Below are 72089 nucleotides of genomic sequence, written 5' to 3'. Positions count from 1 at the left end.
TGGAGAATTTCTGCAATGGGTTGTGGTGGAGGTGAGCATTTGACAGATTGATTAACGCAAAGGCTGAACTGTTGCTGTCTTACTCCAAAATGTTAAAATTGCACATTTCAATGGTTGCTATGCAGTGCTGTCCATCGCTCCTCCGCCCCCCACTTCAATGTCTTGTGGAATCCACCAACCACCAGTTCAATAAAACCAAGTTCTTCAATTAGCATCCCCTGTGTCATCAGATTCCTCATGTAAACGTCCTGAGCTATTGGATTGCCGTCTTCCCAAAGGCCAGCCCTGCTTTCACGGTGCTGCACAGACAGTTTAAAGTTTCAAAGTGCATTTATTAGTGTCACAAGCAGTCTCACATTAACACAGCAATGAAGTTGCTGTGAAAATCCCCCAGACGCCGCACTCAGGCGCCTGTTCGGGTACGCTGAGAGAGAATTTAGCACGGCCAATGCACCCTAACCAGCACGTCTTTCAGACTGTGGGAGGAAACCGGAGCACCCGGCGGAAACCCACGCAGACACGAGGAGAAGGTGCAGACTCTGCACAGACAGGAATCGAACGCTGGCGCAGTGAGGCAGCAGTGCTAACCACTGTGCTGCCCAGGGGGGGGCCTCACAGAACTGAATATATTGTTATCTTGAGGCATTGAAACTGAACAGGGTCAGAGACGGTAACAGCAGAGGATTATGCTTCTTGTTTCATTAAGTAAGTGGCCCTTCAGTTTCCAGGTCACTGGCAACCCAACAACTGAACTGTATTCTGATAAACGTGGCATCACTGATATGTGACTCCTGTCTAACAGCGATGTGGTTAATTCTTCCTTGTGTAAGCAGGAATGGACAAGTAATCGCTGTCTGGCAATTGGCACCATACACATTCCAATGTGGCAACTCAGTATTGTGTGGCTCAAAATATGAAGGACATCAATTTGCCACACAATTGAAGTTTCATCACGAGTTGTGAGTGTATAGGATAATACCGTCCTATAACATCGTTCAGTACCTGACGTACCTTCCTGTACTCATGTGGCTGGTCCGATTAAATGTCTGGTCAAGGGTAAACCCCAGGGGATTCATCGATGGCAATGTCATTGAATGTCAGGTGGAGATGCAGTCCCTGAGATGTAGGTACACCCACAGTGCTGCTAGGGAGGGAGTTCCAGGATTACTGGCAGTGGAGGAACGCTGATCTATTTCCAAGTCAGGATGGTGACTTGGAGGGGAAATTGCAGGTGGTAGTGTTCTCAGGTTCAGTTTCAATGCCTCGTGATAACAATATATTCAGTTCTGTGAGACCCCCCCAGCGGCACGGTGGCAAGCACTGCTGCCTCACAGTGCCAGGGACCCGGGTTCGATTCCTGGCTTGCATCATTGTCTGTGCAGAGTCTGCACATTCTCCCTGTGTCTGCGTGGGTTTCCTCCGGGTGTTCTGGTTTCCTCCTACAGTCTGAAAGACGTGCTGGTTAGGTGCATTGGCCATGCTAAATTCTCCCTGTGTACCCGAACAGGTGCCGGAGTGTGGCGACTAGGGGATTTTCACAGTAACTTCATTGCTTTCTTCCAAACAACGCTTTCTCTTGAAGCCTTCACCAAGGATCCACTTCCAGGATTTCAATCTCTCCTTTAATATTGTTCTGACTTGGATTGTCACTTTCATTCAAGCTTCCACACAATCTCCCAGGTACCCAGCCTTGCCAACAGAACGCAATTGGTTGTATTAGGTGTCACCAAGCTTTTGATTTACCTCCGACATCTGGCTTCTCACTTCAGATATGACCCTTAACCCAGAGCACTTTCTTTGCTTACTTTAACTTCATCCAACAAGACCTTGTTCAGCTTCTTGTTCTTTGTAACCTTAACTTAACTGTCTTCCTGAGACATACTTTGTGGTCCCAACTCCCTGGTTTCTGGACTTTCCTTTGTTCTTTTGGGAAGTTTGCTTTTCCCAGCTCCCTTGTCCTGTCCAGCTTCTTCTGGGCCCAGCTTAAAATTAAACTCAAAAGTCCTTTCTAACCCAAGGTGGCCCCTGGTTGCTAAGCAACAATCTAGTTTCCCTTTGCACCCTTTTTGCTTTCACATCGTAAACTCTCATTACCATATAGGCACCTGAAATCAAATCCTTAATCCTTTCAATACAGAAACACAAAATTAAACTTACTTAAAGCTGCACCCAATTTCTAATACCCACAAATACAAATATAGATTACTTAAAACGACCCGTTTCTTGACATTCTGGAATATCTGTTCCCTTGTGAATGAGGCATTTCCATGATCTTATTGTGGCTTTGACTACAACTTTGCTCATGAGTGGAGCCACCTTTCCTTATTCAGACACACTTTATTTATTTTTTCATGGGATGTGGGTGTCACTGGCAGGTGAAGCATTTGTTGGCCATTCCCAATTGCCAGGCCATTTCCGAGGGCATTTAGGAGTTAATTACATCGCTGTGGATCTGGAGTCACATGTAGGCCAGACCGGGTAATACCCTAAAGGGCATTAGTGAACCAGGTGGATTTTTACAACAACTGACAATGGTTTCACGGTTATCTAGCTTTTCAATTCTAGATTGTTTATTGAATTTAAGTTCCACCAGTTTCTTTCCCTTGGAGAAGGTGCCGGAGAAACCCATATAGATCACAAGGAAATTTGCCATCCTTACCTGGTCTGTCCTACATGTGACTCCAGACCCACAGCAATCTAGTTGATGCTTAACTACCCTCTGTTCTCAGTTCAAGGGCAACTAGGGATGCGCAATAATGCTGGTCTTGCCAGCGACACTCACATCCTGTGCACGATTAAAAGAATAAAAATGCCCACTTTACCCAGTCTGCTGCCGAAATCCAGAGTTTGTTAGCCCCACACTTCATTGTTCCAATGAGGCTGACCTCCCATCTTCCACCTGCCTGAAACTTAAAAAACTCCTCCAAAGCTTTGCCACCCGAACCCAGACTTGTGATGTCCTCCCAAATTACTGCCCCTAACTCAAACCTCTTTTTCTTCTCCAAACTCTTGGGCCCAGCCTTATCGCACTTTGACCGCTTTGCAGCTTCTGTCATGATTGATCACAGCATCCTTCATAGAATCCCTACAGTGCAGAAGAGGCCATTCGGCTCACTGAGTCTGCACCAACTCTCTACCTGACCCAGGCCCTCTCCCCCAATGTTGTACCCGTAACCCCATGTATTTCTCATGGCCAATCCACCTAACCTGCACATCCTTTTCCAATGCCCCACCTCCATTGATGAGCTCTGGGAGGGAGGCGGGGGGGGGGGGGGGGGGCGGGGAGGAGTTGCCCTTGCCCTGATCTACTCTAAATCTGTTGAATCTGGGCAAGAGCAACCCTGGCAATTATTTATCTTCCTGCCCCTGGAGATCCACCCCTTGCAGTGGGGCAGGAATGGCCCTGTTGATCCCATCGTGACCCCAGTTGAGAGGCTTTGATGCATGGACTGTTCTATGCTTTCAGAGGCTCTTTCTGAGTCTTTGGAATTCTCAGAGGGCTGTGGGGGCTCAGTCATCGAGTCTGTTCAAGGCTCAGATCGATAGATTTCTACATATTAAAAGCATTAAGGCTCACAGGGATAGTGCAGGAAAATGGTGTTGATGTAGATCAGCCATGATCTCAGTGAATGACGGAGCGAGCTGGATGGGCTGCACCAATTTCTTATGCTCCATCCACCTTCCCAGGCACTCGTTTAAAAAAAAAACCCGCATTATTTTAAAGAAAAGCAGGAAAGTTCTCCCTGATCAATATTGAACCCACAATGCACATCGCTAAAAAGATTGTCTCATGGCTGTTTGTGAGTCTGTTGTGCGCAAATTGGCTGCCGTGTTTTCTTCACTGTGATAGTGATTACACTGCAAAGTACTTTGGGACGCCCCGAGATTGTGAGAGGGTGCTATATGAATGCAATTATTCCTTTCTGCTCCTGCAATGACTCGGTTAAAACCTGCTAACTTAATCCTTCAGTGCTCTTGTCCATCATCTAATGGCTCCATCTCTGTCCATTACCAGTGTGAGTGTCTGTGCTGCACAAATATTAATCATGATGTGGAGATGCCGGCGTTGGACTGGGGCGGGCACAGTAAGATGTCTCACAACACCAGGTTAAAGTCCCAACAGGTTTATTTGGAATCGCGAGCTTTCGGAACGCTGCTCCTTCATCAGGTGAGTGTTAAATGTTAAGCTGCAGTGAAGCGTTGGTGATTCTGTACCTGGAGAAGCATGAAAGGTGCTATCAGGCGGAATGACCTCATTTCACATGTGGTTCGTACAGTCACAAATCCCAATGTTGTGTAACACCATCAAGATCCACTGGGCGGCAGGATTGCACAGCACATGAAAAGCAGTATTCAATGGAGGCGAAAGGGAGTCTCGCCCACTGGCTGGAGAGTGGGTGAAAGCCCCATTTCACTTCTTTAGGGCAAGTCTGCCGCACTGTGCACCACTCAGGCACTTAATGGGCCAGTGCCAGCCCTTCTTCGGGGATCAAGGAAATATATCACTGTTTATTCACTGTCGCTGGATTCGAATCCTGGAATACTCTCCCGAACAGCACTGTGGGTGTACCTACACCTTAGGGACTGCAGCGGGTCAGGAAGGCAGCTCACCACCACCTTCTCAAGGGGAAATTAGGGATGGGTCATAGCCAGTGACGCCCACAGCCCATGAAACAATAAAAAAAGGCCTTCCTGCAGCACCATTGGGATTGGGATGGGAGTGCAGTGGCTGTTGTAGGTGCAACACCCACCCAAGACTACAGGTGAGTGATGGGTGGAGTTGCAAAGTGGGAGGAAGGCAGCAGCAAGAGAAGGGAGATGCTGGGTCCCTCAATCAGGTATTGAGTGCCTTTGAACAAGAGAGCCTCGCCCCTACTTCCCACCCAAGGGCTTCAACTGATGGGAATGGTGTCTACTGACACAAGATTCTAGCCCCAGTAAGTACAGACCTGTCAGAGTCACATCATAAATAGGAAACATACTGGAATATATAACCAGGCTGTGGTGGTGGTGAACTGCCTTCTTGAGCCGCTGCAGTCCCTGAGGTGCAGGTACACCCACACCGTGCCATTAGGGAGGGAGTTCCAGGATTTTGACTCAGCGACAGTGCAGGAACTGTGATATATTTCCAAGTCAGGATGGTGAGTGGCTTAGAGGTTGTGATAAAGTGGCCCCCTCAAGGAGGGGGCGATCCCATGTGGGGCATGTGATCGGGCTAGACCCAATGGAGTGGCTGTGTGGGAAGCTGAGCCAATTGGGAGCGAGGATGCAAGTCCTGGGACCAGGAGGAGAAGGGAGTGGACGTGTATTACAGTTCAGTCAGACCCTCATCTTGCACATGTACAATTGTTGATCAATCAATTATTACTTGAAGTCATGAGTCCCCTTTAACTTTGCTACAGTGGCGATGAGGAAGAGCCTCATTAGTTGTCAGGAGATTGCAGTGCACTGTTAAAGGGGCGTGGGAATGAACATCAAAGCTAATAAAAGACAGGTACAAACATCATATCAAAATGCCTTTAATTGGAAAGATTGAACCATTTGACCCAACAATGGAAAAGTTGTATTATTTCTTTGTAGCAAATGAACTAAAGGGTGGCACAGCGGTTAGCGCTGCTGCCTCAGCACCAGGGACCCAAGTTCGATTCCCAGCTTGGATTACTGTCTGTGCGGAGTCTGCACATTCTCCCCGTGTCTGCGTGGGTTTCCTCCCACAGTCCAACAATGTGTAGGTTGGAGATGGAGGTGCTGAGTTGCCCCTCAGCATCCAGAGATGTGTAGATTGGGTGGATTGGCCATGGTAAATGTGCAGGGTTACGGAGATAGGGTGTGGGGGGGGGTAGGCCTGTGTATGATGCTCTTTTGGGGAGATGGTGCTGACTTGATGGGCCAAACGGCCTCCTTCTTCACTGTAGGGATTCTATGGAGATCACTGTGTAAGGAAAACAAAAGGTGATACCACTTGATCTGTGGCCCACAAACTAAGAGCCTAGTGAGGAGTTTAACATCGCCTGACGCTCCAAACACAAAGCGTGGAATTTTCCCGTCCCACCCACCGTGGGAATTGTAGCGAGTGGCGGGGCAGACCATGCAAAGATCTGTTGGCCTCGGGTGGGATTTTCCGGCCTTGGGGTGAGCGTGGCTGGAAAATCCCACCCACAGTCTTTTGACCAGATAGTCAAAATGGTCAAAGATCATTTTAACCACCGACCCTCAATCATCATGTTGAGGTATACGTTTCAATCTGCAGTTCGGGAGCCAGGAGAGACTGTCTCCCATTTTGTACCCAGATTGAGAGTTAGCAGAGCAGTGCGAGTTCGGCCCAGCTTTCGGGAGATGTTATGAGACCGTTTGGTCTGCGGGATTAACAGCCTCACAATACAGAGAAGGCTGCAGAGGCTATAATCTCTTCAGAAAAAGCGATGGAGATGGCCCAGGTGACAGAATGTGCCGAGCAGGATGTAAGTGAACTACAAGGCGTGCCCAACGAGATGAACTGTTTGTGACGGTAAACGGCTGCTACGAGGAACGGCCCGAGTAGAGCCTGAGAAAGTGAGTACAGCACCGGGGGTGGAAGCTTAACCTTAAACTTGTTTTCAATGTGAGGGAAGGAACTCCCAGGAAACTTGCTGCTGCAGAAATTGCATATGATTGCCTTGCAAAAGGAAGGGCTATTTACAGGCATGGTGCAGAATAAAGCAGTCAGGACAGAACGCGCAAAACAAAAACGGTTAGTTTAACACTATTAAAGCAACTGAACGAGGCGTCCAACAAAGAATACTTGTTCTTTAAATAAGCACCAACTCAATAAGGTGTCTCCGAGAGAAATAGCCTTGAGGGTCAACGGCAGATCTCTTAAAATGGAGGTCAACACAGGAGCCGCGGTCATATTCACAGGTGAACAAGCAGTCCGATACCTCCAGAAAGTCTGAACCCTTGAGATTGAGTAATTCAGAAGCCATTCTGTCTACTTATACCGGAGAGACGCTGCATGTGGGCTTGTGTTCATATACACTGGGGCCAGGACTTGTATGTATACACACGAGGATCCTGGGAATGTCTCTCTGTACACTGGAATCCTGGGCTTGTGTTTATATGGACTGGATTCCTGAACTTGTATCCCTATACATTGGGGTCCTGGGTTTGTGTTTTAATATACTGGGGTCCTTGGCTTCTCTTTGTATAGACTGCAGCCCTGGTATTTTATTTATATACGCTGGTTTCCTGGGCTTGTGTTTATATACATTGGGGTCCTGGGTATATGTCACTGTACATTGGAGTCCTGGCCTTGTGTTTATGTACACAACTTATCTGAGGATTCTCTGGAGCTTGCTGTGCATAAATCAGCTCATGTGTGTCCTTCATGATGACACATTAAAAGTACTTCATAGACTGTGGAGCTATTATGTGCACTTTTGAACGAGAAAGTTGCAGAATAAATAGGTGTCGATTCTTTCAAAGTGATCATGTCTCAAACCGTTCTCCACGCTGCTTCCTGCAGGGCTCCAGGATTCTTTCCCCCAGCTTTATAACTCTTGGTCGTTGAGTCAGTCCATGTTACCCGAGATTCCTGATTGCACAGGCTAGATCAGGCCATTCGCTGGCTACAAACAGAGTAAACAGAATGCAGTTTTCCTACTTTTGGTGCCCAAAGGACAAGAGGTAAGCGGGGAACTTCATGTGTAGAATTAGGAAACAGAAAAAGGTTGAGGACTGCTGTGGGAGTTGTTTACAGGTCTCCAATAGCAGCTGTGAAGTGGTAGACTGTAGAAATGCAGAGCTTAGACCAGACTGTAAGAAAGGCAAAGTAGTTCTAATGGGGGATATTGACTTTCATCATAGACTGGGGTAAGCAGATCGGATTTCTTGACTGTGTCGGGGATAGTTTCCTGCAGCAATATCTCCTAGAGCCAACAAGGAGGCAATGTCATATTAGATTTAGGGATAGTAATGGGTCAGTTTACACTAGCAAGGGCAAGATCTCTATTTGAGTCAAAGAATAGACATGGGCAATTAAAGAGGGAAGAGACAATATCAAACTAAAAGAAAAGTTGTACAAAAATGCAAAGATTCGCACAGATCCAATGTCTAAGAGTGACAAGTAGGGAATTTTTAAATTCATAAATGGGATGAAAGCTGGCTAGGCCTGCATTTATTGCCCATCCCTAATTGCCCTTCAGAAGGTAGTGGTGAGTTGCCTTATTGAAACATTGCAGTCCATGTGGTGTAGGTACACCCACATGAAAGGAGGGTTTCCAGGATTTTGATCCAGCGACAGTAAAGGAACGGCGATATATTTCCAAGTCAGGATGATGAGTGTCTTGGAGGGGAACTTACAGGTGGTGGTGTTCCCAGGTATCTGCTGCCCTTGGTCTTTCTGCCTGGTAGAGGTCATGGGTTTGGAAGGTGCTGTTTCAGGAGCCTTGGTGAATTGCTGCAGTGCATCTTGTAGATGGTACACACTGCTGCCACTTGTGTCAGTGATGGAGGGAGTGAATGTTTGTAGAATGTGGTGCCAATCAAGCGGGCTGGTATCGAGCTTTTTGAGTGTGTTGGAGTTGCATTCATCCAGGCAAGTGGGAGTATTCCATCACACTCCTGACTTGTGCCTTGTAGATGGTGGACAGGATTTGGGGAGTCAGGAGGTGAGTTACTCACTGCAGGAGCCCCAACCTCTGACTTGCTCTCAAAAAGAAGAGCAGTTGCAAACAACATCAGATTCAACTCAAATGCTGAGAACAATTGTATCGGGAACAAGTGGGTGGTCAGGAAAACACGGGCCCTTTGGATCATCATTTGGAGAGACACAGATTAATCAAGGACAGTCCATATAAATTTGTTTGGGGAAGGTGTTGTTGCATTAACCTGCCTGAGTTCATTTTGAGGGAGTAACAAGGATGCTTGCTGAAGGCAGCACAAATGTTTTTGACAAAGTCCCAAACAAGGCTTTTGACAAAGTCCCAAACGGCAAACTGACCAGTAAATTAGAAGCTCATCAGGTCTAAGCACATGGGATCCAAACTTAGTTCAGTTACAGCAAAAGGTTGTGACTGGTAGGCTGCTGCCTGGGGGGGGGGGGGGGGGGGGGGGGGGTCCTCGGGGCACTCTGTATTCGATCCCTAGCTTTTTGTGGTATATTTCTATGATTTAGACTTAAATGTAGGGAGTATGACATAGGTCTTTTCAGATGATACAACCATTGGCCATGTGGTTGATAATGAGAAAGAATGCTGCAGAGTGCAGGAAGACATTGATGGATTGGTCCAGTGGCCAGAAGAGTGGCTCAATAGAATTTAATCCAGAAATGTGTGAGGTAATGCATTTGGAGAGAGACAACAAGGAGAAGGAGTACACAATGAATGGTCAGAGACACATAGAGGAATAGATTGAGGAGCAATGGAGTTGATCTCTGAAGATAGTAGGACAGGTATATAAGGTCTTCAAGAAGACATACAAAATACTTTAATCAAAGTAAAATAATGCGGATGCTAGAAATCGGAAATAGAAAGTGCTGGAAAATTTCAGCAGGTCAGGCAGCATCTGTGGAGAGAGAAACAGGGTTAATGTTTCAAACCCAATATGACTCTTCCTCGGAATCAGAAATCTATAAATCAGCGTTCCATTATGTATGTGGGAATGCAATTGAATTCTAATCGGGCCCTGCATAAGCAGGGAAGCCACTGCAGTTTTGCATTTGGGCTAAAACGGTCAATCAAATTTATTTACAAGCAAGTAATTATACAGAACATTGTCTATATTTTATGGCGAACACTTTCTTGTATTGACCAAGGTCTAGAGTATAAGGGCAGGGAGGTTATGGTGGAACTGTATAAAATGATAGATAGACCATACACAGTGTTGGTCATTACATTATAACAAGAATGAGATCACAGTAGCAAGAGTACAGAAAGAATTGAGGGCATAGTGAATTTTTAATGCAAGGAGAGATTGGATAGCTGGAGTTATTTTCTTTGGAAAAGAAGAGGCTGATTGGAGATTTAATTGAATATAAAATTATGAGGGACCTACATAGAATGGATGGGAAGGACCCAATTCCTTAGCAGAGAAATCAATAACCAGAGATAAAAGATTTAAAGTAATTGGTAGAAGGATTAGAAGGGAGCGGATGGCCCTGCACTCAACCCCGGAACAACTAGATAACACTGACATATGTCAGACTCCTTTTTTTTAAAAACTACAGCTCAGCCTTCAACACCATTAATCCAACTCCGTGGCCTGGGCCTCGGCTCCTCCCTCTGCAACTGGATCCTGAACTTCCTAACCCACAGACCACAATCAGTAAGGATAGGCAACACATCTCCTCCACGATCATCTTCAACACCGGTGTCCCACAAGGCTGTGTTCTCAGCCCCCTTCTATACTCCTTTTATACACCTATGACTGTGTGGCCAAATTCCCCTCCAATTCGATTTTCAAGTTTGCTGACCATAGTGGGTCGGATCTCAAACAATGATGAGACAGAGTACAGGAATGAGATAGAGAATCTGGCGAGCTGGTCCAATGACAATAATCTCTCCTCAATATCAACAAAACAAAGGAGATAGTCATTGACTTCAGGAAACGTAGTGGAGAACATGCCCCTGTCTATGTCAATGGGGACGAAGTAGAAATGGTCGAGAGCTTCAAGTTTTTAGGTGTCCAGATCACCAACAACCTGTCCTGGTCCCACCATGCTGACACTATAGTTAAGAAAGCCCACCAACGCTTCTACTTTCTCAGAAGATTAAGGAAACTTGGCATGTCAGGTACGACTCTCAAAAACTTTCACAGATGCACCGTAGAAAGCATTCTTTCTGGTTGTATCACAGCTTGGTATGTCTCCTGCTCTGACCAAGACCGCAAGAAACTACAAAAGGTCGTGAATGTAGTTCAGTCCATCACGCAAACCAGCCTCCCATCCATTGACTCTGTCTACACTTCTTGTTGCCTCGGAAAAGCAGCCAGCATAATTAAAGGACCCCATGCACCCCGGATTCTTCCACCTTCTTCCGTCGGGAAAAAGACACAAAAGTCTGAGGTCACGTACCAACCAACTCAAGAACAGCTTCTTCCCTGCTGCCATCAGACTTTTGAATGGACCTACCTCACACTAAGTTTCTCTACACCTTAGCTATGACTGTAACACTACATTCTACACTCTCTCTCCTTTCCTTCTCTATGAACGGTATGCTTTGTGTAGCGGGCAAGAAACAATACTTTTCACTGTATATTAATACATGTGACAATAATAAATCGAATGAGAATTGTTTTCACTCACAGGGTTACTGGGGCCTGGAACTCACTGTTTGAAAGATGGTTGAGAAAGAAGTCTTGTCTTTTTATAAAAATACTTAGACATGCGTTTGAAGCGCTGTAATCTAAAGGACTATAGACCAAGAACCGGAAAGTGGGATTAGACCAGGTGGGTCTTTTCTGTTAGCAGATTCACTGTGGGCCGAATGGCCCTTTTCTATATATGGCATTCTCTGCTGTGGTGCTAGATCAATTGTGAATCTGTGCCAGAGATTTTTGAGGACCAACGTTATTCAGCAAGATGGGGTAGACAGAGGTCAGTTTACAGATCAGCTGCCTCATCGAATGGGAACAGGCTCGAGGGGCTAAACAGTCTCCTCCTCTTCGACCGCTCCACTGCGAGTTCCTGGCTGTGTGTGTGTTCTGGAAGGTCTGGCTATCAAAAACAGAGTTCATAGGTACAGCAAAAGGAAACAGTGAAAATTAATGGGGAGAAGATTAATAAAAAAGCATCCAATGTAATCAAAGTGCCTTATTGCATGAAGGGCACTATATAAATGCAGTTTGCCTACATTCATTCTGGTATGAAAACGCCCAATCTGGGACGCCAAACAGGCTTGGGACTGATTAATAACTTAAGATGGGAAACTCCCTGGGAATACCAGGTGCAGGTTTCTAGACATGGTGGCTGCGGTTGTTGTGTGACACTCTTGCCCAAGAGTCAGAAGTCCCACCACAGGATTTGAGCACAAAAATGAAAGCTAGGACTATTAGAATGCCCTCTCAATTATAGATAAAAGATCCCATAAATGGACACTATCGCTGTTGTAAGGCACAAAGAGAGTGGGTCCGCAGCTACATTCGCTGCTGGGTATCCCTGGTAAGAGAGCATAGGATCAAGGCAGGATCAGATATTGATTTATGATCAGCCATGATCAAATTGAATGGCAGAGCAGGCTCGAAGGGCCAAATCCTGTTTCTATTTTCTATGACTACCGGCACCACTTTATAAGGCTCTGGTGAATATTTTGAATATTGAGAGCAATTTTGGGCCTTGTGTCTAAGGAAGGATGTGCTGTCCCTGGAGGAGGGCTAGAGGAGGTTCACGAGAATGATCCCAGGAATGAAAAGCTTGATGTACGAGGAGTGTCTGAGGACTCTGGGTCTGTACTCGATGGAGTTTAGAAAAATGAGGTGGGGGGGAAGAGAGAATCTCATTGAAACTTACAGAATGCTGAGAGGCCTGGATAGAGTGGAGGTGGGGAAGATGTTTCCATTAGTAGGAAAGACTAAAATCCAAAAGCACAGCTTCAGAGTAAAGGGATGAACCTTTAGAACAGAGCTGAGGGCAGTGAATCTATGGAATTCATTGCCACAAAAGGCTGTATAGGCCAGGTCATTCAGTGTGTTTAAGACAGAGATCGATAGGTTCTTGAGTGGTAAGGGGATCAAAGGTTATGGGGGAAAAAGTGGGAGAATGGGGTTCAGAAACTTATCAGCCATGATTGAATGGTGGAGCAGACTCGATGGGCTGAATGGTCTAATTCTGCTCCTATATCTTACGGAGACCTTCTGTGCTCAGTGGGTACCACAGGTACCTTTAGTCACATTTAGTTTTTGATGTTTTTAAGTTCCCTTTGGAGAGATCCTGTTTACTCTGATGCAGCATTCCCTGTGAATGTTCAATTTGTCCCAAACTCTTGTTTTGGCAGGAGGTGTGGGGCGGGCAGTACAGTGCAGTGGTCAGCACTGCTGCCTCACAGCACCAGGGAATCAGATTCAATTCCCAGCTTGGGTCACGGTCTGTGCGGAGTCTGCACGTTCTCCGCCGTGTCTGCGTGGGTTTCCTCTGTGCTCTCCGGTTTCCCCTCTTAAAAAGTTCTGAAGTTTATTCCTTAGTGTCACAAGTAGGCTTACATTAACGCTGCAATGAAGTTACTGTGAAAATCTCTTAGCCGCCACACACTCCGGCGCCTGTTCGGGTACACCGAGGGAGAATTTAGCACGGCCAATGCACCTTAACCAGCACGCTTTTGGGACTGTGGGAGGAAACCTGTACCTTTGTCTGTACCTTTAAGACTTGATTAGCTGTAAAGACTCGCATTCCAATAATGATTCAGTAAATTGAGTTTGTGTTTTTATATGCCCCATTTGCTGTTTGTTAGCAGATCTCCCACTCACCTGACGAAGGAGTAGCGAACGCTCCGAAAGCTAGTGGCGTTTGCTACCAAATAAACCTGTTGGACTTTAACCCGGTGTTGTTAGACTCCTTACGGAGGAAACCCATGCAGACACGGGGAGAATGTGCAGACTCCACACAGACAAGTGACCCAAGCCAGGAATCAAATCTGGCTCCCTGACGCTGTGAGGCAGCAGTGCTAACCACTCTAATGTGTTTACTCTGATGCAACACTCCCCTTTGCAATGAATGTTGGATTTGTCCCCACGCTTTGTTGGCTTAATTTAGCCAAAGATGTCCACAGGGGATTGTTGAGGTGGGGGAGACTCCTGCCTGCAGCAAGTGCAAGTGAAGGTTTTAAACTGCTGCCTTACATGAACATTGTTTTAAAGAGAGCCCTGGAAGGGGAATGGGGGCACTTACAGTCCAGAGACATTCTCACACTGAGCCTCCCGCCGCCATTTTGATCTCCTCCTCCCCATGGCGCGAGGCGTTTAACGGTCACTCCGCCAGCCCAGCCCCGCCCTCCCGTCACCCCAGCGCAGCCCAGCCCCGCCCCCCGGTCACCCCAGCGCAGCCCCGCCCCCCGGTCACCCCAGCCCAGCCCCGCCCCCCTCCTCCCCCGTCACCCCAGCAACGTCCCGTCCAATGGGCGGCCGGCTCGGCAACTTCCGGCCGCCTCGCGCCAGCCCCTCCGGGCTCTCCAATTGGTCCGCCGCCGCCTCGCGCCAGTGCTGAGCTTCCAGAGCCTTCCAACCGCCGCCGCGCGAGCTGGAGCGGGAAGGTCAACGACCGGGAGTAACCCCGGCTGGAGTGGGGGGGGAGAGAGAGAGAGACAAGGTGATCATAGAGTAGTCAGTCTGATGTACAATTCTCACCATCGTAACATTTCTCACAGGATCTGAGAATCCCTATAGTGCAAGAAAGGAGGCCTTTCGGCCCATTGAGTCTGTGCTGACTCACTGTCAAAGCATCATCTCATTCAGACCTCATCCCCCATAACCCCCACACATTGACCATGGCCAATCCTCCACATCTAAATGCTGGAAAATCTCAGCAGCATCATTAATCCTTCTCTACACCCTAGCGAGTTTAAACTCTAATTTATTTATTCGTCACAAGTAGGCTTACGTTCACAAAGCGATGAAATTCCTGTGAACATCCATCCCCTAGTTGCCTCACCCGGATGGCACGGTGGTCAGCACTGCTGCCAGGGAGCTGGGTTCGATTCCCAGCCTCGGGTCGCTGTCTGTGTGGAGTTTGCACCTTCTCCCCGTGTCTGCGTGGGTTTCCTCCGGGTGCTCCGGTTTCCTCCACAGTCAGAAAGATGTGCGGGTGAGGTACATTGACCTGAACAGGCAACGGACTGTGGCGACTAGGGGATTTTCACAGTAACTTCATTGCTTTGTGAACTTACTTGTGACTAATGAATAACCCTTAACCTTTTAACTTTAACTCTGGCGCCTGTTCGGCTACACGAAGGGGCAATTTAGCATAGCCAATGCACCTAACCAGCAGCACGTTTTTCAGAATGTGGGAGGAACCCGGAGGAAACACACGCAGACATGGGGAAAACGTGCAGACTCCACACAGACAGTCACCCAAGCCAGGAATTGAACCTGGGTCCTTGGCGCTGTGAGGCAGCAGTGCTAACCACTGTGCCACCGTGCTGCTCCTATGACCGTAACACTACATTCTGCACTCTCTCCTTTCCTTCTCTATGTACAATATGTTTTGTCTGTATAGCGCGCAAGAAATAATACTTTTCACTATACGCTAATACATGTGACAATGATAAATCAAATCAAAGCAAAAAATTCATCTGTAAGGAAATAAAAGAGCTGACATTTCGAGTCCAGATGACCCTTTGTCAAAGCTAAAAGGGGGAGATATTTATACTGCAGGGTGAGGGAATGAAAGATGATTCATAGCCACGAAAACAAGGGGAAAGGCTGCTAATGGCAGCCCATTGCTAACATTAAAAGAGAAATGGAAAGCAGTGAAGGTGGATAGCGGGGGGAGACATATAGAAATCCTGTTGAAGAGAAAAGCTGTACTTTTTCAGGGTAGGCATTCCTAGGAGAAAAGTGGCAGCGAGTTAAACACTGGATAAAAGCAAATTACTGCGGATGCTGGAATCTGAAACCAAAAGGGAAAATGCTGGAAAATCTCAGCAGGTCTGACAGCATCTGTAAGGAGAGAAAAGAGCTGGCGTTTCGAGTCCAGAAGACTCTTTGTCAAAGCTAAAGCCCGCACGTATTTGGAACGTAGGAGTTAGGAGCAGAAATAGGCAATTCAGCCCTTCCAGCCTGCCCTGCCATTCAATCAAATCATGGCTGAAGTCCCGCTGGTCTTAAATCCACCTCCCCACCTGTTCCCCATTTCCCTTTACCCTGTTTATTTTGTCAGAAATATATTTATCTCTGATATCTATCTCTTGTCCACTAAGGGGCAATTTAGCATGGCTAATCAACCTAATCCACACACATCATGGAAAGAATCATGGAAACCCTACAGTACAGAAAGAGACCATTCGGCCCATCGAGTCTGCACCGACCACAATCCCACCCAGGCCCTACCCCCATATCCCTATATATTTTACCCACTAATCCCTCTAACCTACGCATCTCAGGTCACTAAGGGGCAATTTTAGCATGGCCAATCAACCTAACCCGCACACATTTTGGACTGTGGGAGGAAACCGGAGCACCCGGAGGAAACCCACGCAGACACGAGGAGAATGTGCAAACTCCGCACAGACAGTGACCTGAGGCCGGACTTGAAGCCGGGTCCCTGGCGCTGTGAGGCAGCAGTGGATGGGGCTGCCGGGGAGTTGATGGGGCTGTCGGGGGGTGGATGGGGGTGGATGGGACTGTCAGGGAGATGGGGATATCGGGGGATGGGGTGTCGGAGGGAGGGTGGGGGTGTCGGAGTGGGGAATAAGGGAATGGGGGGGGTGTGGATACGGGGAGGGGACAAGGTGTTGGGGGGGGAGTATCTGGGGGAGGAGAGGGGGACAAGTTGATGGGGGTGTCTTGGGGAGGGCGGGGCAAGCTGATGGGGGTGTGTGGGTACGGGGAGGGAACAAGGTGATGGGGTTATTGGGGGAGGGGGGAAGTCTGGGAAAGGTACAGAATCAGAATGACCCTGGTATAGGTAAACACAATCGACCAGGCACAACCACAACAGGGAGCAGCAGCTGATTTTCTTGGTCCAGCTGCTATTAATTCGGGGCAGTTTCCTCACATAGCACTTCACAGATCCCATTCCCATGAGGTGGCCAATTTAGCCAGGCCTGCATGGGAATGTGTGGCCACAGCTGCCAATATGATTCATATTAAAACACTTTCAGCTAAAGTGAGGGCAAAGGGGTATTGGGATGGGGAAGTGAAACAAAAATTCTGCTTCACTCACACACACACACACACATATGTGGAAACCCCCCTCCTGTGGTGATGAGGCTTGCTGAGCTCATTTAGGGTAAAGGTTTCAGCCCAACGTCATCTCTGACCGATTACACAGAAAAACATTCAATATTACAGTGAAATCAGCATCCAACCCCTGAAGACAGATGCGTGTGTGAGAGAGCGTGTATGAGTGTGAGAGCGAGCATGTGAGTGTCAGTGCACGTGTATATGTGATGGTAGATGCGTGTCGGTTGATGCGTGTGAGTGCGAGTAGTTAGAAGTGTGTGGATGTGTGTCGGTGTATGTGCGGATGCGTGTCAATGTATGTGTGTGGATGTGTGTCGGTGTATGCGGATGCGTGTCAATGTATGTGTGTGGATGTGTGTTGGTATATGTGCGGATGCGTGTCAATGTATGTGTGTGGATGTGTGTTGGTATATGTGCAGATGCATGTCAATGTAAGTGTGTGGATGTGTGTTGGTATATGTGCGGATGCGTGTCAATGTATGTGTGTGGATGTGTGTTGGTATATGTGCGGATGCATGTCAATGTATGTGTGTGGATGTGTGTTGGTATATGTGCGGATGCGTGTCAATGTATGTGTGTGGATGTGTGTTGGTATATGTGCAGATGCATGTCAATGTAAGTGTGTGGATGTGTGTTGGTATATGTGCGGATGCATGTCAATGTACGTGTGTGGATGTGTGTTGGTATATGTGCGGATGCATGTCAATGTATGTGTGTGGATGTGTGTTGGTATATGTGCGGATGCGTGTCAATGTATGTGTGTGGATGTGTGTTGGTATATGTGCGGATGCGTGTCAATGTACGTGTGTGGATGTGTGTTGGTATATGTGCGGATGCGTGTCAATGTATGTGTGTGGATGTGTGTTGGTATATGTGCGGATGCATATCAATGTACGTGTGTGGATGTGTGTTGGTATATGTGTGTCGGGCACGAATTGGGATATGCAAGATGACAGTATATGTGCGATTATGTGTCAGTGTACATGTGTGGGTGCGAGTTGGCGTATGTGTACACATGGTTGCCACCTGAATTTGTTCTTGTGCTCCGGGCGAAGTCAGATCTCAGGCCCTGCTAGGTAAGATGCCAGCAGAGATGGGTAGAGGCCCTTCACTGGCCACTTTAGTGGCTCAATTGGCATCTGGGTGGGAGGGCCGTATGCCACCCGCCCCACCATTGGTCAGGTGGTTGTGCCAGTTTGAAAGTTTGCCGTGCAATTTGGCTCCTAATTGTTGATTGGCATAACTTCAATCTTTTGGAGACACTAAAATCGATACCTGCAGGTATGGCATTCAAGTGCTGGACAGAAGCAATTTTCATTTGGTGGTACATGTGGGCACTTGGCACCCACTTCCACTGAAGGAGTGGGTTGCCCTGGCTGATTCATGGTGACGGGTAATGGCTCAGAGACTGAGCAGAGGCACACTGACTCTCAGATGCAGCAATGGAGGTCCAGAGGAGGGAACTCCTGTACCCCCCAAGCAGAGAAGGATTCCACATCACACCCTTGACTTGTCCTTTTCAAAGGACGGGACGGTGACGCAGTGGTTAGTACTGCTGCCTCACAGTGCGAGGGACCCAGGTTCAATTACAGGCTCGGGTCACTGTCTGTGGGGTGTCAGCGTGGGTTTCCTCTGGGTGCCCCGGTTTCCTCTCACAATCGAAAGACGTGCAGGTTAGGTTGATTGGCCATGCTAAATTGACCCTTAGTGTCAGGGGGATGAGTAGGGTAAATACATGGGGTTAGGGGGATAGGGCCTGGGTGGGATTGTTGTCTGTACAGGCTTGATGGGCCGAATGGCCTTCTTCTGCACTGTAGCGATTCTATCTATTCTTTTCTCTCCTGCAGTGGCTTTCATTGTTCTACCTGCCTTCATGTCATCTGTCCTATCCTCACTGTACACCGTCACTTCATTACCAAGATGATGTCTTGTGTTAAACTGCTGTATTAGATCTTGGCTGCCAGAGGATCTTTGGTGCCTAAAACGCTGCTGTAAATCACCCTCCTAGTATTCAAGGTTGAACTGAAGGGGTTAATTAACATGTTGGGGCCTGGATCCATTTATCTGATGCTGTTAATCTCACGCAGACTTCAGCCTCATTTTCAGGAAATCCATCAGTTTCTTGGTATAACCTCCGAGTTACATTTTCTCTGGCTGCTCTGACCACATTTTCTCGCACCCAACGAGACTGTGAATCCTCACAGGGGCTGTGGTTACCGGACAGTTAAAGCACAGCCATTTACAACCCTCTCAAACTCTACACTCTCCTAAAGAAATGTTCATTCATTGAGGTGCATCACGTAGACAGTGATCTGTCAACTTTGGCCACCAGACCAGAACTGGGGGCCCATAAATCTCAGGAGAAGCTTCTTTACTCAGAGAGTGGTGACAATGTGGAACTCGCTACCGCAGGGTTAGTTGAAGTGAATAGTACGGGTACAGTTTTGGTCCACTTACCTAGGGGAGGATATACTTATCACTGAGAGAATACAGCAGTGGATCACCAGACTAATTCCTGGAATGGCGGCAATGTCCTACGAGGAGAGACTGAGGAGACTGGACCTATATTCACCAGAGTTTTGAAGAATGAGAAGGGATATCATTAAAATCTACAAAATTCTTTAGGGGTGAGACAGGGTAGATGGAGAAAGGATGCTTCCTCTGGCTGGGGGGGCATTTAGAAGTAGGGGACACAATAAGGACTGAAGAAGAATTTCTTCACTCAGAGGGTGTTGGATCTTTGGAATTCTCTGCCCCTACAACCAATGAGTATATTCAAGACAGAACAATGGATTTCTGGAGTCTTTTGACATCAATGGATATGGGAATTATTAGGATCTTAGAGCACACTTCTAAATTTTTTGATAAAGTTCAGTTTGGGACCAATAACTTTTTCAAAGTGGAGAAATTTTGAGTTTCAAAACGCTTGCTCAGTGAATAATGCCACACTTTGCTATACAAGGTTGGAAAGGTGACACCATTTACTATATCTATCTTATACCCATAACTTCCAGGGTTAATATGAGGTAGATGTGAATTAATAGGCAAACTGTGGTCAGACACATCACATTGCACAATAAATGACATCAGCCAAGACAGAGTCCACTGATTTCTCAACAATCCACCCAGACGTTGGTAATCACTGTGAGTCAACCAATCCGACTGAAACTCTGTCTCTCTCGCGAGAGATTCCATCTTCACCGCTTGAAGATTTAACCTGCAAATTCTCGCCAAAAGTCATTACAACGCAGGCGGCATCAACAACAGCTCACTTCGCGGGGTTTCAGTCGCGATTTGCAAGATACCTCTTCCCTGGATCCCTGAGCATACACTCGAGCGCCAGCTCACAAACACAACTTCAACTCTTTGGCTGCGCCAGGCAGAACTCTACTGCCCTGAATGGGTGCCCTTGCCCTGCAGCAAAGAATCACCAACCAGCCTTCTTCGCTGAGGTCCGTTATTGTTCTCGCACTTTGCACGTGTTCCCTTAATAACCATCTTTTCAGAAGACCCTCCCAGGCTTACTCCCACCGCTTCTTTTACATGCTCCAGTCACCGCTGTCTATTTACACACTCTCCCCGCAGCCTATTTCCTATTTCTCTTTTTAACTGAACCCGGTCCTTTTCCTGTTCCTTTTTCCTCTCTTTGGGACTCTTCTTAGGGTGGCACGGTAGCACAGTGCTGCCTCGCAGCGCCAGGGACCCGGGTTCGATTCCCGGCTTGGGTAACTGTGTGGAGTTTGCACCCATGTCTGCGTGGGTTTCCTCCGGGTGCTCAGGTATCCCCCCACATTCTGAAAGACATGCCGGTTAGGTGCATTGACCCGAACAGGCGCTGAACTGTGGCGACGAGGGGAATTTCACAGTAACTTCATTGCAGTGTTACTGTAAGCCTCACTTGTGACTAATAAATAAACTTTAACTTTTTGGGACCCCTCCTTGTTTCCTCTCCCCTTTAGGACCTCTGTCCGCCCCCTCTCCCTGTCCCCTGTCTGGAACACTTGGGGAGTGCAGGCAATGGCACTCCGCTCCTGGACACATGACATGCCGGTTAGGTGCATTGGCCATGCTAAATTCTCCCTCAGTGTACCCGAACAGGTGCCGAAGCGTAGCGACTAGGGGATTTTCACAGTAACTTCATTGCAGTGTCAATGTCAGCCTACTTGTGACACTAATAAGTAAGCTTCAAAACTTTTATCCAGGTGCATATAATTTTTCTAACAAGACAGTGTGGGAAAATGGCATTGAGATGGATGATCAGCCGTGATCTGGTTGAATAATCTGCTCGAGTGTCCTGCTCCTATTTCCGGTGTTCCTATACGTTGAGGGGAAAGCTAGATCATTATGTGAGAGGGAAAGGAATAGAACAAAAAGGAAATGGGGTGGGATGAAGAGGTCTCGGAAGAGGCTTGTGTGGAGCATAAACACTGTTGCGTCAAATGGCCTGATTCTGTGCTCTGCATCCTAACAGATGACTGGTGAGAATCGTGTGTTACATGCCCAGCACAAGGTATGATAGGGTGGTTCCAGTATTTTTTTAAAGCTCTGAAAGATCAGGCGATGCTGAGTAATCTAGGCTGCCTGTCAATCCCCCTTTACCTTTTCCCCCTCCCCCGCGCCTGCCTAGACAAGACCTCGCTCCCTAGCAATGACTGTGTCAGTGCAATGACTTTGAGTAACCTTTTGGAGGAAGCCAAACTGCAGCAGGCAAATCAAAGAGAGGAGGCCTCTCCCAGAGGGTGGAGCCTGGGTTCGGGTTACTCAGATTGAAGCAATTCAGTCTTCTGAGCGTACATAGATAAAACATACCACCCATCAACACAGACTCAGGAGCCTTAGCAAAGGCTGTATTATAATTACAGCTGCAAGACTTTGCATGCAAGTGGATAAATAAAAGGTTACTATGCAGGCCCTGGTCCCATGCTAACTGTATATATTGGGATCATGATGTGGAGATGCCGGCGTTGGACTGGGGTAAGCACAGTAAGAAGTCTCACAACACCAGGTTAAAGTCCAACAGGTTTATTTGGTAGCAAATACCATTATGGTATTTGCTACCAAATAAACCTGTTGGACTTTAACCTGGTGTTGTGAGACTTCTTACTATATTGGGATCACCATCACGTGTTGCTTAGCGCTGAATCAGCCTCGCAGGCCAGCGTTTTTAGGTTCTAATGTTGCCGAGAGGCAGTTGTCCTTTTTCTAACTTTACCTGTTGCACTGTCAGAAAGTTTGAGCAGAGCTACATACAGACCAAAGCTGTTCCCATCCCAATTCAAATCCCTCCACGCCTCTCTTCCCTATCTCTGTCAGCTCCTCGAGGCCTATAGCCCTCCAATTCTGACCTCTTGCTAATCCCGGCCCCACCCCCTCCATTGGCGGCTGGGCCTTCAGCTGCCTAGAACTCTGGAACCCCCCTCCCTGAGCTTCTCTGCCTTTCCTTAATGTCTGAGAAAGCTTTTAGTCACCTGCCTTAGTTTCTTTTCACTTGGCTTGGTGCCAGATTTTGGCTGGGGTTGCTTTGCTTAGAGCAGAGAAAGCTGAAGGGAGACCTGATTGATGTGTACAAAACAATGAAGGACATAGTGTGTGGCACAGTGGTTAGCGCTGCTGCCTCACAGCGCCAGGGACCCCGGTTCAATTCTAGCCTCAGGTGACTGTGTGGAGTTTGCACGTTCTCCCCGTGTCTGCGTGGGTTTCCTCCCGGTGCTCTGGTTCCCTCACACAGTCCAAAGATGTGCAGGTTCGGAGGATTGACCATGCTAAATTGACCCATAGTGTCAGGGGGGTTAGCAGGATAAATGCGTGGGGTTATGGGGATAGGATCTGGGTAGGATTGTTGTTGGCGCAGACTCGATGGGCCAAATGGCTTCCTTCTGTGCTCCTTCTGTAGTGATTCTATAGACAGGAAGAAACTTTTCCCCTTAATATGAGGTCAATAATCAGCTGGCACAGATTTAAGGTAAGTGGCAGGAGATTGAGAGGAGATTTGAGGAAAAGCCTTTTCACCCAGAGGGTGGTGGGAATCTGGAACTCACTGCCTGAAAGGGTGGTAAAGGCAAGAACCCTCACAACATTTAAGAAGCATTTAGATGAGCACTTGGAATGTCATAGCGTACAAGGCTATGGAAATGGGATTGCAATAGATAGGTGCTTGATGGCCAGTGCAGACTCAAAGGCTTCTTTCTGTGTTGTAAAGCTCTATGTTCTATGATTCTTGTTGACAGTTGAGTAGGGGACATGACGGGCCTCAAGGTTACAGGTTGTGGTTGAGTACAATCCTCCTGTTGCTGATGGTCCACAGTGCCTCATGGATGCCCAGTTTTGAGTTGCTAGATCTGTTCAAAGTCCATTCCATCTAGTATGGTGGTAGTTTAAGTTTATTTATTACTGTCACAAGTAGGCTTATGTTAACACTGCGATGAAGTTACTGTGAAAACCCCCTCGTCGCCACACTCCGGTGCCTGTTTGGGTACACTGAGGGAGAGTTTAGCACAGCCAATGCACTAACCAGCACGTCTTTCGGACTGTGGGAAGAAACCGGAGCACCCGGAGGAAACCCACACAGACACGGGGAGAATGTGCAGATTCCACACAGACAGTCACTTAAGCTGGGAACCGAACCCGGGTCCCTCGTGCTGTGAGGCAGCAGTGCTAACCACTGCGCCGTAAAACACGATGGAGGGTATCATGTGAAGAAAGGGAATCATCTCCGCAAGGACTGTGCTGTGGCCAATCCTACCGATATGCAGCATTTTCTGTTTTTATTTCAGATTTCCGGCATCTGCAATATGTATTTTTGCTTTTATGCCAACCTGTTGCTTGACTGGTCTGTGAGACAGCTCTCCCAATTTTGGCACAAGTGTCCCCTCCACCCCGAAGATGTTAATAAGGGGGGGGACTTTGGGGGTCGTCAGGGCGGTGTGTGCTCTTGTTGCTTTTGGTGTCTAGGTTCTGATATTCCTTTTTGGCAATGTTTGATACAACCAGCTTGCTGAACCATTTCAGAGGTTAGTTAAGAGCCAATCGCATTGCTGAGGACCTGGAGTCACGTGTAGGCCAGAGCGGGTATGGTTTTTACATCAATGAACAACAGGTTCCTGTTTACCACACCTTTACTGAGACTAGCTTTTAATTCCAGATTTTTTTAAAAGTTGATTTTAAATTCTATCTGCTGCTGTGGGGGGGATTTGAACCCATGTCCCCAGAGCATTTGCCTGAGCCTTTGGATTACTAGTCTCTGACATTACTACTACATCACCACCGCGGCACGGTAGCACAGTGGTTAGCACTGCTGCTTCACAGCTCCAGGGACCTGGGTTCGATTCCCGGCTTGGGTCACTGTCTGTGTGGAGTTTGCACATTCTCCTCGTGTCTGCGTGGGTTTCCTCCAGGTGCCCCGGTTTCCTCCCACAGTCCAAAGATGTGTGGGTTAGGTTGATTGGCCATGCTAAAAAAAAAATTGCCCTTAGTGTCCTGGGATGCGTAGATTAGAGGGATTAGCAGGTAAAATATGTAGGGATATGGGGGTAGGGCCTGGGTGGGATTGTGGTTGGTGCAGACTCGATGGGCCGAATGGCCTCTTTCTGTACTGTAGGTTTTCTATGAATAATCTGTTAGGCCTAAACCCTCCTCCTGCCGTGCGAGATTGGAACTGGAGAGTTGACAACTATTTGACTGTATGGGGCATCGATAAGTCTGATCTCAAGCCCCCAATTGTGCTCCATGGTCTCATCCTTCAGTACAGGAGTCAGTGGGGTAGGCGATTGACTGGATGCAGTTCATCACAAGCCGGGAATTGAACATTGAACAGCCGGGTCTCACCGGTAACTGGGTGCTGCTCCCTTTTATAACACGTTCACAATAACTTTGTTATTTGGTATAGTGGTGCAGCAGTTATGGTACTGGATTAGTAACCAAATGAGACGTTCAGATCCCACCAGGAACAAGTTAGAAATTAACTTCAATAAACCTGGTCAGTGTGGCCTAGCATCAGGCAACGTAACCCTGAAGGAGACTGGGTTACAATAAAGATCAAGTTGCTCTGCCAGTTTTACCCAGATACATGTGTGCATCCAGTCTTACACTACCTGGTTAACACTAAATGTTATTTTGTTAATTCCGTTAATGTTAATTCCGTGCTCGTCCACGCCTCAAGACCAATTACAGGAAAGTGGCCACTCTAACTTTTCCAGTTTTGTTGAAGGGTCATTGACCTCGAGTGCTAAACCTGTTTCTCTCTCCACAGAAGCTGCCACAAGCTGTTGAGTGTTTCCACCATTTTCTGTTTCTGTTTCAGATTTCGAACTCCCCGATGAGAAAATGGCTGTTGTGTTTTGTAGATAAGCTGATATATCTTTCCCCTTCCCGTTGAAGTTTGCCTTTGCAGGCGAGGATGCTGGTATTGGAATTTGATGTTGCAGCCTAATGTTGGTTCAATGGAAGATGGTGCTTTGGTGATCATAGCTGACGTGTCCAAACCCATCATTCACTGAGCCTTCACCGCTCACATGATCCAATTGGGAATTGCGTGAGTGTTTGTGTGTGTTGGGTCAGGATAACCTCGTATTTGGCTTTGATACCCTCCACAACCCACTACTGCACCGGGCTTGCATCTAAAGCACAGGCATCAGATGAGGTGCCACAAGTCCGAACAGGATGGGGCGAAACAGGGGGCAATTTTTACTGCAGTGGAAGAAATTCGTTTTTCCAAGTGGGAGCGTCCCTGGATTTGACAGAATCAAGAGGTTTAGTTCCATGGGCTCAGCTGCGCAGCCATACAAACGAGGGATTGAATAACACAACAACACCCAGAGACACCATAACTTCCCCCCAGGGACTCACTACCATGGCAACAATCCCCGAAAGACTCCGTAGCATAGCGACATGTGAGAGAGATTCTCCGTTTAGGTTCGGAGTTGGGCTATAGGCTGAGACGATTGTCCAATTCCCCCACCTGCTCCCACCTCCAATGCACTTCCCAACCCATTTCGACAGCCAGGAGTAACAAACTGATTGGAAGCATGGGGAACAGCCAGTGTCCACGTGGAAATCTGTGCACAAACAGGAAACAATTGAGGTTAAATGTAAAAGAGTTTAGCGGCTAATATGTTGCCCTGTTATTTCTGCAACATATTTGAAGATTTGTTTGCAATGTTTGGCCTGTTTCAAAACAGAATCAAAACTCTCCATTTGAAAAAGTTAATTGTGTTTCTGTTAATGATCTTCAATAATGTGTTTAAAGAGGATTCAGCACATAGAAATCATAGAAACCCTACAGTGCAGAAGGAGGCCATTCGGCCCATCGAGTCTGCACCGACCACAATCCCACCCAGGCCCTACCCCCACATATTTTACCCGCTAATCCCACTAACCTACGAATCTCAGGGGCAATTTTTAACCTGGCCAATCAACCTAACCCGCACATCTTTGGACTGTGGGAGGAAACCGGAGCACCCGGAGGAAACCCACGCAGACACGAGGAGAATGTGCAAACTCCACACAGACAGTGACCTGAGCCGGGAATCGAACCCAGGACCCTGGAGCTGTGAAGCAGCAGTGCTAACCACTGTGCTACCGTGCCGCCCTGCCTGGTGATACACTCACTCACATCTACTACACCGTCAGATGCGACTTAGTTCATCTTAACCAGTGCATTCGATGTGCCCCATCTAGGGAGGAAAGCCAATCAGCCAGGATTCTCACTCCGGAATGTTCGCCAACGATTCGTTGCATTTGCAAATTGAGTAAGAATGAGGATTAAGTCCAGTTGTGACGCCTCACAGATTTGAACAGCATCTAGGGTAGTATCAGAAGAATCGTCACTTCGTGAGCTAGCTGGTATTCATAGGATTGTCTATCAGCACCAGAACTAGACTCAAATCCAGGTCCAAAACCAAATCCAGAACTTGACTAAAACAAGAACCAGATCCAGAACCAAATTCAGAAGCAGAATCAGACCCAGATCAAGTCCCAGATCCAGATTCAGACTCAGACCCAGAGTTGTACTCCAGTCTTTCGGCCCTCTCTCCCGGAGCCAGGCCCGAATCCAGCCTCAGATGCAGATTCAGCCTTCCTGATCTCTTCAGTATTTGAATTCACCGGTCACTCCTATTCCTACTACTCCCCGCTCCCTGACCCTATCCTGGGCCAGGCGTGACCCGTGTTCCCAACTAACACAAGGCTCCGTTCCACCACAAAACCTTTCCTTCCAGGTCTCAGCTCTTCTACTCTCCCTCATAGTCATGTCAACTGTTCCTTTTTCACCCCCAGCCCTCAGCTCCCTTTGCCCAATCAGCTATACAAATGAAGCAGGTTCCTGAAGCATTGATCCCAGTTAGACCGTATCTCAGGGTTAGTGTGACAGTGACAGAACAAAATATCAACCCTCAAGTCAGCACCAAATGGCAGCCCTATGCTCCCTGACAGTCACGGGGCCCAGACCTAATCTCTTCTCCCTCTCTCTGGCAAACCGTACCCTTCCTTTCACGCCAGAAATTGTCAGTGTTGTTTTTCCTGAGGTGACAGCAGGTTTGGGATAAGGAGAATATGAGGTCTGAAACACTGGGACCTCCAAAGTTTGTTCATCTTGAGACAATGGCTGGGGCAAGGAATGAAGTCAATGATGATGAGATCAGAGTTTATGTTGGATCCAAAGTGATGTTTACATTCTTGCTCTGAATAAAATCTATTGGAATGAATTAGTGTACAATTAGTAAGGCAGGGACAGCAGAAGGGTTGAGAGAGATGACATGAAACTCAAATTATAGCGTGAAGGGAACTCAAAACATTTACTGTGATGAAGGGAAATCTTAAGGTTTCTAATTAATATATACATCAATAATAATACAGAGCACTCACTATGACTATATTGGATACATCGTTGACTTCGGTGAACTCTGTCACCAAACTTATGACAGAAATGAGACATCAGCAAAACTGATCCTCAAGACTATTCCCACAGGTTGAACAGACCAACATGGTTTCAGAGACTCACAGAGAAGGATGTCAGATACAGACCTGTGTCCTAGATAGATTGTGGTGGAACCAATCTGTTTGGCAAACTTAGCAGGCGATGTATTCTTGTGTCACTGATTTAAGTACGTATTGTCATATCAGGCCTTTGGTACACATTCTCTGCTCAAGTTTATAGCTCTTAATCCATCTCCACTGCCTCGCCACTTCTGACTCCTGGTGTCTCCTAGAATCTTCCCATACTCTGAGTTTTTCCAACTCCAACCACTTGGATAACTCTTTCCCATTGGTAACTTTGTCTCCTGCCAACTAGGCCCAATTCTCGGGCTTTGCCTACTACCTAACCCCCTCTGCCACCTCCCTCTCCTCCTGCAGCACACCCACTGAAACCACACCTTCCCACTCTTTAACCATGCTTAAGGTTGGCCACTTGGCCTCTCCTTTGTCTCACTGTCCATTTCACTCGGGTCTCTGTGAAGTCCATTACTTATTCTACATTACGTTGTTTTATTAGACTATCTCAATGACTGCGTGAGGGAACTTTGCATGTTTCGAGTTAGGGTTGTCCCTCAGAAAACAGCTTTTCAAAGCCAGAAATATGCTAATCCTAGCCTCTTAACCTTCCACATTGCCTGCCTCCCTGCTAGAGCTAAGTGAAAGGAGATCTTGTGGCACAGTGGGGAGTGCCCTTGCCTCTGGGTTTGAGTCCTGCCCCAGGATTCGATGGCCATAGGAGGTGTGAATATACCTGTTAATTCCTTCTGTTACATTTTATTTAATGATATATTCTTTCGTGGAATGTGGGCATAGCTGGCAAGGCCAGCATTTGTTGCCCATCCTTAATTGCCCTGAATGCTTGCTAGGCCAGAAGACTATTAAGTGTCAAACATGTTGCTCTGAGTCCGGAGTCACATGTAGGTCAAACCCGGGTAAGGACAGCAGCTTTTATTCCCAACAGGACTGTAGTGAACCAGCTGGGTTTTTATGACAATCGAAGATAGTTATTGTGTAGTCACTGAAGCCAGATTTATATTCCAGATTTTAATGGACTGAATTCCAATTCCACTGTGGTAAGATTTGAATTCATATCCTCAGAGCATTGGCCTGGGCCTCTGGATCACTAGTTTGGTGACATTAACACTTTGCCACCATCTCCCCAATGGCAGGCAGGAACAGCGGCAGATTTTCCTGGTCAGCCTGAACTATGTGGTGGCTGCAATGTAATAGCCTCCCCACATACACAAACTCCATGCACAAACACGCAACCCAGGCTGCACTCTCTGTCAAGTATCCTCATCACTTTGAGAGACTGTTAGAGAGAGAGACTTAAGAGACTGGTGGAAGCAGGTACAATAGAAGCTTTTAGAAGGGAATTCAATAAATACTTGAAAAAGAGAAATTTTCTGAGCATTAGGGAAAGAACATGGAGGAGTGGGATTAGTTGCTAGCACAGAGATGATGGACTGAATGGCTTCCTTCTTTGCTGCATGATGCTATAGTCATTTTTTTAAAGTAAAGATTTGGAAATTAGATGTGAACTAAACATTCCTGTAAAGGTTCCTGTGTACAGAGGGGTAGAGTTTCTATTTTAGATTAAATCAGCAATCTGGAATTGCACTAATTTACTCCAAATTGATTTATTTTTGCTCAAGAACTGTGCAGAACTCTTGTCTCTATATTGTAGAAAGGATAAAGAGGCCCTGGAAAAAGTGCAAATATGATTTACAAGAACTGAGAGATTATACCAAATCAGTAAAGATTGAACACATTGGGTACTTCTCTCTGGAAAGGAGAAGGCTGAGAGAGACTGATGAAGTTTGTTTTAAGAATTTGATTCGGTAGACATATGGAGATGATGTTTCAACTTGTGAAGAAGATCAGAACCAGGGGCCACAAATCCAAGATAGTCACTAATAAATTAAGTATGGAATTCAGGAGATATTTATTCAAAGAGTTGTTAGAATATAGAACCAACTATACAAGGAACAGTTGAGGTGAATAGCCTCAATGGATTTAGCGGAAGCTAGATAAACACATGAGGGAGAAAGGGTTAGGGAGGTTTTGTTGATAGGATTAGAGGAAGAGGGGGTGGAAGGCTCATGTTGAACATAAACACCAGCATAGAACTGCTGGGCCGAATGGTCTGTGTCTGTGCTGCAAGTCCTGGATAATTCTTTGTCTCACCCACCTGGAATTGCTCAGTCGCCCCACTTTGGTCATAAAACAAAACCCTCGACTAATTTCAAAAGAAAAATCAATATGTTCTCTTCATTCGCATTATTTCTCACATCTCTGCTATAATGCCATGTGGGTGTAAAGCTGCTCGAAAAATAATTTAATGGACTTGTAAAGAGATTGAATCGTTCCCTCCACGTTGTTGACAGAAACTGATTCAAATTCTGAGCCAGGCTGACTTAGAACCCCAGCTTGAAATGCACCCTAATTTTATATTCTCTTGGGTTTAAGAGGTTTGAAAAGTTATCTAATCGAAGGGTTCAAAATTTTGAAGGAATTCAATAGTGTACAAACAGTGAAATGATTTCCACTGGTTGGGGAATCCAGAACAAGCATGCATGAACTTCCAATTAGAGCTAGTCTGTTTAAAGCTTTTTATTTGTTCACAGGATGTGGGCATCAATGGCTAGGCCGGCAATTATTGCCCATTCCTAATGGACAATAGGAAGGTGGTGGTGAGCTGACTTCTTAATCTGCTGCAGTCCCCAAGGTGTAGGTATATCCATAGTGCTGTTAGGGAGCAAGTTTCAGGATTTTGATCCAGTCACAGTGAAGGAGCGGCCAATATATTTCCAAGTCAGGATGGTGAGTGACTTGGAGGGGAAATTGCAGTTGATAATGTTCCCATGTGTTTGCTGCCCTTGTCCTTCTATATGGTAGAGATTGTATGTTTGGAAGGTGCTGTTGAAGGAGCCTTGGTGTAGTGCATCTTGTAGATGGTATACACTGCTGCCCTTGTGCATCGGTGATGGAGGGAGTGTATGTTTACGGTGGTAGATAGGTTGTCAATGAAGCAAGGTGCTTTATCTAGAATAGTGTTGTGCTTCTTGAGTGTTGTTGGAGCTGCACTCATCAAGGCAAGTGGAGAATATTCCATCTCACTCCTGACTCGTGCCTCGTAGACGGTGGACAAGCTTTGGGAAGTCAGGAAGTGAGTTACTCACTGTGGAATTCCCAGCCTCTGACCTGCTCTTGTAGCCACAGTATTTAATGTTCAACATGGGGGATTACTGACTCAGCAGATCAGGGAGGGCAGTAGGAGGTTTTCCTGCTCATGTTTGACCTGATGCCACAAGAATTTAAGGGGCCTATACTCAATGTTAATGACTCCCAAGTATCACTTCCTCCTGACTATATCATACCGTGCTGCACACTATTTGCACAAAGGCTAGCAGAAATCCTGACCTCTCCCTCCGACAAAGCTGTGGATGCAGGGGGTTAATTTTAGCTTTCAGGACTGTGGATGATAGACTCTCACAGTGTCAAGGTGTTAAAGGATATGGATCAAAGACAGGTAACTGGAGTTGAGGTACCACGGTCAACCATGATCTGACTGAGTGACAGAACAGGTTCAAAGGGCTGAATGGCCTCCTCTTGTTCCTATGTCCAATGCTTTTACATAGAAACATAGAAAACTACAGCACAAAACAGGCCCTTCGGCCCCACAAGTTGTGCCGAACATATCCCTACCTTCTAGGCCTACCTATAACCCTCCATCCTATTAAGTCCCATGTACTCATCCAGGAGTCTCTTAAAAGACCCTATTGAGTTTGCCTCCACCACCACTGACGGCAGCCGATTCCACTCGCCCACCACCCTCTGTGTGAAAAACTTCCCCCTAACATTTCCCCTGTACCTACCCCCAATGACGAAGCTTGTAAAATTTTAAAGTTTATTTATTAGTCACAAGTAGGCTGACATTAACACTGCAATGAAGTTACTGTGAAAATCCCCTTGTCGCCACTCCCCGGTGCCTGTTTGGGTACACTGAGGGAGAATTTAGCAATGCACTTAGCCAGCATGTCTTTTGGACTGTGGGAGGAAACCGGAGTACCCGGAGGAAACCCACGGGGAGAACGTGCAGACTCCACACAGTGACCCAAGCTGGGAATCAAACCTGGGTCCCTGGCGTCATGAGGCTGCAGTGCTAACCACTGCGTCACTGTGCCGCCAGTAGAGGACTCCATCCACTATCTACCAGCACTAAAACCTGCACGTGTCCCAAGCCTACGATGCAGATCCTAAAGTAAAAATGCTTAACTTATTTGTATGCGTGAGTGTGTGCAAAATCCTCTAATGTCTGCCAGCTCAGTCTGAAACTGCGCAGCTTCAGTCTAGCTCGTTGTGTCTGAGTGAGGTCAGCCCTTGAACTGCCTTCAGAGCAAACACAAGGCTGGCTGGATTGGGAATGGAAACATCAGAAACACGAGATAGCTATTCCTTTAATGTTCCTGGGGTGTGGGCATTGCTGGCAAGGCCAGCATTTCTTGCCCATCCCTAATTGACCTTGAACTGGCATGCGAGGCCATTTCATAGGGTAGTTAAGAGTCAACCACATTGCTGAGGGTCTGAAGTCACATGTAGGCCAGACCAGGTAAGGATGGCAGATTTCCTTCCCTAAAGGGGCATTCATGAACCAGACGGGTTTTTACAACAAGCGTTGTTAGTTTTCTGATCACCATTTACAGAGACTAACTTTCAATTTCGGATTTATTAACTGAATTCAATTTCCACCAGTTGCCTTGTTGGGATTTGAACCCAGGCCCCCAGAGCATTAGCCTGGGTTTCTTGAGTATGGGTCCAGCGATGTTACCACTATGCCACCATCTACCCTATTCAGACATCTTTGAAATCTTATATCGACAAGAAGCTTTTCACAATTGCAGGACCTTCCCAAAACATTTTACAACTAGTGTAGTATTTTTGGGGTGCAGTCACTGTTGTAATGTAGGAAATTATGTAATTGGGATCACGGAGACCTGGCTCCAGAGTAACTAGGGTTGGGAACTCAATATCCAGGGTTATTCAATATTCAGGAAAGGTAGATGGGAAGGAAAGGTGGGGGGAGGAGGGGGGGAGGTGTGGTAGCATTGCTGGTTAAGGACGAGATTAATGCAATACGAAGGAAGGACATTAGCCTGGACGATGTGGAATCTGTATGGGTAGAGCTGTGGAACACCAAGGGACAAAAAACACAAGCAGGAGTTGTGTACAGACCACCAAACAGTAGCAGTGAGGTTGGGGATGGCATCAAGCAGAAAATTCGAGATGTGTGCAGTAACGGTACAGCAGTTATCATGGGTCACTTCAATTTGCATATTGATTGGGCTCACCAAACTGGTAGCAACGCGATGGAGGAGGATTCTTGGAATGTATAAGGGATGGTTTTCCCGACCAATATATCGAGGAACCAACTAGAGAGCAGGCCATCTGAGACTGGGTATTGTGTAACGAGAGAGGATTAATTAGCAACCTTGTGGTGAGGAAGAGTGACCATAATATGATAGGATTCTTCATTAAGATGGAGAGTGACACCGTTAAGTCTGAGACTAGGGTCCTGAACTTGAGGAAAGCTAACTTTGATGGTATGAGAGGTGCATTGGCTATAAGCTGGCAAAGGATACTTAAGGTGTTGACAGTGGATAGGCAATGGCAGATGTTTAAAGAACACATGGATGAATTTCAACAACTATACATCCCTGTCTGGCGTAAGAGTAAAACGGGGAAGGTGGCTCATCCATGGCTTGCTAGAGAAAACAGGGACAGCGTTTGAGGCATATAAGCTGGCACCAAAAAGCAGGAAACCTGAGGACTGGGAGAAATTTTAAAATTTAGCAGAGGAGGACAGAGGACTTAATTCAGAAGGGGAAAATAGAATACGAAAGTAGGCTTGCAGAAAACATAAAACCTGACTGCAAATCTTCCATGGACATGTGAAGAGAAAAAGACTGGTGAAGACAAATGTTACAGTTAGAAACGGGTGAATTCACAATGGTCAACGAAGAGATGACAGACCAGCTGAACAAATAGTTTGGATCTGTCTTCACTAAGGAGGACACAAATAACCTTCCAGAAATACTAGGGGACAGAAGGTCTGGCAGGAAGGAGGGACTGAAGGAAATCCTCATTAGTCAGGAAATTGGAGAAATTGCTGGGATTAAAATCCGGTAAGTCCCCAGGGCCTGATGCTCTGCATCCCAGAGTACTCCAGGAAGTGGCCCTAGAAATAGTGGACGCATTGGTGATCATTTTTCAGCATTCTATAGACTCTGAAAGAGTTCCAGTGGATTGGGGGGTAGCTAACGTGACCTCACTTTTTAAAAAAGGAGGGAGAGAAGACGGGGAATTATAGACCGGTTAGCCTGACATCGGTGGTGGGGAAAATACTGGACTCAATTATTAAGGATGTAATAACTGAGCATTTGGAAAGCAGTGACAGGATCGGTCCAAGTCAGCACGGATTCACTAAAGGGAAATCATGCTTGTCAGTCAATGGATGGGAAGCTGGTTTGTGTGATGGATTGGGCTACATTCACGACCATTTGAGGATGTGACCAGTAGAGTGGACAAGGGTGAGCCAGTGGATGTTGTGTATCTGGACTTTCAAAAGGCTTTTGACAACGTCCCATACAAGAGATTAGTGAGCAAAATTAAGGCACATGGTATTGGGGGTAATGTATTGATGTGGATAGAGAACTGGTTGGCAGACGGGAAGCAGAGAGTGGGAATAAATGGGTCTTTTTCAGAGTGGCTGGCAGTGACCAGTGGGGCACTGCAGGGTTCAGTGCTGGGACCCCAGCTATTCACAACATACATTCATGCCAACGACGAAGGAATTGAATGCAATATCTCCAAATTTGTAGACAACACTACGCTGGGTGGCAGTGTGTGCTGTGAGGAGGATGCTAAGAGGCTGCAGAGTGACTTGGTCAGGCTGGCTGATTCCTGAAATGGCTGGACTGACATATCAAAAGAGACTGGATCGACTGGGCTTGTACCCACTGGAATTTAGAAGAATGAGGGGATCTCATATAAATTCTTTATGGGACTGGACAGGCTAGACGCGGGAAGAATGTTCCCGATGTTGGGGAAGGGCAGAACTAGGGGTTACAGTCTAAGAATAAGTGTTAAGCCACTCAGGACTGAGATGAGGAAGAACATCTTCGCTCAGAGAGTTGTGGACCTGTGGAATTCTCTACCACAGAAAGCTGTTGGGGGCCGGTTCGTTAGATATGTTCAAGCGGGAGCTGGATGTGGCCCTGGCGGCTAAAGGGATCAAGGGGTATGGAGAGAAAGCAGGAGTGGGATACTGAAAGTGCATGATCAACCATGATCATATTGAATGGTGGTGCAGGCTTGAAGGGCCGAATGGCCTACTCCTGTAACTATTTTCTATGTTCGAAACTCAGCAGCCAAAAGGCTGGGTTTTCCCCCACCTTCCTCTGTGCAGGAGCTGCACTGAAATTGTGGATCAGTTTAAGCACACTTCCTCAGTGCAAGTGTAGACTAAATCCCCCCCGCAACCCCCGTATCTGAAATGAGAGAATGTTCCAAAAATTATCTAGCAGATAGGATGTGTTTTGGGCTCGCGAGTGCAGTAAATAAAGACTCTTATCTAGGTTTTTCCCTCTGCATAATTTTATTATTTTTCTGTTCATATCACACACACAAATTGGCAAAATCAGTTAGAAGGGGGCAAACAGCATGATTGTTGGAGTAATTTCAATAGCATTTCCAACACACCAAAGCATTGGATGCACTTCCTATCTATGGGTAATGCTTGCCATAAAACACAATTAAAAAAAAAATACCAGTTCAATGGGCCTTCATACCCAGAATCAAGATTGCACCTAATAAGGGTCTCAGCTAGTTGGCGTCTGTTTGTTTGTATTAAGAGTTGGACTCGATATTTTTATTTGTATTATTTTAATTGGCTTTTCATTTTAACTCTTTTTATTTGGCGCTGAAATTTCTCCACTTCTGCAGTGAGCAGTGTCTGTCAAACGCTCCAGTGTTGGGTGAAGATGGCACAACAGGAATGTGTTTGAGTGTCCGCATGTATCTCGGGTGGAATTGTCCAGAACACTGTAGAACAGGCAGTGTTGCATTGGTGGCACGTAATGCCCTCTGCCTCATAATCAGTTCCTTCGACCTCACTGGAACCAAATGTCTGGCCTAACAAGTCCTCTGGCACTGAGCCACGTCAGTGTTTACGCCCCCACACCGGCCACCTCTTACCCCAATTAATCTCACCCCTAATCAGCACACCCCACCTTTCCTCTCTTCGTCACGTTTTCTAGTGACCAGTGTAACTCCATTTGTCCTGTGCCTCAACCCAAGTTCAGTTAAAGCCCTACTATGCCAACCATGTGCTCGTGAGCCACACAGTCCAGGGCTGAGTGACAGTATAATCAGATCACAGAGCTAGTCGAGGGCAGTCACGTTGGCAACACAGTGAAACTTAGGAATGCTTCACAAACTGAAATGAAATCAGGTAAAATATCAGGCAACAATGGCTTGCACTCAAATGCAGAGCGAGTAACTAGGATTCCATCGGAGTCTGTCATGGGACCAATGCAACACACAATGCAGTGAGGGCCATCCACCCTGATAAATAATCTCGTGATTCAATTACTCCAAGGCTTTCCTTCTGAACTGGTTCAGAAATGCAATGCCTCAAGCAGCTCTCGATTTTAAGCATTTTATTCCCGGGGAATGCTCTGTTCCCTTTTTTTCCCCCCTCACGTGGTTCAACATTTTTCCCCTCGGAACTGTACCCTCTCCAACATCCCCCTGATAATGTGCCCACAACATACAGCTAACTGGAGCATGCATCATTGCGTGTGTCTGTGTTCTTGCCTTCCTGACAATTGTGGATTGTTAGATTATTTCCACTGTAATTCGATAGATCTTGTCCAGTGCAATGTTAGGGAGAGGGAAGGAGGGTAGGTTGGGATTCAATTAAGCAGAATCATTGATGTAAAGCTGTGATCTATCTCCCCAACTGTCCAGTCTCTAAATGGTTGTAATCCAGTAACTGATGTTGAAGGTCGGAGGTAAACCATTGGATTGGAATTAGAGGGAAAATTGATCAAACTAACCCCTCCAGTCAAATCATACATTCCTCCCGACTCCCCAAAGCCTATCCACTTGTAGGCAAGGCACAAGTCAGGAGTATGATGGAACGCTCTCCACTTACTTGGATGGGTGTAGCTCCAATAACACAAGAAGCTTGACACCATCCAGGGTAAAGCAGCCGGCTTGTTGGCACCCCATCCACCACCTTCAACATCCACTCTATCACCATAATGCCAACAGCGTGTATCATCTACTAGATGCACAGCAGCAACTTACCAAGGCTCCATTGACAGCACCTTCCAAATATGCAACCCTCTACCACCTAGATGGACAAGAGCAGTGGGCATATGGGAACACCACCACCTGCAAGTTCTTCGTCAAGTCACACACCATGCCAACGTGGAACTATATTGCCATTCCTTCACTATCACTGGGTCAAAATCCTGGAACTTCCTAATGCCACCTTGGATGAACCTACAACACATGGACTGCAATGGGTCAGAAAGACAGACCACCACCACCTTAAGAGCAATTAGGAATGGGTATTAAATGCTGGCCTCGCCAGTGATGCCCACATCCCATGAAAGAATGAAAAAAAGGTTTTGCTGATGTAACTCAGTAACATACACTTCAGCTTCTCCCATGTGTCTGAACAAGGTGCAACATGGACATATAGGTCAGGAGCTGCCAATCACACCATTAATAATTCTGAAGAAAGCACTTCAAAATTCCAGGCCTAAAACAGGATGGACCAGTGACCGAGACAGGTGGTCAGTGAGAGTGATGGCCTGGGCATCACTGTACCATTGGAACTGGGATTGAACCCAGTCTGTGAAAAAGAACAAGAAAAGGCTAACTTTATGCATTTGAGGGAGTATGCGAGGGAGAAAGGAAGTGGATATGTTCATCTGGTGAGATGCAATAGTATGGGTTGAGGCTCACGTGGAGCATAAACGTTGATATTGACCAATTGGGGCGAATGACGTCTCTTAAATGTAAATTCCACGTAAAAATCAAGATCCTGCTCACCAACTGACCTCAGTACTCCAGTTCCTCAGCAGGAAATGGGAATGCTGGAATTACTTTAACAAGATGGGATTTCATTTTGAAACATTTCCCAGGACTAAGTTGGAAGGTGTTAGGAGAGGGCGATGAATGCACATTGCTGCCCTTCTCATGCTGCAGGTGTGATGTGAGAGTCAGGATCATGGGCACAAGCTGGCATGAGTGCAGGTTAAAGATGTGCAGGTTAGGTGGATTGGCTATGTTAAATTGCCTTTTTAGTGCCCAAAGATGTGCAGGTTAGTTGGATTGACCATGATAAATATGTGGGGTTATAGGGAAAGGGCAGGTGTGAGAGCCTGGGAAAGATACCCCGTCAGAGAATCAGTGTAGACTTCATGGGCTGAATGGCCTCTTCTGCAATGTAGGAATTCTATGATTGCGACCCGTAGAACAACCATCCACCCCCTCCCCCCTTGCCCCTCATATTACAGACTGGTCCAAAGGACAGGACTGGCCTTTCTTTCACCCCATGGGAATTGGTCAGAGTGCTGTCGCTGCCAACTACTTTCCTCGAGGGAAACACCAGACTCTCCAAAGCTCCTTCACATTTCTCCACCAGATCCCCAAAAGCTCTCTCTACTGCATTGTCCAGGAGGGCTGTTGACGCAGCCCGTCCCGACACATGTCCACTGCCATCCTGCAGCAAGATGTGCCACAGAAGCTGCATCCTCGATATGGAAACCCCTCTCAAAATGGTGGACCCTTCCCTTTGGATCAGCCAACATTATAATGCTTTTTGCCAGAAGTTTCTGACAAGTGTACAGTTCCTCTAAATATCCTAAACTTCTTGTTGGAGCCAACTCTGCATGAAAATGTTTGAAATTCAGTAACAGCTATGGAGATACCAGTAGGATAGCTAAGACAACTTGAGCAAGAACCACTCCTTCCTAAGGCATTTTTACAAATTATGTCCCGTATTAAAGCTCATACATGAGGTCACCGCACCCGAAAGTGAAAGTTGTTGGCCTACTGACAAGATTTGGCACAATTATATCTGCTGCCTATCTACAAAGGATGGCACTGCTCCAAGGCACGGCACTCAAGACCGCAAAAACTGCAGCTGCACCATTCTGAAGTCCAACAGCTATACTGTCTCCTTTCGGATTTATGCATACGCTCAGGTTTTATAGGAGATCAAAGGCTCACAGTGCAGTCAACAAAGCCCACAAGAGTAGCCTGTTCTGTGAGTCATAGAATCCCGACAATACAGAAGGAGCCATTTGGCCCATCGAGTCTGTACCAACCACAATCCCACCCAGGCCCTATTCCCGTAACCCCACACATTTACTCTTCTAATTCCCCTGACACTAGGGTTAATTTAACATTGGCCAATCAACCCAACCCGCACATTTTTGGAGTCAATCCAAATAGAAACAATCAAAGTTGTTTTGTTTTGCCAAAGTGTTTGAAGAGGACAGTTATCATCAGACCCCATCCTGTATAGTGCAGAGACTGATCAGGGCTTATTTTGGTCAACTGAATGAATCAAATCAACAGACGGAGGGATAAAGTGCCACTTTATCCTGAAAGGGACACTGCATCAAAGTAAACCGAATCCCAAAGGAAACTTAAAACATCAAAAAAAAATGACCGAAAGAGTCAGTCACACACCCCAGTCTCCACAAAGCCTCAATGGTGCTGGCAGACACTGCACCCTTTCCAGAGACAGCAGTGAACAGAGTAGTGTGTGTGCTTTCACTTCCAGTCCCCACCCAAATGTTCTGACATACCACAACTTATTAGAACCAATTTCACACACCCATTCTCAGTGCACACACACACATCTGGAGATCTGAACATTAGGAGCAATGAGAAGGGGCCAATGCCTGGGAAATAGGTGACAAGGGACAATAGTACAGGAGCAACGAGGATCTGTATACGAACACACACTACAGTCTGAAACTTGCTGTGAACCATGTCGGTGAACAGTGTATCGCTAAGATCACAGATTCTATGAAGTGGAGACAATTCTCTTTTGGAGTCAAGGTGATCCCATCTGGGCAGCCTGTGGAATGTAGACAATCAAGTTCTGGGTTAAGTGAGTCCATCAGACAAGGATAGGGGGAAGTGGCGGATGACTGGCGAGTCAGGCCTGGCTGGGGTTCCACCATGTTTGAATAGCTTGCCTGGCCCACCATCTTGGCTTGGATAAAGGCCAGAGGCAGCAAAGGGGCATCTGTTACTGTCTCTAACACAATTCCCTTCTTTGTGGTGGGGAGGGGGGAGCAGGGAGAGAGAGAGAGAAGGCAGGAAAAGTGGAAGTATTTTTTTGTTTTAAAAGTAGAACTGGTGACAGAACAAGGATGGCACATCTCACCAGCATTACTGGCAATTGGCAAGTAACCATCTGGGGACTTTAATCTCCCCCAACTAAATTCATAATCCAATGTTAATTAAGCATGCAGGTAACAAATGATTCCGTTGCGACCAAATAGGGCTGGCAGGTTTCACGAGCAAGATGGGCCTACAACAATGACCCTGACCCACATGCTAGTCAAGTTGAAGCCCCAGTAGTCCAAAGTAGGACCAAGAATTGTCACGTAGTCTACATGGTAGTGGAAGGGGAATAATGGGGGAGATCATGCCTCGTGAAATTGAAAACATTCCAAATGAGTTCCAAACATGGCCTCAGATTAAATTGCTAGCATTAACTGGTCTAGTTAGGCCTTGACTGGACGGCGTGGTTGAGGGAGTTTTATTTAGCGTAACCAGCTGAGCATTCGAAGTGCTGGAGACCCGTTCAAATCCATGGTATGAGGGGGACTAACAGAATTTGCCGCCTTGGTGGCGAGATCTACATTGTTGGGTTACTGTAGAGGAGTTCAAATATCGAAGGAACACCCCTCCACCCCCCCTAGATATTTCTTCCAGACAGAAAGCCGACCTGTGGTGTTTGGAGCTCTGAGCTGTATACGGAAACAGAGTCGATGTGGGGTGGGGGGAGGGGTCATGACCCCATTTGGTTCAGTTGCTGGAGCAGGGTCGCGTGGCAATTTGGCTTTTGGACAAGCCGAGTTACTCGGGCCAGTCTGGTAGTTTTTTTTCTCTGTAGTGTTTTAATTATATTACTATTTATTTGCAGCATGATTATTGAAGCACAGGAACATTTAGTCACAACAATACAACAACATCATACCGTACAATGAAACAAAATGAAAGGCCAAAAAAAAATCTCAATAAAGAGTTTTTCCCAAAACGCAAACTTCACGTGGGTACAGTTCCAACCATCTAAAATGCCAATACCAGGAAAATTCCATAGGCCAACCCATGGAAAGGTTGGGCAGATCCATTGGAATATTGGAAACAAGGATTTGTCTGGTGTGTTCTTGTGCTGAAGGTGCTTTCATGTAATCTCAGATAATATTAAAGGAGGCACAATGTGTGCCAATGGTCGATTCACCCCCTCCCCCCCATTGATAAGCAGGAGGCTAGTCTCTGATTTTCAGTTATATTAAGAGTTGTTACTGGGGTGAGGGGGCGGAGAAGGCAGAGGGCGGGGGCAGGAAACGGTCATTTTAAAATCAAAATCTCACTGCGCAAAAAAACTGGGCGAATGGGCATCTTTGCGTGTCGGTGGAAGGGAATTATAGAACGTTACTGGTCAGCACTTAGGAATGGATGGAGGCTGTGGCTTTTCAGAAGTGGTGGGGGGGTGGGCGGGGCAGTGGGGGCAGTTGAGCGCTACTGCAGCCCCCCCCACCTCCCCTCGTTAGAACGCTCCAGCACCGAGGAAAAAGGCACACGGCTGCCGTTCCCGGGAGCAGGGTTTACTGAGGCAAATTTTTCAAAAATCCATCAGCTTAATTAAGTTTTCGAAAGGCAAATGGGCGTACGGTATACTGTGCGGCTGTTGTACCCCGACTTGTGTAACTGAAAACGTGCGACAGGCAGCCAGTCATCAGTTAACCCTTTCCTCCCAACCAGAAAAAGATGGCGCGGGAACAGCCGCCATCAAGAGTGGCCTACCCCTACCCTCCCTCAGTCTCGGTCGAATCAAATCATTTCTGCGTGCCAGCTACGCCACAAAGCGCCAAATACCTGCAGAAAGCACTTCCCGCTGCCTAGACTGTGGGGTTGTGTGTGCGTGTGTATGTATGTATATATGTGCGTGTGTGTGTATGTATGTATATATGTGCATGTGTGTATGTGTATATGTGCATGTGTGTATGTGTTGCGAGTCTCCAACATGTGGCTGTGGCGAGAGTTAAGATGGAATTGTTTTAAGGTGGAATCTTTACTGGTGTAAGGAATCTTTGGGGTGGTAGGGGCAGGGATGTGACTCCATGGATTCAGAACACTTAACACTGGTACTAAAACAGCTCCGGTAAAAACAAAAAAACAACAACAACGAAAGGTCTTTTACACAAAATGGCCCCAAAGATTACCATTCAGCAAGAATTTGATTCCAAAATTCAGGAAGAACCGTCTCTACTGTCAACAATGAAGCACAATTGTTAGAATTAAAAGCTGTCCCAACTATTCTCAAGTCTTTTCATCAGTTTATCTGGGACGCGGTCAGATGAGACTTATTAATCCGAAAATAAAAAAAAATTCCACCTTAAAGAAAAAATTGTTTTAGCTGTTGACAAAAATTGCCTTTGTGTGACCGGTCGCGTCTTTGGCATTTTAGGGGTGCGTCAGTGACTCGACAGTCTGCTCACTCGAGCGGGTTCAGCCACTCCGGATGCTCCCGTCGCCCGTTCGCCTCCTGCGGGCCAAGATGACTTCCTTGGACACCCTCTTACAGTTACTGGCCAGTCCGAGCCAACACACCGCGTCGATGAAGCAGGTGGTGATGTTCCCTCTCCAGCCGTACTCACTGGTCGAATAGTCATACGGGAACGTGTGGTGGTAGTTGTGGAACCCTTCTCCTGCAACAAGGCAAGATGAGAAACTGGTCAAGCCACTTATGGGTAACATGATTTACACCAAGTTCAAAACAGATCAACACTCCGACATCTCCAAATTAGCTCTGGAACTGACTATTCCAACCCTCCTTTTCGTTGACCTCCCAGGTTGCACCCTTCATAGACTTGAACACATCTAATCAAAGAATCCCTACTGTGCAGGAGGCCATTTGGCCCATCAAGTCTACACCTTCAACAATCCCAGCCAGGCCCCATCCCCATAACCCAACATATTTACCCTGCTAGTCCCCCTGACAACCCCACATATTTACCCTAGTTAGTCCCCTGACACTAAGGGGCAATTTATCATGGTCAATCCATCTAACCCACACATCTTTGGACTGTGGGGGAAACCAGAGCACCCAGAGGAAACCCACTCAGATGGGGAGAACGTGCAGACCCCACACAGTCACCCAAGACTGGAATTGAACCAGTCCCTGCGAGGCAGCAGTGCTAACCACTGCCACCGTGCTGCCTGGCTGACCTACACCAATTCTCATTCACCCATTACCCCTGTGCCAACCGGCCCCTATACCAGTAACACCTCAATTTTAAAAATGCTCATCCTCAGTCACAAACCTCTGTGGCCTCGCCTCACCAGATCTCTAAGCCGCCTCCAGCCCTACCACCCTTGAGATGTCAGCACTCCTATTCTGGCCCTGTCTGTCCCCAACTTTTCAGTCCCACCATGGTTAGCTGTGCCTTCAACTGCCTAGGCCCCAAGTGCCAGAAGTCATCCATCCAGCATGCTCCATCTCTCTGCCCTCCTTAATTGACTAAATGGACACATGCATACAGAGGCCCAAGGCAGATTGAGAGAAACATCAGTGTCAAATGATCTGATAATGCTCCTGCAAAACACCTCATTTCAATACAAGTAAATGGTTCTAAATTAAATGCAGCTTGTTGCAAAGGAAAGAGAGCTTTTACATTTACATAGACCCCAAGATTAGGCCAAGTCATTGGCAAATGGAATTCAATGTGGGAAAATGTGAGATTGTTCATTTGGGAAGAAAAAAAATGAGAAGGGGTGGATTGTTATTTAAATGGAGAGACTGCAGAAAGCTGTGGCACAATGGGACTTGGGGGGCCTTGTTCATGAAAGCCAGAAGGCTGGCACACAGGTTCAGAAGATTAATAGGGAAGGCAGGTGGAATGCTGGCTTTTATTTCAAAGGGGGATGGAGTATAAAAATAAAGAGGTATGGCTGCAACTGTCCAAGGTATTGGTGAGGCCACATTTAGAATATTGTACAGAGTTTTGGTCCTCTTATTTAAAGGAAAGATACATCATCATTGGAGGCTGTACAGGGGAGGTTTACTAGGGTGATCCTGGGTATGGAGGGACCGCCATATGAGGAAAGATTAAACAGGTTGGGTCAGTACTCCTTGGAGTTCAAAAGATGATTGAAATGTACAAGATGCTTGGTTTGGGGGGGGGGGGGGGGGGGGGGGTGGTTAGACAGGGTAAACATTGGGAGGATGTTCCCATTCATGGGAGTGTGTGGGACCAGACACATTTGCAGAATAAGGGGGTGCTCATTTAAGATGGATTTGAGGAGGAATTTCTTCTCTCAAAGAGGGGTGAATCTTTGGAATTTTTTCACTCCAGGAAGCTGTGGAGGCAGAATCCTTGAACATTCCCAAGGCCTGAGATTGATAAGTTTTTTAAATCGGTCGAGGAATTAAGGGTCACAAGAGATTGGGCAGGGAAGTGGACTTGGTGAGCAATAGATTAGCCATGATCTTATTAGATGGCCGAGCAGGGCTGATTGGCCTATCCCAGTTTGTACTTTGTGTGGTCTTATGGAATTGGTTTCTCAAGCCAGGTCTCAAGCTCGAGACATAACTGGCAAGATTTGATAATATCTAAAGCGCCTTTCACAATCTCACATTATCCCAAAGTGCTCAACAGTCCAGTCCCTACAATTTTTCAATTATGGTCACTGTTGTAATGTTGAAATTGTGGTCACAGATTTGCACAAGTTACAATGCAAGAACAACCAGATTATTTATTTGAGAGATTGATCAAGGTATAAACTATTGACCAGGACAGTGAGGCGGGGTGGCAGAGTCTTGTGCTTTTCTTCAAAACCACCAATGGATTTTTAAAATCTACCTCCCTGGCCTCAGTTCAACATTTCATCTGAAAAATGGCACCCAAGATAGTATAGCACCCCCTTGGTACTGCATGGTTTCAAAAACAGCTGAACTGGAAATGTTAAAAGTCATTTGCGTAAAAGAGAAAAATCAACAGAAATCATGATAAGCAACTGAACCTTAAACTAACTACACACTAGCCAATGAACACAATGTTGGAACAAGCCTGCTCTCAAACTCAGATTCAGTAATAAAAGGGAAATGGAGAGTAGCGAGTGAAATGGAGAGTAGCGAGTGAACACATTCTTCCTCTTTCTCCAGCAATCAACAACAGGCCAAACAACAGATTATTTCTACCAGATGCAATCATTGGTGGAACCGGATACTCTAAAAGAAAACAACTAATTGGAGGGAGAATTTAATACACCCATCCACAAATACTCGCTCCCTCCACCACCAACGCAGTGGCGGCTGTGTGTACCATCTACAAGATAAACTGCAGCAACTCACCAAGACTTCTTACGCAGCACTTTCCAAACCCACGACCCCTACCATCTAGAAGGACAAGGGCAGCAGACACAAGGAAACACCACCACCTGGAGGTTTCCCTCCAAGACACTCACCATCCTGTTTTGGCAATATATCGTCGTTCTTTCACTGTCGCTGGAACTTCCTCCCCAACAGCACTGTGGATGTACATACACCACATTGACTGCAGCGCTTCAAGGCAGCAGTTCACCACCACCTTCCCAACTGCCATTAGGGATGGGCAATGAATGTTGGGCCTCGCCAGCATCCCTTGAATGAATAAAGTAGTTTTTTTCTGGCCAATAGCTTGTCTATACTATTGGCTCCAGTATTCCAGACACGATGAATAACCTCAGTACAAGGGGCTTGCTATTGAAGGTCTCCATTATCCAAGGCAATACCAAGGCACTAGTGTTTGTACTCTCATTAGTGAATTACATTTGACATCGATTCAGGCAACAGCTTCCCCCACTCCTTATAAAATCCTGTCTGTTACATCTGAACTCAAAGCCTCTATATTATATATATCAAAAACAAGATTCAGCTAATTGAAGAGTAAATAACTGAAAATGGCTCAGGGCTGGCCTAACCTTGAGGTGCAGTCAATTGAAACCCATGGTTAATGGGCCCCGGGTTAATAATTTCTTAATTCAAATATTTAGACTGGGTTATTAACTGCAAGAAGGATTATGTGCTCGATCAACGAGGCCATCAATTACTGTTTGCATCATTGGACACTTAAAAACGTTTACTTGATAAACAAATCCAGTCCTACAACCTTCCAATCCTGGCCTTTTGGGCACTCTTCACTTCGATTGCTGCACCCACTGGCCATCAGCTTTCTAGGCCCCAGGCTCCAGAGTTCCCTCCTTAGCAACCGCCTCTAATCGTTCTAACCAACATTTGTCCCACCCGCCCACATCTCAACGTGGCTTCATATTAAATTACACTTTTGTGAAGCACTTTGGAATAGGAACACAAGATATGGGAGCAGAATTAGGCCATTTGGCCCATCAAGTCTCCTCTACCATTCAATCATGGCCGATAAGTTTCTCCGCCCCATTCTCCTACCTTTTCCCCGTAACGTTTGATCCCGTTACCAATCAAGAACCTATCTCTGTCTTAAATACACCCAATGACCTGGCCTCCACAGCCTTCTGTGGCAATGAATTCGACAGATTTACCACCCCGTGACTGAAGAAATTGCTCCTCATCTTGGTTCTAAAGGTTCGACCCTTAACTGAGGCTGTGCCCTCGGATTCTAATCTCTCCCACGAATGGAAACACCTTTCCCCCACATCCACTCTATCAAGGCTTTTCAATATTTTGCAAGTTTCAATGAGATCCCCCCCTCATCCTTCTAAACTCTACTGAGTACAGACCCAGAATCCTCAAACACTCCTCATGTCAAGCTTTTCATTCCCAGGATAATTCTCGAGAACGTTGTACATATTACTTTGAAGTCTGCCGTGTTTACACGCAAGTTGTTGCTGTTCTGTAAGCAGAGATTAAGACTGGGCCTGTATTTTTGACAAGGTAGATACAGGAAGGATGTTTGCCCTGGTTTTGGGAGGGGGGGGTCACCTAGAGGCAGGGGATACAGTCTCAGAATAAGGGGCAGGTCATTTAGGACTGAGGAGGAATTTCATCTCTGCGGCGCATAACTCCCTAAAACCTCCCACCATCCACAAGACACAAGTCAGGAGTGCGATAGAATACTCTCCAAGCACACTAAACACCATCCATGAAAAAGCCACCCACTTGATTGGCAACCCATCCACAAACATGCACTCCCTCCACCACAGACACATGCAGTGGCAGCCGTGTACACCATGCGCAAGGTGCACTGCAGGAACCCACCAAGGCTCCTTCAACAGCACCTTCCAAACTCAGGACCATCTAGCAGGACAGGGACAGCAGGCACATGGGAATGCCACCACCTGGCGGTTCCCCTGCAAGCCACTCACCACCCCGACTTGGAAACATATCAGATGTTCCTTCACTATCACTGGGTCAAAATCCTGGAACTCCCTCCCCAACAACACTGTGGGTGTACATACACCACATGAATATTTGGAATTCTTTGCCCCAGAGAGCTGTGGCACCTCAATTGTTCAGCAAATTCAAGACGGAAATTTTCTTGGTACTAAAGACATCAAGGGATATGGGCATAGTGCAGGAAAATGGTGCGAGGTTGGCAGATGAGCCATGAGCTAGTTGAATGGTGGAGCAGGCTTGAGGGACCAAATGGCCTATTCCCTGCTTTAAGTTCCCATGTGTCACCATCCCTTGCGGTGGAAGGGCATCTACATCTATGTAACATTTAATTTGCAAGTGGTTTTTTTGAAACAAAAAAATGACTTATATTTTGTTCCTGGCCATGGGTCCAAGAGCTCTTGGATTGGGGGCGGCAGTGGTTAGCACTGCTGCCACAGCACCAGGGACTCGGGTTCAATTCTGGTCTCGTGTAACTGTGGGGAGTTTGCATGTTCTCCCCTTGTCTGTGCGTGTTGCCTCCAGGTGCTCTGGTTTCCTCCCACAGTCCAAAGATATGCAGGTTAGGATTGGCCATGCTATACTGCCCCTTAGTATCCAAAGATGTGTAGGTTAAGTGGATTGGCCATGGTAAATGTGTGGGGTTATGGGGGATAGGGCTGAGGTAAGGTACTGTCAGCGAGCTAGTGCAGGCTCGATGGGCCTAAAGGCCTCATTCTGCACTCTAGGGATTCTACAAGTGGGTGTGGGACAGAGAAATATTGGTTCATTCAAGTGGAGGGCTGAAGTCAGAATTAAGATACAAAGAGATGAATATTCTCAAAAGTTTGCAGGGTTACCCTGGGACCTAGGAGAATATTTACTTACTCTTCCCCGAGGGGATTCACACGGGTGGAGCAGCAAGCATTTACAAGAGAGACGGGGAAGGATGATGATCCATTTTCTCTCTCTTTTTAATAAAACATTGCTGATACCTCACGGCAGTGAAGTGCGAGTGGCTTCTCCCCAGATCTAATTTAGTGGGAACACAAACAACCGCCACAATGGCTTTCATCAACACCCCGAATCTGCAGAAAATTCCAGAAACTCTTGGTGGCAGCGTGTGTGGAGAAAGAAATAGAGTTAACCTTTCAAGTCAACAGCTCTCTGACAGAGCAGGGTGGTGAAACACTAACTCCGTTTCGCTCTCCGCAAACGCTGCCAGACCTGCCGAGTTGTTTCCTGTGCGTATTTCAGACCTCCAGCATCCGCGATATTTAGTTTCTTATTTTGTAAGAGAACGCCAAACCTTTAACCTTGGCTACAGTGAGAGACAGACAGTGGGGTTGGGGGGGGGGGGGGGGGGGTGGTGGCGGCGGCAGCAGATTTTGGTTAGCCAGTGCTGTTAAGCCACCCGGATACTGCAGAGAGGCCTGGGGCGGGAGTGCAGGCTGGGTAAGCCTGCCAGAATCAATGTGGAAGTTGTTCACTGCTACGCCACTTTCTTGGCCAGCTTCCTACCTTGCACCATCCAGAAACCCATGCTCACTTAACACGTTGCTGCCCACATCCCAACTCGCGCCAAGTCCCCTTTACCCATCACCTCCCCACGTCACTGTCAGCTTGAAGATCCTCCGAATCCTCTCCACTTCCTCAACTATTTGCCAGCCACGCATTCAGCTGCCGGGCGCCAAGCTCTGGAACTTCCTCCCAAAAACCCTCCGCCTCTCACCTCCACCTCCTTTGAGGTGCTCCTTAAAAACCTGGCTCTCCTAATATCTCCTTCCGTGGATCATTTTCTATCTGCTATCACTCCTCCATGTAAATGGAAGTCTTGCTGTGGGCTCCCAAAGAATGCCAGCTACGCAACCGAATCTGAACCTCCGTGGATAGCTAAAATAAATTTGCAAAAAGTGTTGGAAAAGCTTGGATTAAAGCTGGAAACACAGGCGCTGCATCCTCAATTCATAGACATCTTACAGCACAGGAGGTCATTCAGTCCATTGTGTCAATGCTGGAGGGTCACTACACTAATCCCATAGCCCTGGGAGGTTACAGCAGTGCAAGTAAATATCTAAATACTTCTTCAATGTCATGAGAGTTTCTAACTCACCCACCCTTTCAGGCAGTGAGTTCCAGTCTCCCACCACCACTGGGTGAAAACATTTCTCAACTCCCCCTTGGCTTTCTACCTCTTACCTCAAGTCTGGTTATTGATCCTGCCACTAATGGAAGAAGTGCCTTCCTACCTATGTCCCTCAAATCTTATACACCTCAACAGGTGCCCTCTAAACCTTCGCTGCTCAAAGGAAAATAGCCCCAGTCTATCCAATCTTTCCTCATAGCTCAGAGTCTCCAGCCCAGGCAACATCCTGGTAAATCTCTGCACCGTCTCCAATGCAATCACATCCTTCCTATAAACGGCACGCAGTACTCCAGTTGTGGCCCAAGTTCCCTGCTCTTGTATTCTGCACCTAAAGGCGAGTATCCCATACGCTGTCTTGAAGGACCAGATGTCAGAAATAATCTGCATTTATATAACACCTTTTACAATCAGACATCCCAAAGCACTTTACAACCAATGTAGTAGCTTTTGAAGTGCAGTCACTGTAATGCAAGAAAGCAGCAGCAAATTTGCACACAACAAGATCCCACAAACAGCAATGATTCCAATACCTCCTATTCGTCAAGTAATACAATGGGATTTTACACATCCAGCAGAGATGGCAGATGGTCCCTCAGTCTGACTTGTTTGTTTGTTCAGGGTATGTGATGTCCCTGGCTGGACCAGCACTTGTTGCGCATCCCTAATTGCCCCTTGAACTGAGTGACTTGCTCAGCCATTTCAGAGGGCAGTTGAGAGTCAACCACATTGCTGTGGCTCTGAGTCACATGTAGGCCAGACAAGGATGGCAGATTTCCTTCTCTAAAGGACATTAGTGACCCAGATGGGTTTTTATGACAATGGTTTCACGATCTTCATTTAGACTTTTAGATTTTTACTGAATTAAAATTTCACCATCTCCTGTGGTGGGATTCGAACCTGGGTCCCCAGAGCATTACCCTGGGTCACTGGATTACTAATCCACTATGCCACCACCTCTGCACATATTATCCAAAGGTTGGCATCTCTGACACTGTAGCATTCCCTCAAAAAAGTTTAAAGTTTATTTAGTGTCACAAGTAGGCTTATATCAACACAACAATTAAGTTACTATGAAAATCCCCTAGTCGCCACAATCCGGTGCCTGTTCGGGTACACCCAGAGGGAGAATTTAGCATGATCAATGCACCTAACCAGCTGTGGGAGGAAACCGGAGCACCCGGAGGAAACCCATGCAGACATGGGGGAGAAGGTGCAGACTCCACACAGACAGTGACCTAAGCCAGGACTCGAACCTGGGTCCCTGGTGCTGTGAGGCAGCAGTGCTAACCATGTGCCACCATATCCAAGAGTGTTAGCCTAGATCGCGTGCTCAAGTCTCTGATGTGAGGCTTGAAACTAGTGTTTGAACTCCAGGGACGAGAGCGCCTCCAACAGCTGCTTGATCATAACAAGTTGCTTGGAAAAAGGCAGCATACACGCCAAGATGTAAACACAAATAAATAAATCCAGGCTCTCACCTATTGCTCCAAAAGCGACAAATCGATTCTCGCGGGGGTTAATCCAACGGTCATAGGGCCGGTTCCCGAACATGTGGGCAGCGCTGTTCACCAGCCAGGTGGCATTTAACACCAACGTGTATCGCAAGATGGCAGCAACGAAGTAGGAATGCCACAGCGACTCGTCCCAGAAATACCAGGGCACGGCCGTGGGGATGATGAAGCACATCAACAACACGGAAAACTTGTAGTGCCTGCAGGAAAGAAAGGGGAAAGGTACCCGTTACAAAGAAAGGACGAGAGAGTCATAGATCCCAGCCAATCAGTTGGCAACGCTACAGCCAAGGGCACACATCAGGCTTCTGCAAGTTCAATGCTGACCCCTGCCTAATCAACCAAAGGGCCATACTTGATTCACACACAGTTTACAACACAGAACCAGGCCTTTCGGCTCAACTGGTCCATGAGCAGCCTGGGAATGGAGGGATACAAACGATTGGCCTAGTTGGACCAAGGAGCGGCACAGGCTTGGAGGGCCGAAGGGCCTGTTTCCTGTGCTGTACTGTTCTTTGTTGGCATTGACCCCTGTGGGAAAATAGCTTCACATTTACCCACTGTTCACATAGATTATTTTCCAATTTAGTCCGGAATGTTGCTGCCTCACCCACTAACTTTGGAAATGAATTCCATAGCCTCAACTGCTTTTTTTAAATTCTAGTGGGCATCACTGGCTAGGCCAGCATTTGTTGCCTCTCCTTGAGAAGGTGGTGGTGAGCTGCCTTCTTGTGTACACCCAGAGGGAGCTGGTTAGGTGCATTGATCGTGCTAAATTCTCCCACTGTATGTGGTGTGGGTACACCCACAATGGTGTTAGGGAGTTCCAGGATTTTGACCTAGCGACAGTGAAGGTACGCGATATTGTTTTTTTTAAACTCATTTGTGGGACATGGGCGTCGCTGGCTGGCCAGCATTTATTGCCCATCCCGAGTTGCCCATGGAAGGCAGTTGAGAATCAACCCCATTGCTGTGAGTCTGGAGTCACAGGCAAGGGCGAATTTCCTCCCTAAAGGACATTAGTGAACCAAATGGTTTTTTACAACAATGGTTTCATGGTCATCAGCAGATTCTTAATTCCAGATTTTCTTTTTTATTCAATTCAAATTCCACCATCTGCCGTGGCAGGATTCAAACCCGGATCCCCAGAACATTAGCCGATTTTCTGGATTAATAGTCTAGTGATAATATCACTAGGCCATCACCTCCCCACATTCCAAGTTAGGACAGGAGTCCTTGGAGGGGAACGTCCAGATGGTGGTAGTCCCATGCGACTGCTGCCCTTGTCCTTCTGGATGGTAGAGCTCATGAGTTTGGAAGGTGCTGTCTAAGGAGCCTTGATGAGTTGCTGCAGTGCATCTTGTAGGTGGCGCACTGTCACCACTGTGCTTCAGTGGAATGGTGAAGATGGTGGATGGGGCGAAATCAAGTTGGCTGCTCTATTTGAAGTTTTTGCCTACCCTCATCCCCCACTCCTCAGCAGTCTGCTTCAGTTTACCCTGTTGCATACTTTTTGTTCTTCATATCCAAATGAGCAGAATGTAACAAACCCCAACAGATTCACTAATATCTCCACCTCCCATCGCTTGTTATCTACTGTTACATATCCTTGCAGTCCAGTGGGTAGCACTCTCACCTCTGAACCAGAGGGTGGTAGGTTCAAGTCCCACTCAAGAAATGTGAGCACAGAACTTGACACTCCATTGCCAGGACTGAGGGAGTGCTGCACTGTGGGAGGTGTTCAGACCAAACAATAAACCATGGCCCCATCTGCCCGCAGGTGAGCACAAAATGTTCCTTGGGTATTATTTCAAACAAAGAGCAGGGGTTCCTCCCATGTCCTGGTTGCTACTTTTATCCCCAAGCTAAAAGCTACAAAACAGATATGTTGATCATTAGCACAATGCAATCTGTCAAGCTAGATTGTGACTCGGGGAATAGTTTAACATTTCAGGTTCAGAGGGAGGCCAAGAGTTCATGCAGATCCAAGTCCCTCGGCCTTAAGCCCTGCACTCACAAAACCTGACCAGCAAGTGGATGGAGCCTGATTTTTTAAAGTGTGGGTGGTTGAAGGAACTGGGGAGGGAGGTGCGGGGGTGGGGGAAAAAGGTGGACCTCTAGCGCTCAAAAAAATAAACCATCCTTCCCTCTGAAGGCACTGGGGCCATGCGTTAATTGGCATAACTATCTCACCATGGTTAGCCAAGTGCCCATGGCAAGAGGCCTACAACATTTCAAGGGCTGGGCTTAGTCAACATGCAACTGGGAGGTACAAGGGCCAGGTTGCAATGAATTCCTGAGGCTTGAGCTCCACAGGCCCAGAAATCTCTGGGAAAGATGGCGGCCATGTCAATCAGCCACCTCAATTGTTTGAACTCTGCTGAACTCATTTTCCACAAGGCAGGGGTTGAAATGTTTCTCTAGCTTTCCCTCCTCTTCTCCCCTTCAAACCCTACCACCAGCCAGGCAGCATCAGCACTGGCCAAGCAAGGCCTTTGTTGCACCTCTGCAACTAACGTAGCTCATCTTAATCCACTAATAGAGCCTTCTGGGCGCACAGCATGAGTATAGAGACTGTGCAAAAATCTGAAGCATTTATTGGCCTGGAGAGGTCAATGCCATCTTCCGGGCCAATAGGAGATTACACCAACTGGTCATCTGCAGAAAACAAGAGCTCTCTTCCACATTCACAGCTGGAGTTTAAATCCAACTCAAACGAAGGTGATAAAGGTCACCACCCTCTAAATGGCCAAGCACTTCATAATGGGCACACTCCTATCTAAACTGCCCACATTGGGCATCTCACCCAGACACCATAATACTGTCACAAAAAGCCATTGATGATATCAGGGAGATGCCCTCAACTCTGAGGAAATGGAGACACCACTGCCAGGGCAAACCGTCTTATATCTGTCCTATCCATGACCCAGGAACGTTTGATCGAGTCACACAGAGGGAGGTCTACTGGGCATTCAATTCAAGTTCCACCAGACTCACTAGACTTTAATAGGGAAGAGAATAGAAAGATCATTGCTCAGTATGAACTCACTTGAAAGAAAACCAGAATGCGTTTGGGTGTGTAGAATGAAGGCACTTTTTTAAAAAGTCACACAGTTAACCCAATCTCCAACAAGCATCTAACATCATTTGGGATGAGTTGATGGTACAGTGTATAGGGGAAGTCTTGTGGCGCAGTGGGTTAGTGTCCCCGCCTCTGAACCAGAAGATCCGGGTTAGAGTTCCACCCCAGGACTTGATGGCCAAGGAAGGTGCATTCATAACGCGGTCAAACAGGTTGAGCGTCAACTTGTAAATCCTTCCAAACATGCCAATGGCTGGCGGCAAGAGTGGGAGAGACTCCTGGTCAGTCACGCTTGATGAGGAGTGGCGCCCCTCAAGCTATAAGCCCCTGGCGACAGACCAGCGACTTGTTCCGGGAAACAGACGGAATTTTGCCTTAGTGCACCACTAAGCACACTAAGAGAATTGGAAATGGATAAAAAATATTTCCCTTCACTGGAAGGTGTACTGCAACCCAACCTCTCCAATGCCAGATTGTAGAAAGAACTTCACTCTGGTCTTTATTTTAATTGTATACCCAATTGGGCTGCAGCGAGTTAAGCTTTACTTTGTACCCAATCTCCACTTGGATGGAGCGCGTTTGGGGAGGTACAACAGCCAAAATGTTACCCTGCAGTCAGCAAGCAGTGCTTTTAATCTCCACTCCTCCTAATCATAGAATCCCTCCAGTGCAGGTGGTGGCCATTTGGCCCAGCCTGCCCCAACAATTCCACCCAGGCCCTATCCCCATAACCCCACGTATTTACACTGCTAGTCCCCCTGACACTAAAGGAGCAATTTAGCATAGCCAATCAACTTAACCCACACACTGGGATTAAATAAAACCCGTCCCATTTCTCATTCATGACAAAGACTTACTCAAAGTACCCCAACCCCTCAGTATCACTAAAATAATTCAGCTATTACCTCACTGCTGTTTGCAAATTATTTGCCTATTTTTACATTGCCAAGGTGAGCAAACTTCACAAGCACCTGATTAGCTGCAAAGCCCCTTGGAATGCTCCAAGGTTGTGGAAGGTGCTATGTAAATGAAGATTCTCTTTTCCAAAAGTGCTCACTCCTGTTGGGAGATGGCCCAGTAACTTCAGCACCCACCTCACCAACCCTTCGTGCGTGAATCTAGATACCAAAGATGGAAAGGTCTCGTGCCCATGGAGGCATGTTCCCGTTTGTCAATACCTTCCCAGGAGCAGCCACTGAACAACTGTCCCTCACCTGGGGATAGAGGTCACCCACTTCCCTGGCCGAGGGTGGCAGAGTGCTCAGCATTGCTGCCTCACAGCACCAGGGACCCAGGTTCAATTCTGGCATTGGGTGACTGACTGTGGTGTTGACACGTTCTTGTGTCTGCATGAGTTTCCCCCGGGTGCTCCGGTTTCCTTCCACACTCCAAAGTTGCGTAGGTTAGGCGGATTGGCCATAATAAACGCACAGGGTTACGGGGAGGAGAACTGGCTTGGTGGGATGCTCTTTCAGAGAGTTACTGCAGACTTGATGGGCTGAATGGCCTCTTTTCTGCATTGTAGGAATTCTATGGTTCTAAGGTCAACTAACACAGCGCAGGTTAGTATCTAATCTTTGTTGAACTGGCTGGCTACTCAGTCCTCAAAAGTTAATCCCATGACCAAAGAATGGGACACATTGTTCACCAAGTCAATGGTTAACTTGGGGCTGCCGCATTAACTTGTCTGCTACAGGAAGGAGTGTCCAAGGCTCCTGCTTCACTTGGGGAACTGGACCTCGACCAGACCCATTTCAGGGGACCCTCTTCACATTGGGGCCAGGCTTGTACTCTGGCACTGAGCCAACCCGAGTAATAATAGGCGTACTCACTTTTTCTGGAACATGACAACGGGGTCCGCCTTCAGGTCATTGAGGTCCAGCTTGCTCCCCTTCTCGATCACATCTGGATGCTTCCGCACCATCAGCCACCCGACATGCGAAAAGAAAAAACCACGGGTGGCGTTGTGAGGGTCGGCGTCTGTTTCAGAGAACTTGTGATGCACACGATGATCGCGAGCCCATTCATAAATATGATTCTAAAAATAAAAAAAAAAGAGAATGGGGAGGGAAAGTTACACATTGTTAGTAACTGCAACCTCGGTGTTGGGGCTGTCTCCTCTCCTTGCTCTCCCCAGTCACGCTCCACTCATCATTCCTGCTACGCTGGCCACCATTCCCACCCACAGTGCATCATTCTTCCCAACTGGTAGGGAAAGGGACCACATGTAGCACATTAAATTGTTACAAGCATTAGATCTACACCGAGTGCTGTGATTCATGTTGAAAAGCCCCCTTTCAGTGCTGAGTGCAGAGTTATTTTTAATTTATTCTTTAATGGGTGTGGGCATCACTGGCAAGGCCAGCATTTGTTGCCCATTCCCAATTGCCCTTGAACCGAGTGGCTCGCGAGGGCCATTTCAGAAGGCAGTTAAAAAAGTGTTCACCACATTGGTGTGGGCTCTGATGAAAGGTCACCCAGACTCGAAATGTTAGCTCTATCCTCTCCCCACAAATGCTGTCAGACCTGCTGAAATTTTCCAGCATTGCCGCAAGGAAATCTTTTGTATCTTTTTCCTGACGGAAAAAGGTGGAAGAGAGAATGAACAGGGGGGAGGGGGTGCGTGGTAGTGCTTGATAAGAGTTTCTTCCGCTTCAGAGAGAATCGAAGGTCTCGATTAGGTGGGCAGTGTGTAGCTGGCCGTTCAGTAAACTCCCAGGAGTCCCAGTATGAGGCATGATGATTCCCACTCCGGCTACTCCAGTTTTAAAGCTGCCTCACCCAGAGGGGAGGCTCATGCAGCTGATCAAAGTCTTGCATTGGAGAGGGGGGGGGGGGGGGGGGGAGGGGAAAGAGTAGATTCTCTTTCAAAATGTGGGTCTGGGTGGTGAATTCCTGAATGGCAGATGGATAAGTTGCACACGCAGGGCAGCACGGTGGTTAGCACTGCTGCCTCACAGTGCCAGGGACCCGGGTTCGATTCCTGTCTTGGGTCACTGTCTGTGTGGAGTCTTCACGTTCTCCCTTTTGTCTGCGTGGGTTTCCTCCGGGTGCTCCGCTTTCCCCCCACAGTCAGAAGAATGTGCCGGTTAGCTGGATTGGCCATGCTAAATTGCCCCTTAATGTCCAAAGAAGTGCGGGTTAGGTGGATTGGCCGTGCTAAGTTGCCCCTTAGTGTCCCAAGATGTGTAGGTTAGGGGGATTAGTGGGGTAAATATGTAGGATTACAGGGATAGGGCCTGGGTGGGATTGTTATTGGTGCAGGCTCGATGGGCCAAATGGCCTTCAAGGTCAGGCGTAGCTGAGGCAGTTAAACACTGGCTCCAATTTGCCCCAAAATCTATAGTTATATACAGTATCTCGAGGGAGGTAGTGGTATTGTCTCTGGACTAGCAATCCAGAGACCCAGGGTAATGCTCTGGGGACCAGTGTTCGAATCCCACCACGGCAGATGGTGAAATTTGAATTCAACAACATCTGGAATCAAAACCATTGTCGGAAAAACCCATCTGGTTCAATAATGTCATTTGGGGAAGGCAATCTGCTGGCCTTCCTTGGTCTGGCTGACATGGGACTCCAGATCCACAGCAATGTGCTTAACTCTCAAATGCCCTCTGAAATGGAGGGCAGATAGGGATGGGCAATGAATGTTGGCCCAGCCAGCAATGCCCACATCCTGTAAAAAAACAAATTAAAATAAAAATCCCACGCACTGGCATTTGTGCCGGCAATATTCACACAAATCGATTCTATTAGCATGTGCTTTTCTTTAGATTGCCCCATTTTAATTTTGTGGGCCTCTAGGTTTGAAAAGGGATGTTTTTAATGCTCTTGCATCTCGGAGGAAGATCTCCTCAAACAGCACACTTAGATCTGCTAGCATCAGTAAGCCCCGATGCACATTGATTAATTGGCATCAAGAACAAAGGAATCACAGTCTCATGATACGGGGTAGGCCATTTAGGACAGAGATGAGGAAAAGCTTTTGCACTCAGAGGGTGGTGAACCTGTGGAATTCTCTACCACAGAACGCTGTGGAGGCCAAGTCACTGAACATATGAAAGGCGGCAAGATGGGTTTCTAGACTCGAAAGGTGTCAAGGCAGAATGTGGGAGTATAGTATTGAGTTAGAGGATCAGCTACAGTCACGTTGAATGGTGGAGCAGGCTCGAAGGGTCAAATGGCCGACTGTTGCTCCTATCTACTGTTTCTGATATGCACTCAAACCCACTAATTGAAGTCAAAACTTTTGCAGACTCATTCAGGCACAAGATTACACTCGTTGATAGTGTAAAATATTCTACTTAGAGGTCATTCTGCGCCAGTTTTCCTGTAGATTCCATTTAATAAAATGTACCAGACTACAAAATACATAAGATATAATATCACATCGTGTCTGTATTAAACTTTAATATATTTATAAACATATTGGGGCCTTTTCAACACAAATGTGTTATAGCTTGCATAGATTTTACACACCGGTTCGATCCCTGGCTTGGGTCACTGTGTGGAGTTTGCACGTTCTCCGTGTCTGTGTGGGTTTCCTCCGGGTGCTCCCGTTTCCTCTCTCAGTCCAAAGTAGTATGGGTTAGGTGGATTGGCCATGCTAAATTTGCCCCTTAGCATCAGGGGAACTAGCAGGAAAGGGCCTGGGTGGGATTGTTGTTGGTGCAGGCTTAATGGGCCAAATGGCCTCCTTCTGCACTCTGTGGATTCTATGATATGCCGTACCTTTTGTCACTAGGTTATCGTACCACAATCGACTTATACAGGACACAATAGGAGGCACTGCACAAGAGGCAGGACCCTGTTTGTCTATGATATCAGGCAACTGTATTGTGTCTTATAACAGAACACCATGTCCAAGACTTACAGACAGTACATACTCATGTACACTTCACAGGGGAACTGTTACATTACTGCACACACTGTACCATTGTTATAGGAAGCAGAGAGAAAAAAACTACTGCGAAGAGGTTCAGTGGGTCAGTCAAGGAAAAGCCTTGAGCTAATGCGACAGGCAGAGGGAGGCCATCTGCATGCAAAATCGCACATGCCCACACACATTATGCCAAACTAGGACATCAGATGTGAAATGAGGGGGCCATTTTAAATGGACGAGGGCTACCAGTCACGTGCATCCTGTTGATAAGACACAGGATGTCTGTCAGATTAGCACCGCCTGGAAAAGTTGAAAACATATTTCGCAGTTTTGGGCTGCGGACCAATCAGATGACGATTTGCCCTCAAAGAATGCTGGGCCAGTTTGAGAAAAAAAAGGAAGTGCTGGGGGTTTCCCCACTCGACAGCGCTGATGCTAAGGTGCACAAGCATCTTAATAACACCACAATGGATTATTCATAGAATTTGCATTCATGTATAACCTTTAAAATATTGCAAGGTCCCAAGGGATACCGTACAGAAGCAAAGTTTGACAGCAAGTCACACAAGATATTAAAACAAAAACTGGTGAAAGCATAGGCTTGGGGGGAAAAAAAAAAGAGGGGTTTTTAAAGGTGCCATTTAAAAAAAAGAGGCAATTCCAAAACTTTGGGACTGTTGAGCAAAGAAAATGGAAGGTGTACAAAGTTTTAAAGTTTATTTGTGTCAAAAGTAGGCTTACATTAACACTGCAATGAAGTTGCTGTGAAAGTCCCCTAGTCACCACACTCCGGCGCAGTTCGGGTACACAGAGGGAGAATTTAGCACAGCCAGTGCATCTAACCAGCACCTCTTCCGGACTGTGGGAGGAAACCAGAGCACCCAGAGGAAACTCACGCAGACACCATACAGACAGTGACCCAAGCCCATAATGAGACTCAGGTCCCTGGCACTGAGAGGCAGCAGTGCTAACCCCTGTGCCACCCCGAATGGTCAGGATCAGAGATACACAAACCTGAGAGGGCTAGAGGAAGAGTGAACAAATGAACAAGGAGCAGCAGCAGTAGGGGCTATTCAGCCCCTCAAGCCTGCTCCACCATTCAATAAGATCATGGCTGATCTGATAGTAACCTCAAATCTGCATCTAGCCCACTCCCAATACCCTTGCTCATCAAGAATCTATCCACCTCTGTCTTAACCATGTTCAAAGACTCTGCTTTCACCACCTTTACACAGGGAGAGTTCGAGACTCGTGACCCACTGAAAAATATTTTTGCCTCAACTTAAACGGGTGGTCCTTATTTTCAAACAATGACCCCTAGTTCTAAATTCTTCCAAAAAAGAGGAAACATTCTCTCCACATCCACCCTGCCAGGACCCCTCAGGATCTTAAAGGTTTCAATCAAGCCACTTCTTACTCTAAAAGTACAGCAGGTACAAGCCTAAATACCCAACCTTTCCTCAAGGCAAACCTGCTCAATCCAGGTCTTCAGAGAATCCCTACAGTGCAGAAGGGGGCCATTCTGCCCATCGAGCCTGTACTGACAATACCACCCTATCCCAGTAACCCCATGTATTTACCCTGCTAGTCCCCCTGACACTAAAGGGCAATTGAGCATGGCCAATTAACCTAACCCGCACATCTTTGTACTGTGGGAGGAAACTGGAACATCTGGGAGGAAACCCACACAGACACAGGGAGAACGTACAAACTCCACACAGACCCGAGGCCAGAATCGAACCCAGGTCCTTAAAAATTTATGTGTGTCATAAGTAGGCTTACATGACCACTGCAGTGACGTTACTGTGAAAATCCCCCAAATCGCCACACTCCGGCCCCTATTCTAAAATCAGCCTGTCTTTCAGACTGTGGGAGGAAACCCACGCAGACACGGAGAACATGCAAACTCCACACCGACAGTGACCGAAGCCGGGAATTAAACCCGGGTCCCTGGCACTGAGACACAAGTGCTACCCACTGTGCCACCATGCTGCCCAATTTTGAAAGGGACTTGGTCCAGTATACCTTCTCTGAGCTGCTTCCAATGCACGGAGGGATTTGAAAGCGAATGCGAGGCTACTATGGGAGTGGAAGCTACTGATAAAAACATAAATAATGGAACATTTACCACAGAAGTCTGCATGTGTCAGACATATGGGAACTTGATGCCCTCTAGGTGTGTGCGCCAGTGAACGCATGCATGAGTTTGCGTTTACATATTATCTAACACTTTTAAAGGAGGGCAGTATCTGCTGAAAAAACAGCAGTCACAGGGTATGAAACGTTTCTGTAAATGAAATCTTCCATCACACAGCCTGCAGTGTTCAGGGTGCTTTGGCTAAGGTTACGCTACAGGAATTAACCACCGAGGGAGTGGGGGCGGTGTCTCACTACCACCCTGTTCAATTTTTTTTTGGGGGGGTGGGGTTACATGCCCCTACCCCAAAAGATTAGCTAATAGAGATTGTTCCCCATCTCACACCAACCCTCCACCCTCCCCTCCCCTCCATGTCTGCTTTCTACAAAGCAAAGCAGGCCACATCCCCGGGGTTGATTACCTGGAAAGCCATTGAGTTTGCAATGGCCAGGAACACTCTGAGGGGTGTAGTGGCTGTGTATGACCGGTGACTCCACAGTCGGTGCGCTCCAGCTGTCACCCCAAGGGCACTGAGCAAGAAGCAAACGGAGGCTGCACAGGAATTAACAAAACAAAAAGAAACACACACAAAGTTACATTTCCTTTTATTACTGATTTAGAGAGGGTAGAAGAAGAGAGAGAGGGAGAGAGAGAGAGAACCACAAACGCAAGCCTCGTCCAAACATGCAACCATTTTGTCTCGGCAGCCCATTCTCATCCCCTTTAAGAGGAAGAACAAAAGACACATTGCGAAGGCTCTCAAAATACGCAGCAAAATATGGAAAGCGTGCGCCATTGAGAAAGCTGCACAGAGATCAAACTGAAACAAAATCCAGCTGCATCTCTGACACACTTCCCACTACATTCACATTCAATTTTGAGGGTTATCTCTGCATTTATTTTCGCTTTTTAAAAAAAAAATGAAAAAAACCCCAATAACCAATGTTGCTGCATCATCACAGGGCCTTGGGTGGAAAGCAAAAAAATATACAAATTGCATTTATTTTAAACCAGGAAACCAAAAGGGGGGGGGGGGGGGGGGAAATAAGTGTTTATTTTGGGGGGAAAAAGCGATTGCATTTTTTTTTAAAAAAGGGAGTGGAATAAGAGTTAAATTGCATTTAAAAAGGGAGTTAAAGAGAAAATGCAATTTTTATTTTGGAAAGGGAGTTGAAATTGCATTTCTTTAAAAAAGGGAGTGGAATTAAAATGGTTCATTTTAAAAGGAGCTAAAATTGCAGTCGCATTAGTTTTAACTCTCCCCCCCCCAAATAAAAATATGAAATTTATTCCGAAACTGCAGTTATTTATTGAACAACATACAATTGCATCTCGTAATACGTTACATTTATTTAAAGGGGAAGGGGTTGGAAGGAAAATACAATTTTTTTGCATTTGTTCTTAGAATTAAGCGCAAGTTATTAACAGGAGGGAGGAAGGAAGGAAGAGGCGATCTTACCCCACAGCCAGGTTAGAGGTTTAACGAAAGGTACCAGGACAAGAGAGTAGAAGGCGGCGAAGTGCAGAGCACCCATCAGGATGATATTCCGCCAGACCAGCCTCCTGGGCGGCTTGGCCCCTTGCTTCTCCTTGTAGCTGGTGTCGAAGGAATCATCCACCGGCCGGTCATCCATGAATTCCGGCGAGGTGGCGGGTTCGGTACTGGCGCTGGTCATGTTGCAGAGAGATCAGGACATGCATACACACAGACACACAAAACAAAAAAAACTGCAAAATATTTCAGCTCTTCTCTTCCCTATAGCCCACCCCTTTTTTAAAAAAAACCACGTTGGTAAACTGCAATGCTCTCTTGCTTGCCGGAGGATGAGGAAGACGGGGGGAAACAAGTGGGGAAAATATAGCAGATGATCAATAAAGCAGCTGGGTTGTTACTTTTCGGAAGACAGAACTGCATTGCATTCATTGGTCATGCTAGGCTTGGTACCACCACGCCCCAGCTCTGATTGGTTCTACATTGGTGGCATGTTAGACTTGCAACACTCTCACACATGCAATTACACTTCTAATATATGCGCAACGCAATCCTGGCAAGAAATGGAGGGTGGAATGAATTGAATTTCAACCCATGTCTTGCTATTTCTTTTAAATCCAGTGGCTTCAGCCCAGTTAAGAGAAAATGCAACATATTTGACTCTGGGAGGGCGCAATTTCACTCATTGCTACATCCCCCCCTTTTGCGTTCCCTTTCCCCCCTCTCCTCCTCTTCCAGGCAAGTTAAGCATCTCATTACTGTACCTTAAGAAGAGAAGTCAATGGCCTGCAGTAACCCAAGGAAATGTAGGTCATTGTGCCAGGATTTCCTGCAGGTCCTAGCGCCCACCAATTCACCATGCATTTGCCATTTTAAGGTTTTTTTCTCCCCAAAAATCTTCATTTCGCCCCTAAAAAAAAGTTTCTTTATCCACCCCCCCATTATATCATGCGATTAAAATAAAACCTCATTTTTTTTCTCAGCCCTGGTTATTGTTTTAACTTGATACATTTTTTTTTGTTTTTGCTACATTTATTGCACCCCGAATCAGACACGTTTTAAAATTGTCTGGATTTCTTTGGAGAGTTGGTTTCACAGATAATAAATTGCAGTCGGACTCAACGCCTCAGCAACCTCCTCGTTATTAGAGGGGAGGGGAGGGGGCTATTTTTTAATGCCAGAAAATAATACATTTACCTTTTGGCATATTTATCATGAGTGAAATTGGGCAACAATTTTGTCTGCAAACCGTAAAGTCTCATACTGTATAAAGAGCTAATTTCTCAGCGCTGCTGCTAGTTAATGCTACATGATTGAAAGCACTTCAGTGTATAAGTAATGAACATTAATGAACATGTAACCCCAGGAGTCGGGGGGGGATTTAATTATATGTGCTAATAAGATGGATGGGACGGGGAGCAATGCCCTCTCGTTCACTTTGATCTTTTGCAATCAAAAGCCAGATTGTTCTGCCCGAGTGTTGCACTTGGCTAAGTCTAACTCCTGTTTGGCCGATAGTAACCCCTTTCATTCATTCATCACAAGATCACCTGGGCGGGACTTCCTGCAGCATGAGCTAAGGGAAAGGGAGAGGAGACTAATTGTCACGTCTTGCCTAATTCTGAATCTTAAAAAGAAAAAATACGCTTATTTTTGATGAGCCCTACTCTTTAAAAAATAAGCAAGGTCTCAATGTTTCAGTACTTGGAGAATCTGCCTTTCTCTCTCTCTTTACAGAGACAAACCTCATGTGCTAACCTTGATCTTCAGTGTTGACAGCCCTCAGTGTTTTGTCCCTGGAAAATGCTAGTAATCTAATCTCAGGGGGAATAGGAGAAACAGGTTGTTTGTTGGAGGAGTTTTGTACGTTTCTGTGTAGCTTCGATCTATGTGTGCTATTTAAAAACAATTATTTTTAAAAAACCCCAGCAATTGTAAACACTGCGCCTTGCATGTATACCGCACTTTTAATAAACATATGAATTTAGAATTCAGGAGCAAGAGTAGGTCATTTGGCCCCTTGAGCCTGCTCCACCATCCAATAAGCTCAAGGTTTAGAATCATAGAATCACTACAGTGCAGAAGGAGGCCATTTGGCCCATCGAGCCTGCACCAACCACAATCTGACCCAGGCCCTATCTCCGTAACCCCACGTATTTACCCTGCTAGTCTCTCTAACACTAAGGTGCAATTTAGCATAGTCAATTCACCTAACCAGCACATCTTTGAAGTGTGGGAGGAAACCAGAGGGAGGAAATCTGATTTTTTTTCTATTCATTCATGGGATCCAGGTGTCGCTGGTTGGGGCAGCAAGCTTCTCGGCCTTTTGGCTAAGATCATAGAATCATAGAAACCCTACAGTGCAGAAGGAGGCCATTCGGCCCATCGAGTCCGCACCGACCACAATCCCACCCAGGCGTACCCTCACATATATTTACCCGCTAATCCCTCTAACCTACTAATTTTAGGATTCTAAGGGGCAATTTTTAACCTGGCCAATCAACCTAACCTGCACATCTTTGGACTGTGGGAGGAAACCGGAGCGCCTGGAGGAAACCCACGCAGACACGAGGAGAATGTGCAAACTCCACACAGACAGTAACCCGAGCCGGGAATCGAACCCGGGACCCTGGAGCTGTGAAGCAGCAGTGCTAACCACTGGGCTACCGTGCCGCTGCACTTGGTTGAGGTCATTAGGTTACACTGAAGTTTCATATGAAGCAATTTCTAAAAGCGGCATCTCGGCCTTTTGGCTAAGATGCAAATGAGCTCAAGTCTTTGAGGAGGAATTGCTTTCCCTCCTCCAATCAGCTTGGCTCATGTCGATCAGGCCCAGGACAGGGTGATTTGGTCGCTTGCCCTGTCTTTGTCAGCTTGGATCAGAAATGTCTCAACTTGTTGAGACTCTGAATTGGATTTGATTTGATTGAATTGGAAAAGTACAAAAAAAAGATTTGTTGCCCATCCCTGACTGTCCTTAAACAGAATGGCTTGCTAGGCCATTTCAGAAGGCATTTGAGAGTCAACCACATTCATCCTGAGCAGCTCCGTGACGCAGGACTCTGTGCTCTATGGGCTGTTCCCAGGAACGCACACCCCGAGACAAACATCACCTATCGCTGGGGGATCGTCAACTCAGTGTAGGACGCTCTTTGGTCTGCCTGATACTTGTTGATCTTCCAGTGCAAGGAATTGTCCTCGACCGAGTGTTGTAGACTGACACATTCCAAAGCCCAGGACTATGTGCTGAGGGATGCACTAAAGCTCGGGGCAGCTGCCACAGGGGCGCAATGGGGAAGGTCTATCTCTAAGACCTTTCAACCACAATGAACTGAGGGGAGCAGAACCTTCTCAGGCTGAATCACTCACTGAATGCATACAGTGAATATCACAGGTATCCCACTTGTACTGAAGCACCTCGGAATGCAACTTGTTCTATGTAGTCAATCTTTAAAATAACAGTGCAACATTTGTAAGGACCATTGTAAAATGTTTGTAATATTTCCTTGATTGTATTAAAGCACCTCAGAGTGCGACATGATTCATGTGATACAAAAACAGAAAACGCTGGAAAATCTCAGCAGGTCTGACAGCATCTGTGGAGAGAGAATAGCGCCAACGTTTCGAGTCAGTCATCCATTACAGACCCAAATATTTTCCATTCCAGCATCCTACACATTTCCCATTTGACACCATACACACTTCCCATTACAACAAATTGCACACTACACATTCCAACACCATGAACATTTCCCATTTCACTACAAACTTCTCATTACAACAAGCTACATCTTTCCCATTACAACAAATTACACATTTCCCATTATAACACCATACACGATACCCATTACAACAAACTACACATTTCCCATTACAACACCACACACATTTCTCATTGCAACATAGTACACACTTCCCCATTGCAACAAATGACACAATTCCATTTACAACCCCATACACATTCACCATTACAGCATCCTACACATTCCCATTACAACAAACTACACATTTCCCATTGCAACACCATACATATTTGCCATTGCAGCACACTACACATTTCTCATTACAACACCTTACACATTTCCCATTCGACACCATACACAATTCCCATTACAACAAACTATACATTTCCTCAGAAAGTGAGTAGAAAAGGGAACATACTATCACATGAAGTGGTTGAGGCAAATGGCATCGATGCATTTAAGATGAAGTTGGATGCGTACATGAGTGGGAAAGGAATAGAAGGATTATGCTGATAGAAAGAAAAACTTGCATTTATACAGTCCGTTTCACAACATCAGGGCACCCTGAAGAGCTATCTAGTCAATGGAGTACTTCTGAAGTGGAGGCACTGTTGTAATGTAGGAAATGCAAAAGCTAAATTGCACACAGCAGGCTCCCATAAAATGGCCAGCTAATCTGTCTTTGTGACGTCGAGCGAGGGATAAACAGGGATAACCCACCAACTCTTCTTTGAAATATCATAGAATCAGAGAATCCTACAGTGCAGAAGGAGGCCATTCGGTCATCAAGTCCGCACTGACCACAATCCCATCGGGCCCTATCCCAACAACCCCATGCATTTACCCTAGCGAGTCTCCCTGACGCCAAGGGGCAATTTAGCATGGCCAATCCACCTAATCTGCACATCTTTGGACTGTGTGAGGAAACCAGAGCACCCGGAGGAAACCCACGCAGACACTGGGAGAACGTGCAGAGTCCTCACAGGCAATGACCTAAGCCGGGAATCAAACCCAGGTCCCTGATGCTGTGAGGCAGCAGTGCTAACCACCGTGCCGCCCTAGTGCGGTGGGATCTGTTATGTCCTCCCTGAGGGGGCAGATGAGGCTGCAGCACTCCCTCAGTAGTCCCTCCGCTGGGATGTCAGCCTTGGGTTTGTGCTCTAAGTCTCTGGAATGGGAATTGAACCCACTGCCTTCTGGCTCCGAGATAAGAGAGCTACCAACTGAACCACTGATAGGATGCAATGAAGTAGGGTGGTGGGGTGAGGGATGGGAGGGGGCTCATCTGCAGTATGGACGTCAACATAGACCAGCTGGGCTGAATGGTAACAAGAAAATGCTGGAAATACTCCCAGCGCAGGCAGCACCCTCGGAGAGAAGAGAGGAACTGAGTTAGTATTTTGTCAGGACTGGCTCATTCCTTTACCTCACGTTCTACATAAAGTAGGGTGGACACTGGCAGAGGCCGGAAATATTGGACAAAGACCAACATGAGCCTGCCCATGTCCACACATGCATGCATGCAAAATGGCAACCAACTTAAAGCCAGGCAATATTAAGACCATAAGACCATAAGACATAGGAGCGGAAGTAAGGCCATTCGGCCCATCGAGTCCACTCCACCATTCAATCATGGTTGATTTCAACTCCATTTACCCGCTCTCTCCCCATAGCCCTTAATTCCTCGAGAAATCAAGAATTTATCAATTTCTGTCTTGAAGACGCTCAACGTCTCGGCCTCCACAGCCCTCTGTGGCAATGAATTCCACAGACCCACCACTCTCTGGCTGAAGAAATTTCTCCTCATCTCTGTTCTAAAGTGACTCCCTTTTATTCTAAGGCTGTGCCCCCGCGTCCTAGTCTCCCCTGCTAATGGAAACAACTTCCCTACGTCCATCCAATCTAAGCCGTTCATTATCTTGTAAGTTTCTATCAGATCTCCCCTCAACCTCCTAAACTCCAATGAATATAATCCCACGATCCTCAGACGTTCATCGTATGTCAGGCCTACCATTCCTGGGATCATCCGTGTGAATCTCCGCTGGACCCGCTCCAGTGCCAGTATGTCCTTCCTGAGGTGTGGGGCCCAAAATTGCTCACAGTACTCCAAATGGGGCCTAACCAGTGCTTTATAAAGCCTCAGAAGTACATCCCTGCTTTTGTATTCCAAGCCTCTTGAGATAAATGACAACATTACATTTGCTTTCTTAATTACGGACTCAACCTGCAAGTTTACCTTTAGAGAATCCTGGACTAGGACTCCCAAGTCCCTTTGCACTTTAGCATTATGAATTTTGTCACCGTTTAGAAAATAGTCCATGCCTCTATTCTTTTTTCCAAAGTGTACGACCTCGCACTTGCCCACGTTGAATTTCATCAGCCACTTCTTGGACCACTCTCCTAAACTGTCTAAATCTTTCTGCAGCCTCCCCACCTCCTCAATACTACCTGCCCCTCCACCTATCTTTGTATCATCGGCAAACTTGGCCAGAATGCTCCCAGTCCCGTCATCTAGATCGTTAATATATAAAGAGAACAGCTGTGGCCCCAACACTGAACCCTGCGGGACACCACTTGTCACCGGTTGCCATTCTGAGAAAGAACCTTTTATCCCAACTCTCTGCCTTCTGTCTGACAGCCAATCGTCAATCCATGTTAGTACCTTGCCTCGAATACCATGGGCCCTTATTTTACTCAGCAGTCTCCCGTGAGGCACCTTGTCAAAGGCCTTTTGGAAGTCAAGATAGATAACATCCATTGGCTCTCCTTGGTCTAACCTATTTGTTATCTCTTCAAAGAACTCTAACAGGTTTGTCAGGCACGACCTCCCCTTACTAAATCCATGCTGACTTGTCTTAATCCGACCCTGCACTTCCAAGAATTTAGAAATCTCATCCTTAACGATGGATTCTAGAATTTTGCCAACAACTGAGGTTAGGCTAATTGGCCTATAATTTTCCATCTTTTTTCTTGTTCCCTTCTTGAACAGTGGGGTTACAACAGCGATTTTCCAATCCTCTGGGACTTTCCCTGACTCCAGTGACTTTTGAAAGATCATAACTAACGCCTCCACTATTTCTTCAGCTATCTCCTTTAGAACTCTAGGATGTAGCCCATCTGGGCCCGGAGATTTATCAATTTTCAGACCTTTTAGTTTCTCTAGCACTTTCTCCTTTGTGATGGCAACCATATTCAACTCTGCCCCCTGACTTTCCTGAATTGTTGGGATATTACTCATGTCTTCTACTGTGAAGACTGACGCAAAGTACTTATTAAGTTCCTCAGCTATTTCCTTGTCTCCCATCACTAGATTACCAGCGTCATTTTGGAGCGGCCCAATGTCTACTTTTGCCTCCCGTTTGTTTTTAATGTATTTAAAGAAACTTTTACTATCATTCCTAATGTTACTGGCTAGCCTACCTTCATATTTGATCCTCTCCTTCCTTATTTCTCTCTTTGTTATCCTCTGTTTGTTTTTATAGCCTTCCCAATCTTCTGACTTCCCACTACTCTTTGCCACATTATAGGCTCTCTCTTTTGCCTTGATGCATTCCCTGACTTCCTTTGTCAGCCATGGCTGCCTAATCCCCTCTCTGATAACCTTTCTTTTGTTTGGGATGAACCTCTGCACTGTGTCCTCAATTACTCCCAGAAACTCCTGCCATTGCTGTTCTACTGTCTTTCCCACTAGGCTCTGCTTCCAGTCGATTTTTGTCAGTTCCTCCCTCATGCGCCTGTAATTACCTTTATTTAACTGTAGAACCTTCACATCTGATTCTGCCTTCCTTCTTTCAAATTGCAGACTGAATTCTACCATATTATGATCACTGCTTCCTAAGTGTTCCCTTACTTTAAGATCTTTTATCACGTCTGGCTCATTACATAACACTAAGTCCAGAATAGCCTGTTCCCTCGTGGGCTCCATCACAAGCTGTTCCAAAAAGCCATCCTGTAAACATTCAATGAATTCCCTTTCTTTGGGTCCACTGGCAACATTATTTACCCAGTCCACCTGCATATTGAAATCCCCCATGATCACTGTGACCTTGCCTTTCTGACATGCCCTTTCTATTTCGTGGTGCATTTTGTGCCCCTGGTCCTGACCACTGTCAGGAGGCCTGTACATAACTCCCATTATGGTTTTTTTGCCTTTGTGGTTCCTCAACTCTACCCACACAGACTCCACATCGTCTGACCCTATGTCGTTTAGTGCTATTGATTTAATTTCATTTCTAATTAACAAGGCAACCCCGCCCCCTCTACCCACCCCTCTGTCTTTTCGATAGGTTGTGAATCCCTGGATGTTTAACTGCCAGTCCTGAACCCCCTGCAACCACGTCTCTGTGATGCCTACCACATCATACCTGCCAGTCACAATCTGGGCCACAAGCTCATCTATCTTGTTCCGGACACTGCGGGCATTTAAATATAGCACCTTTAATTCCCTATTGACCGTCCCTTTTTGTTTTCGTAGTGTGGTGGACCTTGGTTTACTGAGCCTTTCCAGACACTGTGTCATATTTTGTGAGATGGGGACTATCGTAACCTCTCCTGAGTGCTGTCTTTTCGTGATTTTTTGTAATCCTAAGCAGCTACGCTTCCCACTGATTCCTTCACCTCTTGGTTCCCTGACTTTCCCTTCCCCCCCAATCTCTAGTTTAAAGTCCTATTGACCACCCCATTTACTCTCTTCGCCAGAACACTGATCCCAGCTCGGTCCAGGTGGAGACCATCCCAACGGTATAGGTCCCCCCTGCCCCAAAACTGATGCCAGTGTCCCATGAAAAAGAACCCTTCTTTCCCACACCACTCTTTCAGCCACGTGTTAACTTCCCTTATTCTTGCCTCCCTATGCCAATTTGCACGTGGCTCGGGCAGTAATCCGGAGATTATGACCCTTGAGGACCTGTTTTTTAATTTGAATCCTAGCTCTTTATAATCTCTAAACAGGTCCTCTTTCCTAGACTTGCCTATGTTGTTGGTACCAACATGGACCACAACAACTGGATCCTCCCCCTCCCTCTCCAGTATCCTTTCAAGCCGGTCAGAGATGTCCCGCACCCTAGCACCGGGCAGGCAACATACCATGCGGGACACTCTATCCTGCTCACAAAGGATCCTATCTATCCCCCTGATAATAGAATCCCCTACAACTACAACTTGCCTATTTACTTCCTCCCCTTGAATGGCCTGCTGAACCATGGTGCCTTGGTCAGCTGACTCATCCTTCCTGCAGCCCTGTTTGCCATCCACACAGGGAGCAAGTGCCTCGTACCTGTTGGACAGGGTCAAGGGCTGAGGCTCCTGAGTTCCTGACTGCTGGTTCCCTTTACCTGCCTGACTTGCAGTCACACCCTGCTGTCCCTGGCCACTGGCAGGATTTAAACTATTTACTCTGACAGGTGTGACTGCCTCCTGAAACACAGTGTCCAGGTAAGTCTCCCCCTCCCGGATGTGCCTCAGTGTTTGAAGCTCAGACTCCAGCTCATCAACTCTGAGCCGGAGTTTTTCAAGCAGCCAACATTACTGCAGATGTGGTCGCTGTAGCTCGCAATTCAAATAAATAGAGCACTAAATGCATTAATCACTG

At 46.7% G+C, this 72089-nt stretch overlaps 2 protein-coding genes across 2 annotated transcripts in view; both read right to left on the bottom strand.

The window, feature by feature from the left end:
• The window catches only part of LOC144480141 (protein Wnt-8b-like), a 26418-nt gene extending 19456 nt beyond the window's left edge, over window positions 1-6962 (bottom strand). The window contains exons 1-2 of the mRNA XM_078199285.1: window positions 6801-6962; window positions 6378-6544 (exon numbers count right to left, since the gene is read on the bottom strand). Of these exons, the coding sequence (XP_078055411.1) occupies window positions 6378-6544; window positions 6801-6962 (329 nt within the window). The remainder of the gene's footprint in view (window positions 1-6377; window positions 6545-6800) is intronic.
• A 34088-nt stretch (window positions 6963-41050) lies between these two features.
• Window positions 41051-63178, bottom strand: scdb (stearoyl-CoA desaturase b). Its single transcript, XM_078199666.1, has 5 exons — window positions 62724-63178; window positions 61686-61816; window positions 56078-56283; window positions 51131-51363; window positions 41051-42869 (listed from the first exon to the last, which is right to left on the bottom strand). The coding sequence occupies exons 1-5, from the start codon at window positions 62938-62940 to the stop codon at window positions 42670-42672; spliced, it is 987 nt and encodes a 328-aa protein (XP_078055792.1). The 5' UTR covers window positions 62941-63178; the 3' UTR covers window positions 41051-42669.
• Window positions 63179-72089: the final 8911 nt, after the last annotated feature.

The sequence above is a fragment of the Mustelus asterias genome, chromosome 28, assembly GCF_964213995.1.
Source record: "Mustelus asterias chromosome 28, sMusAst1.hap1.1, whole genome shotgun sequence".
NCBI lineage: Eukaryota > Metazoa > Chordata > Chondrichthyes > Carcharhiniformes > Triakidae > Mustelus > Mustelus asterias.
The sequence above is the reverse complement of the archived record's forward strand: the minus strand, read 5'-3'. Positions and strand labels throughout refer to the sequence as shown.

Excerpts from the sequence above, each read along its gene's own strand:
- scdb (XM_078199666.1), bottom strand. The coding sequence starts at position 62,940 with ATGACCAGCGCCAGTACCGAACCCGCCACCTCGCCGGAATTCATGGAT. Across the intron at positions 61,817-62,723 it reads ACCTCTAACCTGGCTGTGGG|CCTCCGTTTGCTTCTTGCTC; the intron begins GTAAGATCGCCT and ends ATTCCTGTGCAG. Across the intron at positions 42,870-51,130 it reads TGTCGCTTTTGGAGCAATAG|GAGAAGGGTTCCACAACTAC; the intron begins GTGAGAGCCTGG and ends GCCTTGTTGCAG.